Raw genomic sequence first — 72,089 nt, 5'->3', positions numbered from 1 at the left:
AAAGAGACAGAGAGAAATGGTTTGAAATATCATTATGTAAACTCCACCAGCTCTTAAAATTCTAACAGCGACTATGGATAATTAATTTGGTGTTGTAATTAATAAGTAATTGGTCTACAGCCACATTTAAAAAGATTATCATACTTGTAATGCTAAAGAGATGTGGTTGTTCTGGCAGTCGTCTGTATCTCACTAATGAAACTCGAATGCCAAATAGACGACACGTAAGTAGTTTGTATTCCACTGTTTCCTTTGCTTAATCATAAGTGTTTCATTGACAACAAGTCAACGGCAGAAGTGTATTAAAAATGAATATCATGCTGGTTAATGGTCTCCATGTTTCGCAGCAGACAATAAGCCTACGTCCTAATATATTAATGTATGTATGACTGTAAGCACAGACTCTTAATGCGTAGATAACACCAGTACTTGAACTATTGATATCATATTGGTATAATACACCATAAGTGACTTCACTGAGCGCCGAGTGATTGTACAATGAGACAAAATGCAATTTTAGCTGCTTTGCATATACGTTTTAATACATGATGAATGTGTCCTCATGGTATAATGGCCACATGGATTCAATTGGCATTGCTGGTCCCTTAAACCTTATATCGTCAGTAAATAAATAAACAAATAAAGTAATCAATAGAAAAAAATCAGCTATTCAAAACTTAAAAAAAAAAAAAAAAAGGGTCAATTTATCCACCCATCATCCAAACACTCACCATTTTACAATGCCATCTAAAGATTTTGCTTGGTCCTTGACTCATAAAACTTAATTAAACTAAAAATTGGACAAAAAAGACAAAAATTGAGATACAGGGTTTTTACATAAAACTTACAATGAAAAAAAAATAAAAAATACCACCACCCATTCTAAAGCTTACTTCTCTCTTTTCATGAATACTGATGTGAACTACAATCCATTTGCAGCCGCACGTTCGCTCAGTCTGCAATTTATGATTCAAGCTGTAACTACCTCATTTGATCCCATCCTTGTTATGCTAATTTCCTCTCACAATGGCAGCAAATCAGTTTGATTTAACTGTGCAAACTGTGTGAGTAGAGGACTGTGTGTGTGTTTGGCGTTTGGGAGGAGTAGCTGCTAACACAGTTGTGCTTGTGTGTCTGTATGAGTGAGCTTACATGCATGTGTGTGTATTTGTGTGTGTGTGTGTGTATGTGTCATAGAGCATACAGTTGTCAGAGAAGTGAGAGGTGTTTTTGTGCCAAAGCCAAAGCTCCCAATCTGCATTTTGATGTCATTAGCTTGCCACATGAAGCTGCTTCAGTGGCACTTTAAATCCAGATTGTGTTTTCAAGAGCACTACACGGAATATGGAATGAAAGGCTTAAAAAGCATCGAAAAGACCCTCATAATGAAATCATAAATTATTTTAGATATTGGTTGTTTAGTATTCTAAATTTTGGTGAGATCTGTTTTTCTAAAATAAGTATGGTGAGAAATTGAAACACAAATGTTGGCTTATTTGCTATTAGGGAAATCATGCTCTGTGTTTCAAGAAGACAAAACCTTTTCAGCTATCCAGCCTTTATTAGTGTCAAACCAAAACATTTTGTGGTCATGTCCTCTGTAACAAAAAAAGAAAAAGTGACTTTCTTTATCAGTCACACTCTTTCAGACTTTTGCCTCTTCTGAATCTTTTTACATTTTATTAAACAGATTATACAGCTGAGTCCCACAATTTGCCATTTTGAGGAACATCAGGCCTTTTATTAAAAAGTGAGGCAGTGCTCTTTTTGCTCAGGTCAAACCACCTCCTTTGTACCATAATTCAGTCCTGCACAGTTTTCATGAGGTCACATCCAGGGAAATATAAACAGATGAAAACATGACTCCTCTGACATTTTACAGAAATAGCCAATTCATTTGACAGTGATAAGTTGAGGTAATTATCTCCACAACAAAAAACATGCAAAGACACCACGCATTCAAAAGTTCAATGTCACACATCGTAGCAAAGACAAAAACTAAAACTGTAACTAACAACGGACAACTTCTGCAGAGAATGAAGCCTTGGTATGACCTCTGCTAGAAAACAACAGGACACGCCCACACACCCACACACAAACACACACACACACACAGAGAGTTGTGTCTTCATGACTTTTCGAGGACATTACATCGGCTCACAATAATTTCCTGGAGACTTACTCTGACCCAAACCTCGATTACCTCTTGCCTAATCTCTAACCTCAAAAACATAACCTTAAAAATTGAATGACTTTCATTTTGGGGACTTGCTTTTTGTCCTCATGCGGAAGACACGTCCCCGTAATATGACTGTGTAAACAGATGGAGGTCCCACAACACACATACACGCGCACAAAAACTGCCTGTTCTTTGAAGATTCACAATAAAGGATGTTCAGACAGAAAGAAAGAAAGAAAGATAAGAGAGGTGCACTTTTAACAGCAGTCTGTGGAGATCTTCTCAAGGCAAGAATTCAAGACAGATGCTATAGTTACACACACACACACACACACACACACACACACACACACTCATATCAACATCCGAGTAGCTAGAGGCTACTAGCCCATGGTGACCTTTAAACTCCGGTCCTTGTTTTTAAAAGTTAACCCTTAATGCTGTGAAAGACGTATCCCCAATTCTGCTCTGAGAAATGTGTGAGTGAGTCAGATAGCGAGAGAGAAAGTGCAGGTGAATCTATCTCATCTGTCTGATGTCTTCTTTTTTTTTTTTGTTTTTATTCCATCCCTCTGGAATCTCTGGAGCGTGATGCTGAGGGAAAACAACCCAGAAAGACAGACAGTGATTGAGTTAACAGGCAAGTGATGGTTTCTCTGTGTCTGTGTGAGAGCCTGGAGCTGAGTCAGTGTGCAGTATAGCACTGTGGATTGTTTTGGGCCAATATTGTATCATATTTTGAGGCAATATGGATTGACAGCTTTGACAAAGCAGACATTTTTTAATTACTTGATATCACAAAGGCTTGGCCCTTTACTGGAACACAAACACACACACACACACACACACACACACACAACCTTTGCCATTCAACTTTGAATGAGTCTATTCAGCTCTACAGGGTTGACTCTGAACAGGCAGCAGCAACGCGGCTCATCACTATCTTTTCTTCAGCTCCACAAACAGCATGGTCAAATATCCGACTATGCGCTCGTCAGGTACTGCCCATCCTACCCCGGTCGCTACTGTCAACTTGCAATCTATCCTTAATGCACCAACTACTGCTATTGTCATCAGCGGGACAGAAGAAATGATGCAACTTTTTGGACTGTATACTCCCCGGACAGCGTGATGAATGAGAGCCAGGACTCTGGTGCTCAGCCCTGCTGCTGTTCCTCCTGCTCACCACCTCAGATGATAGATACAACATAAAAAGAAAAAAAAAAAAAACACCTCCTCATCTTCTCCATGCAACAAGTGTTACATATTGTACCTCTGCAGGAGCCTCTTAAACTGAAGGATACTCTGGTTTCACAGACTTCACTTACCCGACACACTGCTTATCCACTTTTCACCCTGTTATTCAGTTGTTGAGGGAACAGGAAACCTACCCCTGCACAGGCTAAAGACAAGGGGACAAGTTGGGTTGTATTTTTGTATTGACCAAAGAAATTGCTGAAACTTGGGGAAGTGTCAACAGCCAAAAGTATAGGGAAAGTGGCAAGAAAAAAAAAAATTGAAAAAGAAAGCAAATAGCAAAGTTATTACCAAAACCGTCACGGTGCACAGACCAACAGAGCTGCTTAAGCTGTAACCTTACATATAAAGTAGTAGTCAGTCTGGCTAAACTGTCAGCTTGTTTATAGTCTACATCTTACATCCTGTATGATTGTTTGACTGCTCACGTTTCTTGCCTCGTTGGACCTATTTTTAGAGAAGTTTCTGTCAGCCGAGATCTCAGCGGTTAGTTTGATGAACTGTGAAAGTAAAACCCAACTTTTTAAATTAACATTCATTTTCCTTTAAACCCTGTCTGACAGGCAAAGAGATGTATCTGATGTAAATGAAGCAGCTCACTGGGAGTGTTGCCCTCACCACACTGGATGTCCAAAAAGTCTCAGTATGCAAAATCAATATCTGTGAGAAGATCTGAAAACTTCAGTGTCAGGAAGACACTTTTTTCTCTTTGTACCTTTATAGTCACAAGAAAAATCTTGGATCAAATATTGTCATCCCCTTGAATTAACTTATTTTTTTTCCAGATAATCCACTATCATCTATCAATACTGCAGTGTGCATATTAAAAAACACATATCAAAACCTTTCAAATAACAATAACACATAAGTATATTATAAATCAAAAATAAGCCACGACACGGCCCTGTGTCCCACAGTTTATATTCTTTCTTTCTAAAGTCTGTGCAAAACAGAAAGTGTAAGTTAAGGAAAAAGGTTGAAGCACCTCTGCGCAGCATATATGCAAGCTCTAAATCAGGCCGAGTAAGCCTGGTCACTTCACTCTCAACACTTTACACTGAATAGAGCAAGAAATGTGTTCTCTCATCCTGAAACTCTGGTTAAAGGTTTTTGTCTCGGGGGGGGGGCTGAACCACATGAGCCCATCACTGCTGTTACCTGAAAAGACCATACCCCATACCAGATCCATAGCCGCAGTCCAAAAACACACAGAGAGATAACACATGTCTGCGTGTGACTTTTTAACTATGCATCAAATGATCATTTGGTGCTGTTTTGTTGAGATGACTTACCATGAATCAATAAAGATATGGGCTGATAATGTTGTAATGAGCAAAGCCTGGCTGTGAAATTAAGTTTTGGGATTCAAGGTTGAAATTAACACAAGAGAGGCGTCGAGACGCATACAGCAGCAGCACTTATTAATCCTTAAATCCCTAAAACCCTCAAGAAGGAAAAATATGATTTAACAAGGGCCATATTACTTTAACAAGCTTTCAGTTTAGCTGGGAATACTTGCATGTATCCTAAAATCTATTGCACTCTCTCAGTATCTTTCTGTCTCTCTGTTTCCAAAACCCTAAACCTAACGTGTTTCCTCTATTCCCCTCCCCTACGTCTCTTTCTCTCCCACTATGTAAATCAATTTTGGGCTTGAGGCTGCTGTGCCTTGCAGGCATCTCTCGCTTTGATAGCGTTCCCACCACATCTCTGAGTGTATGTGTGTGCGATAGCACCCACCACAGCTCAACAGAGGAGCCAAGCCAGATTTCAAACTTCTTTGTAGGATTTTGGTTCAAACTCAGCCCTGCTGTAGCCAAAACAGCAACTTAAAGACTCAGATAGACACACACACACACACACACACACACGCACACGCAAAGACACACACACACAACTCTCCATCTCTATGCGCATAAGGCTTTGAACAATGGGAATGCGAAATTAGGAGTTTTGTTTTCCTGCTGCACAAGTGTAGGCTTAGCATTAAAGAGATAGACAGAGACGGACAGGAGGAGAGAAAAAGAGAGGCAGAGCTTTGAAGGCAGATGTACCTAAAGGCAATGTCCTTCAAAGAGTTTGTTGCTCAAAGAATTTTGATGAAAAAGTGTTTACAGACAGACGGGAGGAGAGAAAATTATGCATAAACATGAGCGATGAGCCGATTCCTACATGTTGTACACACACACACACACAGACACACATACACATACACATACACAGACACACACACACACACACACACACCACAACACACACACACACACACACACACACACACAGACACACACGACCTTTCCCATGTGTCAATGAAGACAACCTGGGATGAGTCCAAGCTCAAACCGCATCTGTGAAAATAATAAAATTGTGACTCAAGGAAAAAAAAAAAACACATACACACACTGCAAAATGATCTTTTAAAGGCTAAGGGAAAACTTTTTTAATGTCATCATATCTTATTTTCTTCATTGTAATTTTGTCATTGTAACTTCCGTAACTGTATGTTCCTAATGGTAGGTACACTGTATATTTGAGTGCCTATACTCTTTACAGGTAAAACAAAACAAAACAAAAACAAAAACTGTGACTTGGCCTCACTATTTCTCTTTCTCCCCACTCCACTGTGCCCTGCTCAGCAGTGCCACTGAGTGAGAATGCAAAACATATTCTTTAGTTAGAATACCTTCTGTCTTTCCATCTGACTTGAACATAATTCATACCACAGTTGTCACTCAAATCCTGGGTCCTTGCAAGCAACTGGCTCCACCATGTTGTGTGTTCATTGGAAAACTGCTACGAATGCACCTCTCAAAGCCTGGTACTAAACCCCCGAGTGCTATTCTAAACTGAAAATGTAAACAATTGTATGGAAAACTCCGCAATAACTGAGGGTGGAATGCAACACATAAGCCGCCGTCGTGGCCACCTGTCTTGCAAGTGATCCCAGACTTTGAACTGGCATTAACAGACTGCAGTCAAGACCTCACAGTGGGTCACGCTTGGCTAAATGTCTGTGGTCAATCCTGTGTGGAGTAGCTCCACCTGTTGACTGATTACTGTATAGCTGGTGAGTAGTTTACTGTTGGACACGCTTGATAATACAGACACAGAAGTATAATACAGCTGTGGTGTGAAGGGGAGCCAAACCTGACTACATTTGCATTTTGCTTTTAAATCCCCAGGCAGGTAGAAGACAACCTAGGCACTTTTAAGGCTACATTTAAGCTTAGATCTAATTGTATAAATAAAAACTTGGAATCTGCCAATTAGATTGCTTTGCTTTTGCAAAACAACTACATTTACCAAGAATTAAAAATCAGCTTCTTTTTTAAGTCTGAATATTTTTGGCACACACACAGTTAACTCACCGACTACAGATATTTTTCCTTTTTTAAGAACCATCAGATCATACCAGATGTGGTGTGCTGTGTGAAGTCATCTGAGGATAGAAGGAAGAGTCCAGTTTGCCCACTCCCTCACAAGGAGTAACACCTCCTTACTAACTCCTACACCACTGTGATATAACACACACATTATTGCATCAAACTGCGATAACTCACAATACGTCTCCTACATTTTGAGAGGGTTTAATCGCATTTTAGCACTGCCAACAGATCTTTGTGCACGGTTTCCACGATGCCTTCAATACGGTAGGACACTACATACATACGTACATTGTCAGATTTCGTAGCCTGATTTTTGAACAGATGTTTATACATTTTATAAAACATAATGTATTATTGATGAGGGATTAGCAGATTGTACCTTCACTGTGGATTACATAAATTTTCCACTGCAATACCCCAAATCAAAACCGTGTTCATTTTCTGTCCAATATAACATGATTACAAGGAGAATCAATGCGCAAAATAATCAAAACTCTATTTTTAAAACCCAGTTGTGCAAGTGCTCTGATTGTTTTCTCAACCTTTATTCCTGTTTGCCACTGGTTTCCCTAAAGAGATGTGTCTCGCAGTGAGACAATAAGATGAATTAAAGCTGGCATAAAATGGAAAGAGCCATGTCCCTGTGATGATCTTCTATTGAGATTATGAAATATGAACTTTGGAGCTGTAACAATAAGTCAAAGCATGACATCATGACATGCTCTGGCAGGCGTTGATGTCAGATTTCCTACCACAGTGTTTAAAGTCAGTGAGCCCCGGTGGGTGGAAGTGATTTCATAAGATTGCCTGACTATAATGAGCTGATATATCTTTTGCGTAGATACAATCTTTTCCTTAAAATATCATTCTAATGATAGTTTCTAATGATAGGAAAGAATAACTGGGAAGTTTAAGGACACAGAGAAGATAAGTAGCAAAGCTTGTGATTTATGTCAAACTGCTGCACGACAGTGTGTCATGCACTTTAGCTTGGTAAACTAATGGGATGTTCCTCAAACACCCTATATTGCCATAATGTGGCCTGGAGTGCCTGCACAACATCACCAATACACCTTACGATCTTTGAGAAAACTCTTAACAAGGACCTCCCAGACAAGTGCTGAAATCCACCATGTGTGTGGAGCTCAATCTGTTTTACTGTCTCATTAGACCTGCTGCTTTGTTAATGTTAAACACTCACAGATGAGTCTTATAAAATCCTTTTAGCTACTTGGACTACAGCTATCAGTGAGCAACTTCACAGTTTAACACTTTAATGCTGCACTAATTAGTAAAGGCTTTCTGTTTAAATTCTCATTTACTTGATCAGAATATATTTCAAAGACTCTTTATGAAATAACATACTCATGGTTTTCTTGGATTCATTTTTTTTCCACATGACATACTTAAAATCGAGACACATCTGCAGTATCAAAGAAACAAGAAGGGTTTCCATGCAAAACATTTCTTGTGTATGAAAACAAATCAAAGTTTCCATGGAAAACACTCACTTGATTGAACACTTTTCCAAAGAATTAAAGGGCCCTGTTTCCCATATTTCCCATCTTCCCTTACTAACTCATTAGGTCCCTGCTGCTTTATTGAAGCTAAATACTCACAGCTGAGTGCAAAGAGTTTAAAACTGAACCATATACCTTTATCAAGTGTTTTGTGTTCGGTGCATGGGGAGGAGGGGGAAGGCTGCTATATTAAGAAGCAAGCAATACTTCTTCGATTGCTTTTCTCATAAAGCACATTTAAGGACACAATTTAAAAGCTTAAAAAGGAAATAAATAAAAATAAAATAACATCAAATAACAGCAGAGGCATGATCAGGATCACCTGGGTGGAGGTTGTCTGACTTGAGTGGAGGACTTTGCTCAGAGTGAAATACATTTCTTAAACCTGTGTGTCCTCCTGTGCTAAACCACTCAGTTGCTTTAGTGAAACACTAAGGAAACTCCTGGATACACTGGACTTCAGATGTCTTACAGCAATATCAAAGAGTTCCAACATACAGATCTTGATCAGTCCACTGCGGGGTTTCATAACCTTGTATCCAAAGTCTTAAGGGCTGCAGCAGAACTCTTTATGATTCAGCTCTAAGCCGGCAGCCCTCAGCAAGACATAGCAGGGTCAGAAACTATCAGCAGCCCGCTGTAACTCATTCAGCTGTACAGATCTTTCTGCATGTCTGCGTCTCAGGCTCACTCACCCACTCTTTCCTTTCTTGCCTGCTCAGTTGCTTTTTATCTTTATCTGACATGGCAAAGACGAAAAGGGTCTTTTTTTTTTATTCTATGATATGAAATTTTGTTATATTGTATTTCAAACTCCATCTCTCATCTGAAAATTCTTCTAAAGATAAATAGCTTTTTTTAAGTGTCAGTCATGAATTGAAAAACTACATATCAAGGAGCCTGAGTGGTATCATGCAGATTTGTTGTAAGCACCAGTAAAATGTGTTCTCATGAGCATGTTTTATGAATGATGCTTTTCAAACTGACTTTGAACAGATGAATCTCTTTAAGCTGGGCAAACGTTTAGCGCACACTGAAAGGAAATAACTCAAATGCAAGACATTTAACTGGAGATGTGAACCCTAAATAACACTACACAGAATATGTCAAATCATGTCTGTAAGTTTATGAACCAAAACAACAAGGGTGAATTAGAAAGAGAGAAAACAAGTGACATTAAAAAGAGAGAAGCTAAGCAGGCTTCTGAAATTTCAATGCAACTTCAATATAGAAAAAACAAAAAAAACCTGCAAACCGCATGTTGATATTCATGACTTGAAGTCTCATTCCTCTCACACACTTTCTCCCACATACAGGTATGTTTGGGGGTGTTTCAGTTATCCAGATGTGGTGCTGTGTGCAATGGAAGGTCCAATGGGACAGAAAGGAATGTACAGTTGGCTTTGGACATACAGTGGGGCCTCTGTGCTGCTCAGCTCTCCCCAACTCTGTAGTAGTGAGTAGATGGAAATATCTATGTCTAAGTGTGTGTGTACTGTATGTGTATGTGTATGATTGCTTGCACACACACACACACACACATTCCTTTTCTTTCATGTGCACACACAAATACATGTGTGTGCCCCTGCATGTGACCCTCAGTGACCTGTGAAGGGATTAGACCACAGCAGGGTTCTGTGGCTGTCAACCTGTCCTCAGTCCCTAATATGCAGATATGTGTTTATACACACACACACACACACACACACTGCGGTTGTCATCCATCCTGTCCTCCATCTCTGTAACCTCTTCCACAGACTTGCAGATGTTTCCTGAGACCAAAGTCTACAGGAACTAAAGAACTGAAGCAAGAATTGCACCTTGTTGTCAGAATTTTACTGTCCTGTTCTCTGCTACAATACACCCACCCCACCCCCACCCGCCAAAAAAAATTGTCAATTTTATTCCACTGTCTCTTATAGAGCCTCATTTTCTTTTCTGTGGTTGTGTACTGGTGAGGCTCTTCCTCGGTGAAGTCCTTGTTTTGTAACGGAGACATGCTTTTCTCCAGGTTAAACAGACTCGCTGTCTGCATTTCTTTATACTATGTTCGAATGACTATTGCTGCAAATGCTGAGGCGATTCTGCATCACAGTCACTCAGCTTCACACATGATGATGGTGCCACCTAGAGGTGCATTTGCATGCTCCTGATGAATGAGCCTGCACGGATTACAGCATGTTTTCTACCAGTGTTTCTGTACAATAATCAAGACTCTGGCCACTCGTTATATCACGGCATGTGCAAGGGTGCACAGAATTATTATCCTTTACAATGACCTCATAAAATACTGCCAATTTATTGTATTTTGGGGAAAACTATAAAATAGACATCGATGGATATTGATTTTAATGTTACCATCAAAACCTAGAAACTGAAACTCAAATCTATGTGAAAAGGAAAACCGCAAACAAAATCTGACATGGTGAAAGCTGGTAATTCATGAGATGATTTCTGTCATGTTTATCCCAGCAGAGTATGTACATAACACATACTTCGATAAAAAATTAGATGGCTGTCCTAATTTACCTTTGTAGTTAGCGATTTAAATCTCTTTCTCTCATGGAAATGCGCGCGCACACACACACACACACACACACACACACACACACACACACACACACCTTTCTTCCTTTTTCACTGTCTCTGTGAGCTCCAGAGATAGGATGACCCTCCTAGTGTGGAACAATGTGTGTTACCACTAACAGCACCTCCGGGGTAATAGAGAGGTTGCTATTGTGTGCGTGTGTGCCTGTGTGTGTGTGTGTGTGTGTGTGTGTGTGTGTGTGTGTGTGTGTGTGCGCACGCTGCATGACGGAATATATTCATATGTGTACGTGTGCGTGTGTGTGTTTTCATGCATCTCTTGGGGTACCCCAGCTGAAGCCAGCTGTATATCACTGCAGTCTCCCATGTGTAACTTCAAAGTCGCAGCATGCTCGGTTCAGGCTATTTATGACACAGTCACAGGAAGGACACATGTGTTTATGCTGGGCTTTGTGTAACAAAAACCTGGACATATATAAAATTGAAAAAAAACCCGGCTTACCTTCCTACTGTCTCTATGTTCTTCCTTCAAGGATATCATGTCAGTAAGTTTTCTCAGTGACTTTTGGATCTGAGAGGACTGCAGAGAAATCTCTCTGGCCCTGGACAGCAGAGGCATACATGCATGCCATGTGTCCTTCACACAGCTTAAAACTAAAATAACCATGCTTTGAAAACTGCCTTGCCACAGAGAATTTGAGTCTCCTCACTGTGCTCAGACTTTGTTTTTCAGTTCTGCCTCAAAACTTCTGGACTGCCGTGACTTGGGAGAGGGTGAGATGAACAAAAGAGAAGAGAAAGAGAACGGAATAAAAAACATATAGGGCGAAAAAGAAAAGAAGGACTCTGTAAGTAAACATAAAGCAAAGTGCTTTGCGTCTCTGCAGGCTAAATTTCCACAAGAACACAGGAACAGTTTGGCTCCCAATAGGCATCAACAGGAGTTATGGACCTCTGCTGCTTGTTTCTTTGTCTTGCGCGTTGTTTACATTGGTCGCACTGGGTTTCCTGCAGACTCTCATGTAATGTTTCTTTCTGTTTTTCTTTTCTTTCTTTTTTTTTTTTTTCGACAAGTCCAGCAGTCCATCACAAGTACCAAGGTGCTGCACTCCACATACGCAACAAAACAGAATCCACTCAGCTCAAGCCTTGTCTTGACATTCTTTTGTATATACAGTAATTAATGTCAGATCCAAGCTCTGTGAAACGAGCGTGGAGAGGGGCTACACACTCAGCGGCCACAGGGTAATGTGAGATACTTCAAGCAGAGTTTCTGTTTCTTATAAGGTACAAGGAAAGCAGAGATTGCTCAGGTTAGTGGCTGCTGGGTTTTGAATTTGCAACCCTGCATCCTCGAAGTTATAATATATAATTTACGCAGTATTATACATGTACTGAGTTGCAATAGCAATACAATTAAAGAAAGACATGATGCCCCCAAGTTATGATTTTTATCAACATGAGGAACCATTTTTAATGAATGCATTGTATTTGCAAAACTGACGATTTTATATGATTATTAATTTAGTCATACAATATCTGCTTGAGCAATCAAAGCATACAAAAAGTTTTCAGGGTTGTTTTGAGACAGTCCTTTCATTAAAAAATGTACGCATTAAATTGCTTGTGCAAGCAGCTTATGACCCATAATTACATTTTACTGTTAAGTAACCTCTTGCACTTGTGTGAGAGTGTCAGTCTTTTAAGCAAAAGCCCCAGAATAAAATGTTAATGTTAAGTCACAAAACGCTCTAGTGCCATAGTAGTGATGACAGTCACAAAGGAGGAGGGCAGGTGATGTTGTTATATAGTGACAAAGTCTGCATTGCAGAAGTGTTTAGGGTGGAGGGATGGGCTGACCAAACATTGGACTTCAACTCGGGAGACCAATGTTCATTTTCCCGTTTCCAACCGATGGTTAACGTTGCTTGACCACCACAATTGTTCTACAACCTTCAGCGTGTGTTTATCATTGTTACCATGACGCCAGAGATCATCTAACCTTAACGCAGTATGTATTTTAAACAGTGGCGTTTCCCTAAACTTAACCAAAATGCTTTCGTGGCTACACTTAACCAAACCTTTATCACAGCATGACCGGGCCAGCTATTTATTTTTCAACAGTGATTACTAACAGGTTATCCATGGCATATCTCCTGCTGCCATGGGGCGCTAATTCGGGAAACACTCCACTATTGACCTGTATGGTTGTTTAGGTTCGAGGACATGTTGTTACTTTAGGAATTCAGATGGTCAAATATCGAAAAATTTAACATACAAAACATAATCTGTTCACTCTCAGGACTCAGGATGCCCCTAAAGTCTGGTCTCAGGTGTCAAGAGTTTCGACCGTCCACCCCAAACCACTGCCCTGCAACTTATGTGTGGTATAGAAAAACCTAGCATCTCCTTGACTAAATTCAGAACTCAGGCAGCAATTATGTTTACATCAAAATCATATTTGGCAATATAAATAAGTAATAAATAAAACATATATTGTAGAGGACATGGTGGAGGATTAGATGGTTCCCACAGGCTGCTTGTCTAAGAGGCGGCATATGAGTGGAATGATACTGGAGGAATTTGGGATGCTGAAAACAATCTGGTTGCAGTGTTTTAGATGAGTTGCAAGGTCTTAAGGGATGCTTAAAGTTGGACCACTCTCTTATTCAAAGCAAATTACAGCAGCATGTGCAGCAATGCAGAAAGGCAGGTATCGTTGGTTGGTTTTTTTTCCCCCCCTAAAAAAGACATTTTTCTTAAAAGCTGCAGCACACTGATTATTATAACATGTGCAAACTCTAAAATCTTATACACTACTCTCAAGCTCTCACATTCTCTCCCCCTCCCACCCTCTGTCTCTCCTTCTGTCTGTTCCTGTGTGACAGAGTCAGTAACACCACAGCAGGAGGTGAAAGAAGGAGAGCTGGAGGCAGGAAGAGAGGGGTGGAGGGAGGGAGAAGGTGCAAAAGTGCAGCACAGAATCACACTTGACAGTAGAAGAGAGCAACGCACAAACGTGTGACACCGCAAAAAGGAGACGAAGGGAAAAAATCTTTTCGTCTGCATGTTTGTATGTGCGACAGGGTGCGAATCAATCCCAATAACTGCAAGCTTGTGTGTGAGTCATTGTGCGAATATGTGGGTCTGTGCTTATTTGTGTGTGTGTGTGTGTGTGTGTGTGTGTGTGTGTGTGTGTGTGTGCACGAGCACACTGAGTGGGGTGCCAGGCAGCAGCAGCTGGGAAGGCCTTCCTCTGTTCTCCTGTCATCAATAAATGATCAGAGTGGGCCATCTGGAGAGAGGGAACCACCAAGCACCACGACCTGGCACCAAACGAAAGACAGAGAGAGAGAGAGACAGAGAGAGAGAGAGAGAGAGAGAGAGAGAGAATGAGAGGATAGACGGAGGGAGAAGAAAGAGAAGGAAGGAGATGGGACAGAACGAAAGAGAAGGGGGAGCAAAGAGTACAATTTAAAGGAGACATGGAGGTAGCTAAAGAGAAAGGTGGGTAGAGAAGAAGTGACAGAGTATAGAAGGGCTTTTCTCAGTTTCCTTTTGTAATCCATCAAAAGAGTTTGTCTTAGTCCCACAAACTAATTGACAAACAATATGAATATATATAGACAAGACAAGATATAGACAAGTGGGGGGATACAACAGCAAAAAGAGGAGAGGAAGACAGGAAATGCAGAGAAGAAGACAGGCAAGAGAGGATGTCGTGAGATGTCAGGAAGCGCTTAGGGCAGTCGCCTGATGTTGAACCTAAAGGCGCACGCGCACACACACACACACGCACATCCGCACACCCACACCCACACATCCACACATCCACACATCCACACACAAAGACAATAGAGCTATTTTGATTTGATTTCCTGAGCTAAAAAAAGCACAAAACCAATTTACCAGTATATTTCTAAACCAAAAGATGAAAAACCAATTTACTTAGCTAGTACCTTAACACCCAACAACTGACTTTTGTTGGAAGCTCAGCACACTGCTACAAGCTAAGTGGAAGACAGTTTCTGGTTTCATCTGGTATTCCTCTGGTCTCAGACAGACAAAATATGTAAAAATTCAATTCTCACCAAAACCAAAGGGAGTTTTATGGAGCTGTAGAATATCTATTTGATTTTTAATACCCATATATGTTTTATCCAGTCATATTATTCATCCATTCATAAATGTTCCATATTCACTTATTCCTATTCAGGGTCACAGGGAGGCTGTTGGCTATTCCACAAAACACTGAGAAGAAGGTACGGAAACAAATTCATGCACATTCACACCTGAAGGTAATTTAAAGCATTCAGTTCATCAGACCTGCATTTCTGCGGACGGTCGGAGGACACTGGATTTTCTTTTTTTTGTGACCTCTCTATGTGAAAATAATGAAGCTACACAGCCAAACTGAACTTTAGCATTCTCCCTTCACTTCACTGTGTTGTGACATCCTACGATCATATTAACTGGTTCCTAATTTTTTTTTTTTTTTTTCTGAGAGTAGTTCACGTATCTTAAAGTCCTAAGAAATCACAAATACTGTACATGCACATTATTAACTAGTCCGCGCTGCAGTGAAGACATCTGGTTGTGACATGTAGAGAGAGACATCTCTGTTTGAACATGAGGCCTCTGGATATGTTAATAAACTAAAATATGTGTCTTTTTATGTCCAGCTTAATACAGTAAGCCATCCACACTCTTAAGCAAGATCTAGCACAATGACAGCTCCTAAGCTACGGACTTGTCATGCTATGGTGTGTGTGAATATGTGTAGCACACACTAATTTGTGATTGCTTTCTGTACACTTTTTTTTGTGTGTGTGTGTGTGTGTGTGCCATGGAATTCATCTTGTGTGTCTGAGAAGTAGACATTTCCTTTGGAGGGTCTTTCAATTCATTAAAAGTAGTAGTAGCAGCAGTCGTTTCCTAAGTGGACTTCACAATGCATCTCACAATGATATATTCAGAGCACAACGCACACTGCAGGCAGTGTTTAATAGATATATAATGTAATATTAAAGTGCTACCATGGCACTAATTTGCAATGCATGTTTATGTTACCATCCTAAAAATTCCTGCAAGTGGCTCATGATAGTTTAGATTACTTAACTAACATTTATTTTATTTTAATGTATAGGATCTTACTGCAGTTGGTATGAACCGCTCACATCCATTATCCTCCAATATGTAGCGATGGTGAGCAAGCCTCCATGATTATTGTTGTGTTTCATCTTACAATCATTATGTTTCACACAATTCAAATAAACATTTTGTGTCATATGTGAGCAAATTTCTGTTTTTCCACTTTACATATTTTGACCACAGATGTTACCATTCTCTCAGCGCCATTCATTTCTTGGGAAATATACTATTTAACACTGATTATAATGATGACAGGAACATATGGAAACTGCACCATCAAATTGTAAGATTTCTAGGTGTTAGAGAGAGAATTATTAATCAGGGAATAGGGGGAGTACTTCACCGTGTTTCACCTCCACCAGTAACACTAAATACTGCAACATGTGTCTAATGCAGGAACACCAGATGGACTGCCATTCAATGAAATGTTTTGACAGGTACCAGAGCATTCATTCTCTCTTAGCAGAAAGGCTTCATCTAGTATTCATAGCAACTGAGCCAGATTTATCAGTGGCCTTACATTTTTTGGGGGGTTCTTTAGTTTGGTATGAGCTACAAGAACGTACAAATTGTTGCATCACATTATTCATGTATCAAAATGTTTTATCAGTATTCAATATAGAGTGAAGCAGAGTATATTTTTGCAAACATGGTTTCAGAATTATTAGATGGTATTTCTTATTAAGATACCACCAGTTACAAATAATATGATTTAGTAAGTCAAAATTACATGATTTTGGCTCGCTAAGTCATGAAGTGAAGTAATTACGTCTCCATTCTCACAAGACCCTATATGAAAAAAATACCTTTTAAAGAAACTATCTAGTTTTCACATGTGTATTTATCTATGTGTTTTGTGAGAAACCATTACCAAGCTTGCAGATTTTCTATGGCAACACTTTAAATGTATTGATCATGACACATTTCATGATATGTACATAGGTGGCTATTTCATTATGTAAGGATTATTCTAAGCCTACACTGGAAGATATATTCAGCTTTATTTAACAAATCATTAAAGCTATAAATCAATATTTCTTTTACATTAATACCATATACTTCTCATTTTTTGACTGTATACTTGATTGCCCATTACTGGGTTATTTTATCTCCTTCATATGCACATTATATTTTTTTTAATATCATCTAAACACACTTGGCCAAGCAAATTATTATGCTTTAATATTGAAATGTGGATATTTGTTCCCTATATTGTCATTTTAACATAACAATTTTACAGAGGGCTGCCTCTTACCCTGGAGTTAGAAGACTAAATTAGGAATTCATATTAAACATCCCTCAGCTATACTTACCAACGCACCACTCTCTCTGAATGCGTGTCCGTGTGCTTGTATGTGTACATTTAATGCCTAAATGCAGCCCTAATTTGAATATGCATGGTCATTTCAGATTTAATTTGCCTCACCGTGTGACTAATTTGTGCTCCAATAAGTAGCATACGCCCCAGGACATATAACCTAGCCATCCTTAGGTTCTAAATAAGCCTCTCTCATTCGTAGATGCTAAAAATGTATGCAATGATTAGCTTTATTAGTTTTAGTTCAATTAACCTATTAAAGGTCAGTATGGAAAAACAAAGTACAGGTGAGCCACACAGTACGCACCAAGCTGTTACTGCAAGGTTATGTGATGTAAGCGCAAAAACAGAAGCAGTATGTGCTGCCATTTTTCTAAAGCCTGGCAATCCCATTGTTTTGATTATTTACAATACAGTAAGTGAAGGGTGGACAGAGATGAAGGCAGCCACTTTATTTTATAGGTAGAAAGAGCTTCGCAATTTAGCAACGCAAAGGTCTCATGATTGTACTGACCAAATTTGGAATCAATATGATTAAATCTCAAAGGAGTTCGTTAAAGAAGAACGCCTGTAAATGGCAAAAACATGCACCAAAATTGCACACTAAATTAAAAATGGCAGACTTCCGGTTGGGTTTAAGGTATGGGTCCAAGAGGCTTTTTTGTGCATCTAAATACATTTAGATCTCTGTGATACATATGGCTATTAAATTTCATAGATCTAGATAAAACGTACTGCGCGGGCTAGTTCACTGAAATTTACTTGTCTTTCCTTTAAGAACAGTCAGTAGTGTTGTAACAGAAGCTGCTGAAAAGCTGGAAATAGTTTGCTAAAATTTTGGTTCATTAAGAGCGAACCCTTCCTACTACATAAAGTCAATGGGAGAAGATGTGGAATGTTTGCAAGCCAGTGGAACAAATTGAATTTCACAGAAGATACAGTCCAACACAGAATACAAAAGCTTGGTCAGGACCCCTTGGCGGCACTTTTTAACGCACTGGGTACCTCTTTAGCGCAATGTTTTAACATTCAGAGGCAACATATTTTTTGAATGCATGAAGTGCTAATTTATTAATGGCAATGGAGCCGCTAGGAGGTGATTGGAATGGCTGGCGGGCGTACAAACCACATGACTGTCACACAAGAGACCGGGGTTCGTATCCTGTGGCAACAAAAGCGGTTTGGTTAAGGCGGTGCTTTAGGAAAGATTGTGGTGTAGTTTAAAACCATAATGCTCTCTCACCCCATAGTACATCTGCAGACAACCATCTGCAGTCTACTTGACTTACGTGTGAACTTTCAATGCAACAGAGAACATTAGGAATCCCTCACACTTGCCTGCAGGCTGAAAAATTAAGCTAAAAGAGTAACCAGAACATGGGAGTGAGACTCCCCTGGATAACCCATATCTGTGAAAAGGGGTTGGCTATGGCTGTGGAGGGATGAGCCTGACTTCCAAAAGTACTTAATTTAGATGATATTACTTGGTGTTCAGGGAGTTCGGCATTGGGAGTGTTACGGCCACTGATAAGCGTAACTATGGCCTTAGAAACTGTTCCATACAGAATCGTTGATAACATTAACCCTGGGTGCTTCAGAAATAACCTGCAAAACAATTTCATGTGTGTAACTGAAGGTGCTTTACCAGATTCAATCTCAGGTCTTGTCCTTATGTGCATTTCTTAACCAAAGTTACAAATGAATCACTTTTGCATGTATGCAGAAGATGAAGACATTTAACACACTGCACTGCTCAGCCTTTTCTCAAAATCTTCACTCTCTCTAAGGTTTTTCAACCAGCTATGTATCTGCCATTTAATGTTAGTGTGCTAGAAATAACACAAGCTGTTTTCAATACTATAAGTGACAGATTATCTCAAAATGATCAGCTTCTTTTTCTGTAAAAACATAGTGTTTCACTGAACAAGACGTTTCTCCAAACTGTTGACTATAGTGATGTAATTAATATGTATATGCTGCATTCCTAAAAGGCACTCCACTCTTCATTTCACAATGCCATTTCTGACATATACTACACATCCCTGTAAGCCATAAATGAATACAAACTTGACACATCCCAGTACTGTTATATTTGTTGTATTTATCAAGTTTCTTTAACAAATAGCAATTAAATTCTAACAATATAATGCACCCTTTGTTCAAAACTGCCTGGGTGATCACTGCTAAGTATGAAATGTTTCTCATTTAAATCTCCTCACCATTTTATATTTCATATTTAGTTAAGCTCTTTCAACAGTGCAATGAAGATACAACCCTCTCTCTCGCTCTCGCTCTCTCTCTCTCACACACACACACACACACACACACACACACACACACACACACACACACACACACACACACTACGTTTGTCACTTATCCCATGTAACAGCAGTGACATGATGAATTGTCTTCATCCTTTAGTCTCCAGATTGGGGAATACAAAGACAGACGTCGATCCACTGGGGATGAGCTTCATATAATTTAATCCTCTGTGGCTACTTAACCTGTCATTGCTGCTCAGCACCATGTGGGTGGAACATTGTGAAGCCCTCTAACCTTGCACTCAGGTCTGAGAGCCCATCACAAAGAGGCTGTATGGCATGGTGTCCTGTAGAATATATTGAGATAATAATGGTGGGCCCCGAGGATAAAGCACATACTAGACTGAAAGCACAAAACATTAAGGAAAACACGCTCAATATCAAGAAATGCAACAAATACAAACAGGGAAAGAAAATAATAGGGAAAACATGTGCAACAAGAATAGCTACACCAGAAGTGGTCCAGGATGCTTGGGGCAATTATGGGCTTGAGTTGGAGAAGCAGCAATATTACAGATATGTTTGTTTGTCCCTCAGACTTTTTCACATCCACTAACCATTTATTAAGTTTTGATATGTTTCTGGCAAGACAGTCACCATTTTTGAATAGATGGTTAGGTTATCCAAATAATGTTTCTTTGGAAATTTGTGAATAAAGAAAAATCTAACTTACCCCATTGCCTCCGTTCATTTTCGCTGATAAACTATAAACTCAACAAGCACTTTATTAAGAAGACCTGAACACCTGCTTATTCATGCAATCATCAAATCAGCCACTCATGTGGCAGCAGTGCAATGCAAAAAAAATCCCACAGATACAGCTCAGGAGCTTCAGTTTATATTCACATCAAACATCAGATTGGAGAAAAAATATCATCTCAGAGACTTTGAATGTGACATGATCGTCGGTGCCAGACGGGGCTGGTTTGAGTATTTCTGAAAATGCTGATCTCCTGGGATTTTTACACACAACAGTCTCTAGAGTTTAGTCAGAATGGTGTCAAAAAACACAAAACAAAAAAACAACCAGTGAGCATCAGGGCTAGGGCGCTTTCTTGGCGCACTAGGACATAGTTCGAATACCACAGCCAATCTGAGTACTGTTGCTGACAATGTGCTTTATGGCCACAATTTACCTTCTTCTAATGGCTACTTCCAGCATGAAAATGCACTATGTCACGAAGCAAAAGTCGTCTCAAACTGGTTTCTTGAACATGACAGTGAGCTCAGTGTCTACCCCAGTCACCAGATCTGAATCTAGTAGAACACGTTTGGCATGTGGTAGGATGGGAGATTGGCAGCATGAATGTGAAGCTGAAATCTGCAGAAACGATGATGCAATCATGTCAACATGGAGCAGAATCTCAAAGGAATGTTTCCAAAATTCTGTGTAGTCCATGCCACAAAGAACTGAGGCTGTTTCAAGATCAAAGGTAGGCCCTTAGTATGGTGTTTCTAGTAAAGTGCTGTGAGTGTATATTTCTTTTTATTGAAATGTGGTGATATATCTGTACACTTAATAACCCCAAAGTCCACAGAGGCAGTGCTGTCGTTAAACTTTCCAATAAAACATGTATCTGTTATTTATTCAGCTTTACCTTCAGACAAACTGGAAGCAACAAATATTATATTTACCAGCCACAACAGCAGGGCTGCTACTGTTTTCACCTTGCAAGTGTGTGTGCGTGCTTGTTTGTGTATGTGTGTGTATGTGATCATGGCAAAATGTGGTCCTGGAGGGTTAACCCTACTTTAAGAGGAAGTACCACAGAGGTGGTCTTTGGGTGCTTTGGCAGGTGTTTATATGTCTGTCTGTCCATGGACAGATTTTGACACCACAGTCACATCACAACTGTGCAAGATACAGTCATGATACGTTACAGGTGTGTGGCTGAGATCAAAATGAAGATGAGGAAGAATATACACAATCTTCAGTGTATTCAGTGTAGACTTGCTGACACCTACGAACAACTCTATAACCCTACTGAGTTGGCCCCTGGATCCTTTCATCAAGGAGAACACCCCTTCTTCCCTCTTACATCACCAACGCTTTATCGTCTTAACAGCAAATTACCTATAGATATGTTGATTCTGTCTAAGGGCCCTTCCTGCCCTACCTGTGGATATGCCGATCCAGCCTAAGAGGCCCTCCTACCCCCTTGATAACTTGAACCTCGGTGTTATACTGCAAGACCTATAGAGAGCATTAACTCTTGATTCAGTCAGTCTACTGCCCCAGACCCGCTCTGTGACAGTTGGCTCACCGTATCCTGGGATACCAATAAACTTGCATCACTACAGCAAACTTGAAACTAAGGACTTGGGTGAATTCTCTTCAACAAAGGCCAAGTTAGAAGATGGGTATGGTCTCATGTAATAATGTTGTAATGACCACAAACGACGGGCGTCATGGCAGGTGTGATCCCATCACAAGATGGTCTCTACTTCAATCCTGAGACCAAACTTTATCTTGTAAAAGTAATTATAACATGTATTTGGATAAACTGACCACATATTTGAAATCAAAATGATTAGTTTTTGCCTGAAAAATATCAAAACTTATTAAAAGGTTAGGCTGTTTCCATAAAGTTTGGTGTACAGGTATGGGTATTTGTTGCATTTAAGGATTTGGAGCACATATACCATAATATTTTTGCTTTTACTCTTGTATGTACTCTTCTATTTGTCTCGTTTTCCAAACAATTGCTCCAACTTAAATGGCCATATAAGTTCTGTGTTCCTAACCTCGGATACAACCCATAGGCATGTACCGGTGTACTGGACTTTTGTCGTCATGGTGACAATAATAGACATGTGGTTAAGGTTGTGGAATCATTGTCGCGGTTTGGTTAGGTTTAGGCACACACACTACTTGGTTAGGTTTATGTAAAGATCGTGGTTTGGGTTCAAATAAGTACTCCCTTACCTCTATTGTTATGGTTACAATAATAAACACATGGTAACAATAATATCACGTGGTTAAAGTTTGTGGAACGGTCATGGAGAAAAGGAACGATGTTGACTATTGGTTTCACATGGGAAACAAACAGCAGGCTCCTGTGCGAGTCCTGTGTTTGTCAACCCATCCATCGTCCTGATGTGAACTTCGTTGTCCTATAGCAGTGGCTCCCAAGTCCCGGTGTGCAGTGGGATTCTGAGACAAACATACATTATTATTGTTGAAATACAATAAATACAAAACTATACAAAAACTTATGAATTATATTTTAATATAAAAATTCTAACTTATTTCCCAATACAGAGGTAAATTTTATACCCTTAAAAAAAAAAAAAATCATTCAAAAACCTTTGGGGAACCCCAATTAGTGTGTGACACATCAAAGGGCCCTGATTGACAGCCAGTGCGAAGCAGGAGAACAACTATAAAACTTTTTTTTTTTTAAATTTAAAAAAAAGAGGGAAATGTGGGTGAAAATGGATCGCTTACTTGTACAAAGCAGTCAACAACTAGACATCAGAGCACAAAACGACCCAACGCCAAAAGAAAAGTGAAAAATATAGTCAATAGGCAGTATCACCAAAGCTACCCGTCTTATGGCTTCGGGAGAAGTCGGCTAATGCTAACATGGTGCCAAGCAAGCTGAAAAGGCACTTGGAAACCAAACATCCCTTCCACGTAGGGATAAATTAGTTTCCACTCTCAGTGCATCTCTCTTGGTCTGTAAAGGGTACGTCAGGCCAGATCTACCCCTCCTCTCTCTCTCTCTCTCTTTCTCATACACACACTTTTCTGTCCCTCCCTCCCTCCCTCTTTTCAGTTCAATAACCTGTCTGGTTTAAAATGATTTGTTGCCACTTTTATGTAACTGTACGTAATTTTCAAAAGTTTAAAATGAATTATTTTGTAAAAAAAAAAAAAAATGTCGTGATTAGTTGTTTCTCAAATTTTATTTAGCATTTTTAAATAAGAATAAAGGTTTAAAGGTTGATCTGAGCGATAACAAGGGTTATAGAGACTATTTTGCACGAAGAGGAATACAGGTGTGCCTTTGGATATTGGCTCGCCCTTTGGTGTGTCTTCGGCAGAAAAAGTTTGAAAACCCATACTTAGGGGTTACCTAACAATAAAATATAACTATAGCTCGTAATAAGCTGTATGGGCTTCTTTTTTTTTTTTTTTTTACAGGAGGATAGTCTCTGTTTCCCTTAATGTTTAGTTTGTCACAAATAAACAATGACATGTAAACATCAACATCAAAAACGAAGGGTATCTAATTTAAGATGAACGTGGCGTAAAACCTAAATTGCTGTGTTGTGGCTTTTCATGGTTACGTTTTATGTGATGTTTACGCTATAATTTCTACCCTGCGCCATTGTGTGATGTGTGAAGAAAAGCACTGTTATTCTTAGTGATCTCACTATACATCTCCCCTCGTCACCCACCTCTCTTTGCATTCATCTCCCCATCCTCCTCTTCTGACTTTCGCTCATAAACACACTTCAGAAACACACCATATGCACCAGCAGAAGCTCCTGCCACAGTGTATGCAATCATAAATCTCCTCACAGCAGGAGGGCCAACTGTACTGCATGTTTATTAGTGAGTGCACATCACCTCAATAATAAATTCATTATTTGCTTAAACCCAGTGCCTCCCAAACTATTTTTCAGCAGCTGCAGCAGTGTCACTTGCAAGGTTTTGAGAAACTCTTTGAACAATGTTGTGGTAAAGGTATCATGTGTTTTTTTTTCCAAGGTGTTTTTTTTTTTTTTTCCTTCTCTCACCTTGCTGGTTGTGATCACTGACAGAAAGCGTCAGCTTTTTGGTTATTCACATGTGCTAGAGACCACCTGCAGAGACAGAGCTGCTGCCAACAGCTTCATACACACATGCTTACACTCACACACGCACACACATCTGACTATCTGTGATGTAACCTCTATCCCTCCTTGTCAAGGAAAAGTATTTTATATGAATGTTTATGCAGGACAGAGAGGGTTACCGCTACCTCCTGTTTCCACTTCTCTTTCAACAGAAAACAAAATCCAGGACATTTAGAATAAATCAAACTGCTTCAGATGTTTATTTCAGTCCTCTGTGCTCTCAGGGGTATTTGGTAGACTTTCAAAATACAGTCTTTGATTAAATATATTTAAAACATCCTGTGAATATGACAATGTGTACAGTGCTTCCATGGAAAAAAAGACTAATTTTATCACAATCAGCTGTTTAACTTATTTAAAAAAAAAAAAAGAAAAATGTAACCTACTTATTAAAGCTTCATTCAGTGAAGTATTTACTTGAAATCCAACCATGGAAGACACCGTGCACTGAACTGAGGCCCAGATAGCAATAAGTCCATTTGTGATGCTAAAACTGATTCTGACAAGCCAATCAGCATAGGAAGGCGGATTCTGTAGTACTTTATTCCTAATTGGGATATCTAATGGTTTGCTGCACAAGCCTGTGCCATAGTTATCCACCAAGGCTTCTTTAAACTGACACACTGTTGCAAGCTTACAGCTGCCTACGTTGCATTTCACTCAGCCCAACAACCAGAGAGGTACCTTGCAGGCTGCATGAGGAGCTTGTCCTGACAACTTTTCATGCCTATAAGGTGCCTAAAAGACAAACAGCTGCCCCTGTTTTTCTCCCTGCTGGAGAAACTCCATGGGCACTTCCAACTTCCCAAGTTTGATCATGCCAAGCGACAGGAAGCCAGCGATGGAGCCTTCAGTCTCCAGCATAGGGTGTAAAAGGTGATGAGGATTTTTTTTTTTCTTTTTTCTTCTGTTTCTCTAGGATCATCACATAATGTTGAGAATATTGGCAGCGCGGTCGTTTTACATATATCAACCCTCAGGGAGGCAGACACAGCTACACAAGTTGCAAAGACTGGTGCACAGCATGTAACTGTGAAGCAGTTATCATCTCCTTTTGTTGTGCACAGTCCACGTATTGGAAACACTGAACACGGGAGGTGGCCGTCTCTCTAGAGGGAATCCTCGAGACAGAGAATAAAAAAAAAAAAAGAAAAAACAGAAAGTGTGGGTTATCAGCCAGATGGATTGGATTCACAATGCCCAATGTTCTATCTCTGGCAAACACCGATGCTTCTCTGAGAGTGGATATGCTGACACCGTGGGCAGGTTGATAAAAATGCAAACTAAGTGATTTTGATTTTGATATCATAGGCATAGACTCACAGAGATAATTCACTTGCTAGCATCTCTCGTGACCGCTCACTCTTGCAGTAGTATGCCATATTGAATGCAAAGTACACAGTATCTATTATCCACATTTGGAAAGGGTGACTTTGTGCACGGTCTGTAAGAAGACAGACACAGACACTGCAGGCCTGCCACAGAGAGTGATACCGGTCATCGGCTGCAACAGGAGTTCCTCAGGAGAGTCACTCCTCTGCGCTAAGTGATGACGTTACTTGAGAAAAAGGACTGTGAGAGCCCCTCTGGTGAAGGTCAGAGCTTATTATGTGAGAATAGAAGTGTAATTGAGTAACTTCAGGTGTGGCGGGAGCGCGTTGTGTGGTCTAGATTATTTTCTGTGACTTTTTCTATTACCATTTACTGTGAACATTGTGGATACTGAGTTGACGTCCATAGTAACGTCAATTAGTTCTTAATTTAAAAAAAATTAAACTGTCTTACTTTACAAATTTCAACCTCATCGAGCGGACTCTTTACTTGGAATAAAACCATGAATCCGACCATGTATCTCTATGGTATTCAACCTCTTGCCAACGAGAGCGCAACGATACAGTCTGTTTGTTGTTGTGATTTTACTTGATAGACAAGCTTCTTATTTGTATTGCAAACAAAACACGGCAGGATTCAGTACAGAGATAAGCATGCATTTTCTCACATGGTACTGCTGTATTATTTTCAGCTCACAATAATGGTTAAAGAAATGTGGCCTTGTGATGTAAATGAGGCAAAAAATAAAAATAAATAAATAAATAAGTAAAAATAAAACATCCGTCTTTGCTACGGGCATGTTTTTAATAACTAATCCTTAATTGTGTACAGTACGTCTTTCATTTTCTTGACATTTAGCCGACCATCTCAAGCTTGATGGGGCATGAAGACAGAGTAACAAGCACAATGATTTCCCTATTTTTCCTCCCCATCCTCCCTCTCTCCCTCCTTCCTCTTTCTTCCTCATTCTTTATTTGCCACGTACATTTTCACTGTTAAATGGAATTATGATCAAAGTGTTTGTGGCTGCGTATTGTGTGTCCTAACGTTAGTCACACATCAGTGAGTTGAATTTTGATCTGCCTGGAGCGCCACGGACTAAAAAGCAAGGCAGACGGAGGGAGCAGTGAGGAAGTGGAGGAGGAGGAGGGGGTAAGGAAGGCGAAAATAGGAAACATGGCAAAGAGCGAAAACAATGTACTCTGGTGCCAGGATCTTTTCTTTCTTTTTTCTTTTTTTTTTTGTATAACACTGCCTCTCTCTACCTCTTTCTCTCTCTCTTGCCATCTCTCTCTCTCTCTCTCTCTCTCTCTCTCTTGAAGCTTTTCAGTTAGAGGCCTGGCTGCCACCAAGGGAATTGGAGGATAGAGGATGTGTGTGCAGGAGTGGAGGGAGGGTAACAGACAGAGAGAGAGTGAGATGAAGAGAAAGAGGGAGAGAGAGAGAGAGAGAGAGAGGGAGGAAGAGTCACGGGTGGGATGAATAATGAGGTAATGTAATAATGCTTGTATTCTCTTTGTGATGACACCACAGAAACACAACACATAAATGCTAAAATGTGTAAATTCCCCAATGTCACATGTTAGAATATCACTAGAAAATGCCATTTTGCCAACTTTAAACACATCCATATATAAATACAGTATTTTATGTAATGTATATACAGCCTTACACTCATGTATTTTAATATAGATTGTTAATTTTTTTTCATTTAAAGGTGCTGTCCTAGTAAAAAAAGTTTGTCTTAGTCTTCCCTCTCTGGACCAACATTATACTAATGGCAAACCACACATCTTCTAAATGCAAAGATGGGAAACTAAAGATGTTTTTTTTTTTGTTTGTTTGTTTTTTTTCCCTGAATTTCTGTCAAGTGCCCTCTTTTGAAGATATGAGATTTCTGCAGGGCACTGACAATATTCAAATCAACAGTTTCTATGTGTGCTCCATGAAAATAACAGCCCGCGGCACGCTTGTCTGTAGGCCCAAGTTACACTTTTAGTTGAGTCACAAATGATCCTGTCACTGGCCCTTTGGCCCTCTAGTCTAATTATTATTAGCCTTGCCTCTGGTTTTGAAGCCTCAGTGCCGTTGCTCAGTGCTCAGCTTGCAAAGTGAGCGTGCGGTTGATATATTGTCTCCACTGAACTGTCCTGTGTTAGTGTGTTGCTACTGTACTGAGTATGAATTTCTTTTTTCTGCACAGGAAGACTTTTTGATACATTGCCTGTTTATTTGCTTCTCTTTGTCTTATTCTTGACAACTTGCCTTCCTCACTGACACAGCAGACGCTCTAAATGCTAAGTTCAACTGAAGCACTTGTCTTTTGAAGGATTCAAGGGCTGATATGTCACATCAGCAAAGTCAAGCTGTCAGAGAGCTACAGCTTATGCGATGAAGTCTCGCTAGGAGGACTTCTTTGCAGTACCTGTGATGAATAACAGTAACTACTGGTTTCCATATCAGACTAATGTTACCAATACATATAATAACACGCACACACGCAAAAAATACTACTACAACTTTACCTCTGCTTAACTCCTCTGGCCCACAAAGATTTGAATTTGAAGCCCTTGTGAACTCATTAGTATGCCTGTGTGTGTGTGCATGTGTGTGCGTGCGTGTGGACTTGCAACTGTCTACGGGCATTCCACAAGTAGGCATAGCTTTTCTGCATGATGAAATAATATGTGAGAGATGGGAATGACAATGGACTGCCTGTGCTTGTTGGTGTCTGTGTCTTTTCTCTGAGTACATTTATTTTGCTATTGCTAGTGCATCTTGCCAAGACCATGACCCTCCGCAGGACCACTCCTCCATGTCTCATCTAGAGAAGGTCTGGAGGTCTCTGCCTGAGGAAGATAATTGGGAGCCATAACACAGGCAGGCGAAGGCAGAAATGCCATGGCAGTCATAGTTTGCCATGGCTCACAAGGGCCATATCACACACTCAAAGCCAAACCAGCACCAAACAAATACAAAGCCATGGATGAATTTCAATTCTCTGTCAACTCAAATCATCACAAATGTCCAAAGAAAATAGAAAATATCATGAACGCCACAGATATTATTATTTTTTCTCTTCCAAATGTTGCAAAATAGCTGCGTGGAGACCTCCCTCAATATCCAGAGGCATGGCAGATTCGGTTATCTGCAGCTGTTCATACAAATCCTTTCAACAGCCTACCCCATCCACAAGCAGGTAGATATCCCCTGCCTCATGGAAGCAGTGCTGACCGGGCCAACCTTCAATGACACAACTACAGTACACATGGGATCAACAAGTCTGTCCTAGAGGAAAAGTTCTAGAGTTCAGGGGTCCTGGCTCAGGGAAAATAATTGGGCAGCAGACAGACAGGCCCTAGTCAAGCCAGGCCACATTTATCCAAGTAGCAGACAGACAGACATAAACTAGGCCGTTAGTGAGTCCAGAGAGGCCAGAGCAGCACTGACCGGGCCAACCAGTGTGTTGACATGTTTTCACATCCACAACACACCAGTGGATATACGGGGTCTGCTGTGAGATAGAGATGTGAACCTGCTCTGAAAGAGGGGGTGGCCTTTCTATCAGTGGCCCTTCACTCATTACTCTTGCCATAGAATCCTGTATGTCCAAAAAGTACACTTTTAATGAAACAAATGAATGAAACAAGTGTACTTTTGTATATTCAAAGGTTTAAATTAACAATTTGTTTTGTTTAAAAGGCCATAAAATATTTTATCTATGTAGAATATTATGTCAGCTCCCAGTTCTGTCGAATAAACCATCAACATACATGACAAAAAATAAAAGAAAGCATGCTCTTCTTTCCTGAGAAAACTGGGGAGTATGATTTGGAAGAAAATACATTTTCACTAAAATTGTGAGGCCAATTTTCAATACAGACATTCAAACAGTGGCCAGGAGACGGACCGACAGCGTTGTCATGGTAATAAGTGCAGTTTCATTTATGAAAAGCTTAAAGGAACCCCATAAAATGGGAATTTTTAACACAGTCTGAAATTTAAATTTCAGGCAGGTAATGTTTCTCCAAGGCAGCAAGTCTTTATTTCATGTCCTATGCACCAAACATATTTTTACTGCTCTGTTAGCACAGAGAAATATATATAAAAGCGCGACTTTACTTAATGCCACTGTATTCATATACACTCAAGAGGATTAATGAAAGTCATTAAGAGTCTCCTTTAGATTCTGTGGCCCAGAGCCAATGTGCAAACATCCCGGCCAAAGCAGCATTAACTGACCAAGCCAGGCTGCCGGATGACATGCCCTCACCATGCCTTCATATCCACAACACACTGGGGCTCCATGGGGACAGCTGGGGCAGACAAGGTGAGAACCTCAGTTCTCGGTGCAGAGAGAGATACAGTAATTGGCCAGCAGGCAGAGAGAGACTGCATAACCTGCCCAGCACAGTTTTGACTCGGGTACTGCTACTGTCAAAGAAGTCCCTCATCATACATCTATAGCACTGCATCTATCCTGCATTAGACTTTGGAGACACACTGGGAACCATTTAAAATGAGAGTGAGCAGTGTAGTCATTCATTAAGATGTAGATGTATTGAATTTTCACTTATAAATAGTTTCTCTTTTTCTACCACGATGCTCGAGCTGAAAACAATTTGAATGGGTAATTTATGGTACATTTTTGCTCTAGGAGAGGCGATCCTAGTCTACTTCTTTGGTCCACACTCAAATATCTCAACAACTATTGGATGGATTGCCATCAAACTTTTTGCCATTCATGGTCTCCACAGGATGAATCCTACAAACTTTGGGGATCCCTTGATCTTCTTTTTTTGTTTTTTCATGAGATATGAATCTCTTGCTCTGTTGTAACAACACTTGACACTATTGCGTGTGTTTTGTCTTAATGTCCTTTTGAAGAGCACACCCAAATATAGAGTAGCTGAGGGGATTTGGGCCAGGTTTGAGACAGTGCATGTGAAAGTGAGTGCGTATAAGATTGTGATAGTGTGTGTGTGAGTGTGTCAGGCTAGTGTATGTGTGTTGTTGGCTCCAGGGAGCCCGGCTCAGACCAAATTACCTGTCAGGGGTTGACATCACCTACCCCCCAGCCAACCATACACAGAGGACAACTGGGCCCTGCTCCAAGGCTCCTGTGATCTGTCAGCTCAACTAGCCTCTCCTTCTTTCTCTCTCCATCTATCTGAATGTGTTCTTTCTTTCTTTCGTTCTTTCTTCCCTTCCTTCCTTCTATCACTATAGGTCAGGACAGTCTTGACAAAAAAGGTGCCCAATGTCTCCCTCTGGTGCTAGTTACTATTGCAGTCTGCTGACACCACACCATACGCACATGCCCACACACACATGCACGCACACCGCAAAGGGATACTAGACACATATAAATGCTGGTGTCTCTCTCTGACACACACACACACACACCTGAAGGCAGATGTGTCAGGGGTCTTTGTATCCTCGGGTCCTGAGGCCCCTGGCTGTCTCTCATCATGCCACTATCACCAGTTGTGAATGGATGCCCTCAACCCACAGATACTCATTCAGACACGGAGATGCACCACAAAGTGCCCCCAAACAAGCCCACACACACACACACACCACACACACACACACACACACACACATAACTGAAGATGAATGTCACCTATAAGCATAATACCCACACAGGATGATGCACAGTTTTCCTCCCCGACACATTATTCTCTCTCTCTCTTGCAGTCTTTGTATCTCTCTCTCTCTCTCTCTCTCTCACTCACACACACACACACACACACACACACACACACACACACACACACACACACACCCTATGACCCCCTCACAGTCACCAGAGAGTGAGAAAATGGAGCCTGAACCAACATGTCTGATTGGGCTGCACTTGTCAAAACAGAAGTAGGAGGCATGGAATGAAGCCGAATGTTCTCAAGACTATTCTCTCAAGGTCACTGATTTTTCAACTAGACTTCCTACAGGGAAGACACTTAACTGACTGCACATACAATATGTAATATGTATAATGTATTTTTAACACCACTGGCCAAAGCTAGACACAGCTTGTTGCCTGGAGTGAGCGCAGCAATGTACTGTAGATGCAACCCTGTGCCACAGATGAGATGCATGTTTTCATCCACAAACTACAGCAACTAATTTCACCCACTTCTACTAGAGTCAATTAGCGCATTAATGATTGCAATTAAGGTAAGCATAATTGTGTCCTCCAAAGTGAAACACTGACATAATCACTCTACCCTGATGGGACGTTTGTTTTGGGTTATTACAGATCTTGAATGGTGCAGTCTTCCCAGGAAGATAATGTTTGGGTAATTTGACACATTTCCATTTAAAGTAATAATCAGAAAGGGAAAATAATGCAGGTACTGGCTGCATTCAACTGTACAGGACCATTTCCAATTCTTTATTACACCGGTGAATGAATTAATTCAAGCCACGTGGACTACTGTTTCTTAAGGGATGAAAGCTTGCTTTTTTTTGGCTGTGAAAACTACCTGCAGCTTGTGTTACTCTAAAACCTGGGACGTTGGCCATCCTTACGGCCCAGCGGTCCAAGATAAAAATCACAAAACCCCTGTTCAAATATGGCTGGGTCACATTACTCCTTAACTCCATATTTTCTATCACTCTCCAATGTAAAAAAGGAAGCGAAATGCCTAAAAATATCTTTAAAATGACTCTTAATGAAGAAGTTGTGACATTGCGTTTGCCTTTGTGTTAGCCTTGTTACAGACTGGCACCTTGTCCGGAGTGTTCCCCACCTCTCATCCACTGCATGTTGGAAGAGACTGGAGATGGAGCCCTTGTGACATCAGAACAGGATAAGAAAATTGTATGTAAAGGCATCAAGGTTAATGTAAACAAACAAACTATAATCAGCCCACAGGGAAGAGCATAATGAGATTTTGCAAAATATATATATATATTTTTAATCAAACTCTTTGTTATAAAATTTAAAAAAAAAAACAGTCTGGAAAAAGTTGCCACATGTGAAACTAAAACAGAGGGAGATACTTTTTTTTAAGGCAGTAGACCAAAGGATAACAAACACCTAAGCTTAATAGGGGATTTTTTGCAACACCACTGATATTGCCTGATAAATCAACTCCTGCATGCACACAGAAATGCATCATCTGATTTATCCAAGCACCGTGAAAGACTGAAATTGCTTTTTTTTTTCTTTTTTTTTTCTCCTATGTGACAACACTCCCGCTCCATGCTGAAGGGCTTCTTTTAAGACCTAGGAGCTTCAGCCAGTTTTTCCATGTGTCAGGATTTCTATTCATTTGGAGTCCAGGCATGTAAAACCACCACAGGCTCACCCACATGTAAATGCTCTCAGTACAAGTCGACGTAAACCCATTTCCAGTCGGGGACAGCTGGACTTAAAGTTATTTAGTGATGCTGTCAGGCGATTTATTCCTACTTGGTCCAATTTACATGGAGCTTTCTCCGTCTTGAGCTATGCGGCTTCCTTGTTGAGATTGAATGTGTATGGGGAAGATCTGTCCTTTTAAGCAGACTGGAGTTTCAGCATTGAGTCTAGGATTGACTAGCTGTCACCAGATATTGATTTCCTCTCGCCTACTTAGTTCATAGCAATAAGCCAAGGGTAAATCCCAGGGTACCACACAGTTCCTGCATGGACAGGAGCCTGCGATTTACTAATGTAGTGTTTTGGTCTTATTTTTATCCTGTGATGTAAAATCCATGTTACACTAAGTAACTATGAAACATTGTCGCAGCAGTCATAACAGTAATGACAGCATCATTCAGCTTTATATCCACATGTATTCTGTTAAACTTTTCAGGGAGTTATCACAATAAAACTAAGTTAGGAAACAATGTGTGTGTGTGTGTGTGTGTGTGTGTGTGTGTGTGTGTGTGTGTGTGTGTGTGTGTGTATGTATGAGCCTCAGCCTGAGACATAAACAAGTTTTATGGCCCAAAGCGGGAAATACATGTTCAATTAAAGTTTTACTATTAAAATGCCATCGAGACAAACCAGGCTTACAAGTTCCTGAATTATGATGTTGCGGAATTCATCAGCTGATTAGTGATCATGATTGTTACGATCTTCGTGGTTAATCGGCTCTCTAAAAGAATAATGAGAGGATGCTTGTTAGCGAGCCAAACACCTGCAAGGGCAGACACTCCGTCTGTGAGAGTGTGTGTGTGTGTGTGTGTGTGTGTAGGTGTGATGTGTGTATGGTTGGACGTGGTCCAAGTGGAGTACTAATACCTGCACTTGTTGCCACTCTAATAAGAGAATCTGGCACAGACACCACTCCACTCAAAACCCACAGCATACAGCAGAGTAACATATTCTCTAACTTATTCTTTTTCTTTGTCATTCATTCTCCCATTTCACTCTATGCACTCTGGTTTTTTTTAAAGGTTCTTCAGCAGGCTAACTTCATGAAGCGAACTGTCTTGGGTTTTTATTGAGAATTTGTCAGAGAGTTGTTGACTCAGTTGGTATAAATTTAAAGTGATAAACTATTTTAGTTTGTGATGCTGTATATTGAAAGGTGATTCTAGTATTTTATTCATCCACATTAACATAAATGAGGCTGGGAAAAAAAAAATATATTTTGAAGTATCTTTCAGCATACAGCATCACAAACTAACACAGAGCAGAGTCACATGCTGTAGGAAGAGCGAGGTAGATAGATACAGTAGATAGAGAGAAATATTGCAAACAGTGTTTTCACTGTTGTGGCAGCTCAGCAGGAGGGCAATATTTTTTCCTGCTAGTGTGAGCCCAGATAACTAATAAATGTAACATACACTTCTGTGTGTGTGTGTGTGTGTTTGTGTGTGTGTGTAATACATGTGTATGCAGTGGGGGGGGGTGATGATTTGTGTCTTTGTGTGTGGTGGGGAGATAGTAATGTATGCAGGACCACTAAGTCAGATCAAATAGATAGCATCCACCAGATCTTCTCGGCATTAGCTGAGGAGACCAGCAGTGGCCTACATGCATTGCCCAGGGAGAGACACAAAAGTCCCTCTTCACTTACAATTACATCTCGCCACCTGCGTTTCCCTGAGATTTGCCGCTGCACACAGTCCAGAGCAGTTAACCTTTTTTTTTTTTTTTTTTTTTCCCCCATCCTTCACACAGGCAGCACATACAATATCACTCCAAAAATAGCAGTGTTAGTAGTTAGCAAAAAATTATATCTTTTTGTACGATTTATTTGGCCTGTAGGAGTGGAATCAAAATAATCCAGTATCAATGTCAGAGAAATTGTCCAGTTTTAGATGTTTCTGTTTAAAGTTCCATGATAAGTGTCCCTGAACAAAAAAATCCCCCAAAAAATTAAAAAAAAAAAAAAAGGACAAAAAATAAATTCAGTCACAATAAAAAGTCCTACAACCTCAAACTTTCCAACTTGCCATGTTTTTCAGTGTTGGTCATTGGATTGGAGCATTGTTGGCACATAGTTTCCTAAGGAAAGCCCCTATCCTGCACTGTTTCCCAGTGAATGTCAAATGAGATTAGGGGCAATGCAGAGGGACAGTGGAGGGTGAAGGGGTGCGCTTGACGTGCATCGTGGGTCGAGGCAGGCGGACCCCCTGCCGGGTGGCCTCGGCTGTCGTAACCTTTAATTACAGCTACATTGACAGGGTTGCAGATGGTCCAGCTGAAGAGGGATTAAAGACACAGGATAGTACACAACCTCTGTGTCTCTACCTCTATCCCTCTATCCCTCTCTCTCTCTCTCTGCTTTAGCCTTTATTTATTTTGCACTGACTCTTCTCCCCCAAGCTCTAGGAGCGCTTGATCATCTGACATTCACAATTTCACATTTTAAAGCGATTGTAACACACCTTATATCTTACACCTGATATCCATCTATTAGCAAATTTCAATGTAAATTATATACAGTTAAGGGCCTTATGAAGCCTACACTCTACATTAGCAGATATAAGACAGTGTGACGTTCATATGGTGATTTGAAAGGTAAGGTGTTGCTTTGTGGTTTTGCATTCTATCCCTTACTTGTTGTTAATGTTAAAACATATTATATCTAACCATGTCCATGATCTTTCCCTAATCTTAACAGAATAGATTTTTGCCCCTCTATTCCTTACATCCACGGTTCTCAAACTGCTACTACTTAACCTGAAGAAATAAGGGTTTGAACATCATATCCTAGATAAAGGAACTTAAAGCTGAAACTAACCACAAGCATTAAACGGATGGATGTTTCTTTCTTAATCTCCGGTGAAATTTTTTCTTTTCCCCCCTCTTCCTGTATTAACACAAAACCTTGCATTCATGCTCCTGAAAGCCCCCTCTTCCCTCATTCATACAAACATTAGTTGTGCTTTTTACTTCTTTGGGATGTTCTACGGAAAAGCTCTCAGTAATTGATGTCATTACCATGCATCACCTGTCACCGCCTCGCTAAATGCGCAGGGACAGAGATTCACCTAAATGGCAGTGAGGAACAGTCGGGCTCAGAGAAGGCGGAACTAGACAATGGAGTGCACTCGGATAATGGTATGCATTTGTGCCTTTGAGTCACATACAGATGTGAATAAGGACAGAGAGAGAATGAAGTAAAGAAGGAAAAAAAAAAAAAGAGAGGAGAAAGACAGGAGAGAAATAGAGAGGAAGCACTAATGAGAGAGAAGAGAGCAATCATTTCTTCAAGTGATTGCATAGATGAGGGATAATTTATTATGAATGTGGGCCTAGCTTCCTTTGACTTAGATGCATTAGCTTTGCCCCACAACTGTTTCTCTATAGATCGCTGGAATCGCAATTTAGTCCCCCAGTATTATGCAAATGGGACTGCTGGCCAGCTCCTAATTCATAGATTGCACTCAGTGGCCCCTCGCAAAACCATTGTCCCATAATTAATGACTCTTTCCCAGGTCTTTCCTCTGGTAAGGTTATTGGTATTTACAGCTTAAACCTCAAAGAGGGAAAAGTGAAGACAAACTCAAAGTGGGTTTAAAAGATCAATGGAACATTCTGAAACGAATTAAAACTTTTAAAACGACACGCAATACCAATAAAATGTAAATGATCATACAATTTACAGATTGTTATAGCAATTAGTATTATGATAATGTCACCTAGCAACTGCACATGACAACCCAGCGTAATAAACACGGCTTTAATTCAACACAAATGAATTAACAGTTTGTGGAATGATGCATCTAAGCAAGTAGAATTATACCATCTGTGGTTTATGTGGTTTTCGAGGCCCTGGGGACAACTTAGATTGCTATTGACATGTAGCCATTATGTAGTATATCTGTACTGCTTTGTAGTCATTCATCCAAACACATTAACACATGCACAAAAACATATGACTCTATGGTTTTAAATGATAATAACATGACGCATATAGAAATTTGTTTCCATCAGTTTGATCCAACTTTACCAACATACAGGCACACATGTAGCCTTAGCTATACTTTCAGTACACACCCACAGATTGGTTGGCATATTGGTGAAACCATTTGCGTATGCCACTACAAGTGTGACATGCTGATACAAATTCTCCCTTTCTCTGTCTTGAACACAAGCTTTTACATTTTATTTTTATTTACTTTTTTTTTTTTCCCCAAAAATATGCTTACCATGCTTTAGGTACTGAATGTGCATCAGATCTGGGCCAAAAGCCAGTGCTGGCTCACATGTTTGCAGAATGCCACGGAACCACATGGAGCCTACAGTAGGAAATGGTCCAAGCAGAAATCAGATCTGCCCCTCTGAATAAATATCATCTTGCCGTCTGAGGCACATCCCTCCAAGATAACCTGTCTGCTGAACACAGCTGCTTGACACACATACACACGAGCACACACATAAAAACAAAAGTTGTTGCCTATATATGCATGCACACATGCACGCACAGACACACACACACAGACACAGACACACAGACACAGACACACACACAGACACACAGACACACACACACACACACACACACACACACACACACGAGCTGGGTGAAAAATCAGCCTTGGACATGACGGGAATGCAGACAGACAGCCATGTGTAAAAATGCCTATCCATCCATCCATTCACCCATCCACTTATCCAACCATCCATTTGTTCATCCGTCCATCTGTCTGCCAATTCGTTTATCGGTCCATCGATCCCCCAATCCATCTGTCTGCTCATCCATCCATCAAACTTGGTTTTGAATTAGGGTTTGAGATAGCAGCTCCAATGTAGAGGCCAGGATGATATAGAGGGTTCTTGAAAGGATTTAAGAGATGTGAAAAAGGTAAGCGTATTGGCAATTTCCCTTCACCCCGGACTGAGCTTAATTACATTTAGTGAAGTTAAGGAGGGAGGATGGAAAGGAGAATACAAACAAATATTTCTGACAATAGGCCAGAGCCAAGTTCACACGTGCAAGATTAAGAGCAATATGGAGCCACGGATAACCCATTTGGAGACCTTAAGAAAACTGGTCTGATGCCCCTCTAGTAAGAGTTCAGGGATAGTATATCATTGCATTATGTTTCACTATACAAAACTGTAACTATATGAGTAATGATGTTGAAAAATAGGTTCCAGTATCCATTCAAATGTCCTGAACAAATGAGCAGCATGGAGAGGGAGTAAACTGTTTTATAAGTAGTTTTGTTCCACTTAGCAAACTGTGTTCAGATGCAAATGTGAAGTAAATTTCTGGCTTTCTCTGACTTTCTTTTGCAATCTGTAGTTTTTGGCCACAAACGCACAATTGGATGAGTTCTCCAACCGAGGGTATGGATGTAGTAACAAGCAACAAGAGCATGCAACAGCTCAGACAGACTAATTTCAAAACGTACCAGGAACTCATGTTTCTCAGATTATCCTTTGAATCCAGATTTCTGTCTCATTCATGTAGAAATACAACATCAGATCACCACAGATTCTTGCACAACCTGACACATTTTCAACTTGAGTGGGCACTTTTTTTGCCTCAGTCTTTGCCTAGATTAGATCTGCGTTTGTTCTCCTCTGTTTCCATCTGGAAGACCTCATTTGACTCCAGCCGGTGAAATCACTTGAGAGCTCAAGACAAGTCAAAAGGAGAGCGACACACTCAACCTTCCCTTGAAACAAACATTTGAATATCAGATTATATGTTAGATGATTAATATATGAGTGTTTTATTCATTTGGGATTAGGACTGAAAAACTGATTTCTTTCCTGACCTGTGCAACAGCCCAAAACCGAACACCGCAAACTGCAAACTAACACAAAAGTTAAAGAAGATGTGCCGGCATCAGACATTATCTTCTTGTTTGATTTATTAAGTCTTCTGTTCAAGCACCTATAAGTGGATGGAGTCTCACCATCCACATGGAGGTAAGCGCTCAAGTATCATTAAGCAGACGGTTAAGATCTAATGTATTTCCTCTCTACTCTAAATGTATTTATTCAAATAATATGAATTAACAGTTGCATTGAAAATAAGTCAATGTGTCAAGTGTCAAGCTTAACTAAACAGCAACAATTCCAAACCTTACAGATCAGTGACTATAAAGAACTGTCACACAAATCAGCTTCATTTAAAACCATACAAAAAAATAAAAATAAATGAATGCAGAATACAAGAGAAAGATATGAATTCTTGGATTTACAGCCTAATATGCTGATACACATTTTGAAACAAGGGCTAATATTGACATGGGTCAAATTAAAATCTTGATTTGGGAAAGCAGGGACTGTTACAGTCAGTCCCCATGGTAACCTAGGTTGCTTTGGTGTGTTTCATGTTATTGATTACAGTTTTTGAAGGTAATAGCCTGTTTGTAACCAATTATATTTTGAATGTGACCTCCCCAATTCAGTTTGCAGTATGTTGACAGACTACATTTATACTGAGATTAACTACCTCGTGCCTAGGCCATTCATAGCAGACCAGCATCAGCAGTGATGACAGGAGCTATTAAGATCAAACAGGTTCAACTATGGCCCACCTACACACATGCAAACCTACACACACGCATGCATGCATGCACGCACACGCACACACACACACACACACACAAATACAAATGTATTCTGGACACATGGAATATGTACACAACTAGAGCATATACTGTATGCCTGCAATGAAATATTTGTACACTTGAACATCTTGTATACTTGTGCATACACATCACACACACACACATCCACAAGAACTAACCTGCCGACAGCCAAGGTCAGAGGGCTGCAATATAGATGAGCATATTTGATCAAACTAGGAGAGGTTATGCAAATAGGATCCGTGCAATTAAACCAAATTCATGCATAATACATCAAGCCTATGCCCTGGTATGTGCGTGTGTGTGTGTGTGTGTGTGTGTGTGTGTGTGTGTGTGTAAATATCTGCCTGTCTGCAGCTCTATATCCCTGGGACAAAAAGGGGCGTGGCCAATTTTAATTCCTCCAAGAGTGGTATTGACAAGTTAGATAAATCATTTGGAAACAAAATTCCAGCAAAGTCGGTGTTTTCCCCCGAAACACACCTCTCACACGTACCAACAAAGTGTGAGAATATATCATGCGAAAAAAGATACGCAGACTAAGTTATCCTCTGCAAATACTCCTGAGGTGACCATTTAAAGTTAGTTCATCCATTTCTCTTTTTTAATTAGTCTTATTATGAGTATTAGTATTAGGAGCTTGGTGGGCATGAGAAGGTCAGGTGAAGAGCAGAGATGGAAAACATAACAGCGATGGTGGGTGGACAGGTGCAGAAGAGCAGATGAGTAAAGTAGAAGTTGTCGTCATCACTTCATAAGATGAGCTAGAAGCAGAGGAGGGAGGGTGGAACAGCTGTTAAGATGACAGAAATCAATACTAAAAATATGCATTTTCCTGGTATTCTGGATTAACGTAAGCACACTTCCATTTCCTGTCTGTGTGCAGATACAGACAGACACGTACGTGGTTCGGGTTAGGTGGATTAAAAACACAGAACAATATTCTCACATTAATATTCTATTATTTTCTTCACTTTTTGTTTATCTAGTCAATGTATATAGAAATGTCTTGGATCACTCCTGTGTACTTGGTCTGTGTAAATGAGGTGGCAGAGTGTCTGTAGTGTGTCCTTCTACTCTCTACTGCAGATTCCAAAATCAAACAGATGGCCCTGACACACAATGTTTATTTGCTCAGCAGAAACGTGTCTACAAACCAATTATCGTTGTTTAATATGCATGTATTTTTTAAAAATTCTTGAACATATATTCTACGTTGGGTGAGTGCTCACAGCAGGCCATATGCTGTGCTTAATCAGCTGAAAATCCATTTCACTACACTGAATACATGCCAAGTCAAGATGAAAAGGCTTGCTAGTTCTTTTAGCTCTTTTTGTGTGCTTCTCCTCTGAGCAGACCACGCCGGTAAAAGGACAGATCATATGCATTCGTGTAGTTAAGTGACACTGCGGCATGCCGTTGCTGAAAAACAAACAGCATGATAAGTAAGCCTGCATGCACACATACTGCACATTTACTGATATTCACGTGAAGTCACCGGAAAGAGGACTGAGAGCCATGTCTTCCGTCAGATATGTTAAAACCCTTTCAAATTATATATACCCATTTAATTTAAAAAAGTATAGTAATTCTTTTTTCAAATGTATCTTAAAATATTGTGTATGGTATCATAACATACTGCACAACAGTTTTTCAAAGAGGAAAAGAAGATGTTTCAACCACTGAATTCTAAGCAGACTGTGTACAGTATCTTCCTGCCTGGGACACTTGCTTACAGACCACACCATTCCCTGACTGTCTTTCTATCTCACTGTAATTATGCTTATCCTCTTTTGGGGTGACCCCCACCCTCCAAGCCCCATTTGCCCCTGAAATCTTTATGGCTCCTGAGCCGGTTGTCATGGAAACAAGGAGTACGCCAGGCACATGGTCCCCCCTTTGAATACAATTAATATGCAGCCTGATTTATCCCTCTTTCTTAGGACGGGGTGCAGGGAGGGGTAGAGAGGCTTGGCTGGGGGGGGGAGGGGGGGTGGGGGGTTCTGGTAATTGGGGTAAGAAAAAAAAAGGAGGGGTAGGGGAAATGAAATTAGCAGTTGTTTTTTTAAAATGCATCTGAATTTTTGGGGTGTGATAGTGTGAGGAGGATGGGTGGATGGATGGATTGATGGGTTGGGATAAAATAGGATAAGGAAGTGGAAAGAGGTGGCTTTAAATCAATCTGTGGCTCCCTGCAAAACAGTTTCTCCCCTTTCATTTTGGAATTGTGACAGTTGTGACAATGTAAGGACGGGCGGGTCGATGGAAGGGGGGGGGGGGGGGGGTGTTAGGAATGTGAAATGACAAACTGAGAGAGGACTGATGTGTTGTCATCCATCTGTACAGCTTCTACAAAACTATGACTTTTTACCCGTAGCTTAAAATTTGAAATGTGAAGCCACAGAAATGATTGGACTCATGCAAATAAAAGAAGCTTAGGTCAAAGTCGTATTTTTTCCAAGAAGACAAAGAGAGAAAATCAGAAGGAAGCTACATCTGCGCTGTGGTGAGGGTGAATCTGAGCTCGTGCATACTTGGTGTTTTACGGGAAATTGAACCTTGAAATTATTTCTTCCATGTACTGTACGGTATATGAGTATGTATGTATGTACATATTTCTATTTTTGTCATTCTCTTCTTTCAATTTTCTGTCCATCTGTTCTGTCTCCGATCCATCAACTACAACAGCACACATTATCCTCCCTCATTAGACACAACGTGAGAGTCCTTCAGCTGCAGCACAGGGCTTGATCTTACAAGGGGGCCACGACACAGAGAGAGCAGAGAGGGGGAAAGAGAAAGAACCGTAGAAAAGAAAAAGAGAAGGGGGAAACACAAGGAGGAGTGAAAATGAGCAAAAAAGAGAGAGATGAGGAGAGAGAAGAGGGAGGGGTAAGAGAGAGAGAGAGAGAGGGGAGGAGGAGAGAGAGAGAGAGAGAGAGAGAGAGAAAGAGAGAAGCGGGAGCGAGAGCCAGGTGACAGCCACACAGAAGCAGTCGGGTGGAAAGAGCCAAATGCTGGAGCCAATTAATTCCCTCCACATGTTTTGAGACAAAAGCCCGTGCACTTGACCCTCCTGTGAGCTGAGGGAAGAGAGGGATGGGTGGAGGCATTGAGGGGGGTGGTGGGGGTGACAAACGGTAGACTGTAGAAGGAGTAAAAGGATCAAGGGGCTTGAAGAGAGGGATGGAAGAGGGAGACAAACAAATGGAGGTGAGAGGAGAGAGCAAAAAAGAGGCGTGCATGCGTGTGTGTGTGTGTGTGTATGTGTGTGTGATGGTGAGAGAGGGTGAGGAATAAAAGGGGGAAGAAATGAGCATGGGGGAAGATAAGAGATAGACAGAAAGAAACCAGGAAAAAGAGGAAAGTGAGGAAATCAGGTGGATTTAGGGAAGGTCTCTGTACGAGGGTTTTTTTTATTTTTATTTTTTGTAAAATGTGCATGTTGACGTCCTTCAACAGGATGTCCTGTTAGAACAGTGTGCAGCATGTAACAGCTGCACGTGGCAATGTGGCGCCGATAATTTGACTGTCTGTACTGCAAGTCAATTAAAACCACTGAGGGCGTTTTAAAAGAGAGTAAATATAGTAATCCCAGTGAGTGGTTTTGAATGTGCTGGACCATGACAATTGTCATCACCTATGCACAATAGTTAATACAGCACTGTTTGTACAAGGGGATGGAGGCCGTATTCACACTGACGAGCATTACCCTCAGAAAACTAATAGGCCCCCGTTGGTGTGGCCATGTTGCTACAGGTATCAGTGAAGACATGACAAGGAAGGCTAACTCCCTTTTAAGCAGTGGTGCAGTGGTGTCCTGGTAGGTAGCGTATATCGACTTCAACCCAACCTAATGGTCCCCCAACAGCTGCCTTATCTAGGCTACATGACTTTTGTGTTTAATCTGGTACTGTGTGGAATGTAACTAACAAAATTTACTCTAATTAACTAAATTGACCTTAATGTGTGTGCTGTACTGTAATACAAAAGGCACTTCTACCTGTAGTTACCAATCTAGACAACTTCATACTTCAGCTTCAGAATTCAGAGAGGAATATTGTTCTTCTATACTTATTTAACAGTTTTAGTTACCATCTTCTTTATAGATTAAGATTTTACACACAAATGATTTGCTGACTCCGGGTCCCCCATCCCAACTTCCTGGTTGGAGGTTGTTTTTTATCAAACCAGAGAAAATTAAATTCACACTCAGAAGCACCCCAGAAAAGTTCACTAACAGATGGCAGCCGTTCCTTTACCATGTGAGCGACCTCAGGACACTTCCTGACTAGTCTTTTGAGGTATTTCTTCTCCTCCTTACCCCCCCATCCTTTTTTCTTTTCTTTACTTTAATTAATATGTCTTTGCCCCCTCTTTATTATTATTTATTTACATATATTTTTATTTATGTACTATTCACCTCCCCTTCATTGTGAGAAGGGAGATGGCTGGAAGAGGGGGGGTGTTGGGGGTGGTACTATGTTGTTGTTACTTTTCTACTGTTCTGTTGTTGCACTTTCTCACTAGCTGTCCTTTTTTTTATGTGGAAACTCTGAAAACAATAAAAATTGTTCTGGGGAAAAAAACACACAAAAGGATTTGCAGATGAAATATGATACACTCTTATAGATTACACTGCCCAGTAGTAAACAGTGTATAAAATAATAAAAACTAGCTCTACCTCGACCAACTACATCAGCACAACGCTGCCTCCACTCCAATGCATTAGTTCACATATTTCAATGCACAACTTTTACTTGTAATGGAGTATTTTTATATTTCAGAGCTGTTACTCTCTGAATTCTTTCTCCACCACTCAACACACAACACCATGTCTGCCGGCGCAATGTTGTAATCTAATGTTATGTCAGCTGCATCGTCTCTTTCTGGAGATCCATCTTCCTCCAGGTTGTAGCAATAATCGGTGTAATGCTTGGCAGACTTTCTTTTTTTTTCTTGGCAAGTTTAAAAGTGCATTAAGGTGCTCCTTTCATAGTTGTAATTGTTTGAACTATGAAGCTCGTGGGTAATGGAAAAACAGGGGAAGGGGCATACAGTATATTGCATTGGAAGATGCACTGCCTTAAAGGCTAAAGTCAGGGAACAAAAGTCACACCACAGATTAAATTAGAAACTGAAGCGTGACTGACTGCAGCCTTGCTCTGCAAGATATGCACTGATAGCTATATGCCGCATACATCGCTACACCTCAACTTTTAAAACAGAAACGTACAACTTTGAAATTCTATTGCATCAGCAATGATTTCTCTATTTTCAAATACAGTACATTTTTTCAAATGAATAGCCTCACTGGAGGGGGAAGCTGCTTCACAATCAAGCTGGACGTGAAAGACTGACCTTAGTTGTTGATTCAAGAAAATGTACTATGCTTAAAATATGCTTACACTATGTCACATTGCCATCATTACTATAGCTACCGATACCACGTTTTACCATTTACCATTTAGTTCTTAGTGCAGATTTCTCAAAATGAAGACAGTAAAATACCTTCTTTGTAGGTGCCCTCCAGAACAACATACATAGGAGTTTTTTGATCTGGCGCGACTACTGACTGGACAACATCATTTCTCTGTCCTTTCCAAAACCATTACAAATCATTGTTGAAACAATAAGTCCATTTTATATAGTGAATGCTGCTATTGTTAGGTTTTGGTTAAGTGTAGGCACAAACAGCATTGGTTTATGGTTAGGGAAAATTCATGGTTTGGGTTAAAATAAGTACTAAGTTTAGGTAAAAAAAAAAAAAAAACATCTTGGTTTGGGTTAAAATTACTATGATGTTAAAGACTTTGTCATTATGGTTAGAATAATAACCTGACCTAGAGAACGTGTCGTGGTTATGATTAAAACAAACCAATGGTTACTGTCGGTTGGAAACAGGACATGTGTTAAAGTCTGGTTTTTGTCGAATCAACCATCCACCCCAACCTCCTTCCTGACTTGACTAACTCAAGCTCCTGACAGACAAGAGTTATAATTACTACAGCCACTAGAGGGCTTGGTCACTTGAACGTAAACAAGTGTTGTTTTTGGGCATTTTCTGAGACGACTGATGCTGAGGACAGCTCCCTCTGGAGTAATAGGGTCTCCAAAGGGTCCTGCACTGCAGCAATATAATGACTTGGTTTAGTTACAAGTTGAACTTGTGTCAGCTGGTGTAAAAGCTGTGCTAACTGTAACCTGGCAACAGCTCAGGCATCATGTGCAGAGAGGTGTTACAGTGAGGATAAGTTCTGTCGGTGCAAAATGGCATTAAATCAACCTTTCCAAAAATAACTTGCCAGTAAAACAAAACAAACATGACATTACTAGATCAAGGCAACTGCTAAGGTTATAAAAACACAGGATTTTTTTTAAGCATAGATCTCATATTGTCCTGCATGCTTGTAAAGACACATGAATAGAGATGAATTAAGGGTGCTCTGGATGACTTATTGCTGCCACCAGGCTTGTATGTGTGGAACAGCAGCCCGAGTGACAAGGAGAGCGAGGGACAGAGAGACACCGAGAGAGAAGGTGAAGAGGAAAAAGTCTCGTCTTGGTCACAGATAATGTTGCTTTGCTCTGTCAATTAATTACCTCAACATAACAGTACAATATCAGCACACATCTGTGATACTGTGTAGAGGAGCAAAAGTAGAGGTTTGTGGGTTTTAATTTTAAAAAATGCCAATGTAAATTAAAAAAAAAAAAAAAAAAAAAAAAAAAAAAAAAGTTCATAAAAATAAAATCCTGGCATCCTGACTTGAGCTTATGCTGTGGAACCTAAAGCACAAAAATACTCAGAAAGTTCAGTTTACCTCATTTCCCTTCTCCCCTCCTCTCACATTCATTTATTTTGTGGAGGCTTGTGTCTTCGATGCCACCAGTGGGAACAGAGAACGCCTGCCACATAGATTGTGTGGAAGGCATCGTTGACAGGAAATCTGACTTTGTTCTGAGTTTCTTGAGTCCGATAGCATCAGCTGGAACAGCAGGTGAAAGTGCTAGTAAACGACATATTAACAGGCACTGCTACAGTCTGCCACACTTTTGCGGCAGCATCACTTTCACTGCACTCTTAAAGAAGGAGGGAGAACCAACTATGCTCAGGAGTGGAATCTCCTTCTCACCATTATGTGCTCAGTATTTTTCAGCTGGTGCTAAACATCTGGAACGCACTTGAGAATGAAAAAGATTCTGCTCACCTGGAGGTAGATACAGATTTTTTTTTTTTTTTTTTTACATTTCCTCAAGTACTTTTTAAGGAATTATAGGAAAGCTACGAGAGCCATGTTGTACATATATTAATGCGATACTACTTTAGTCACCTGAACCACCAGACTCTTCCGGTTGTGGCTAAGAGGAAGCAAGTGGAAAGGAGAAATTAAAGACAAACAACTTGAAGAAAAAAACAAAAAGGACAATTGATCGTCATGGACCTGGATGGAAAAGGACAGAAGAGGAAATTCAGTGTTTCTTTTCTTTCTTTCTTTCTCTCTCTTTTTTTTTTGTTTAATGCCTATCCATTCTCATTGTCCCACCAAAAGCCAGAGGAGAGGAAAGAGACATGCTATCAAAAATGATTGGAAGAGAAAATCCTATCATTTGATTGTCTGATAGACTGCCTCCCCCCACATGCTCAACACCCCATGTTAGGAACATCTCTCCGGGACGATAGACTGAAACAAGTACTCTGGCGGGGGAGGCAATCTGGTGCTGGAGATGTCATTAGAGGGGACCTAAGAGCAAGCGATTGAGCAGAGAGTGCTTCCCTGGAGAGCCGGTAGAGTCTGTTCTTTCACTGAGATTCCCTCTTAACACCCCTCTTTATCCTTCTCTCTTGCTTGCTTGCTTGCGTCTGTCAAATATGTGATGTCTTCACAGACTGAACAAATACATTTTGGCAGCATTAATGCAAACTGTACGACTGCATCTTTTTGAAAATTGAGGCTCTTTTGCTAGAGAGAAAATAATTATTCCTACACTTCTGTAACATTGAAAGTTCTGTTAAGCAAACTTGCAGAGTAAAGAGACTTCCCTTATATAATGACTGATTAGTGTTGTTTATATTTAAAAAACACAATTTCATGCACAACAAAAAGAGAACTGTTCAGTCACAGAGAGAAATTGCAGTTCGAGTAATTGAACATGATGTTGGCTATATGCAATGAGATGAGTACAAAAAATTTTCTTTTTCTTTTTTTTTTTTGTAGGTGATTTAATATGACATTTAAAACTACCTTGGCTGTCCATTTGTTCTGAATACAGTCTTTAAAATTAAACAATCCTTTAATCTTTTAGTTATAATAGATAACACAACCTTTCAGACTGAATAAGTTAATAAATCCAAATAATTCCTGAGGGTTCTGCAAGAGAGCGACTGCATGTAGCTTCTCCATTTACCATAAATACTGAGAACTGAGGCGAGCACATATGCTAGTTTCTCCACTAAGGCCACATTATATAAATCTGTTTTTGTTATGCAATGCATAAAATCAGGGATTAACCTGCCCACAAGAGAATTTTATTATGCATGGGTCTTTACATTTCATGCCAGTGTAAAGCCAGCAAAGGAACATAGGTTTCACTTGTGCAGGAACAGCACTGTGCTCTGCTCCAGTTCTAGCGTAGTGGCCACAGTCGGAATTGCAGGTCACATAATGCTTGGGCTCATTTTCCATTACACAACCATTACCAAAGAAATAGATGTAAAACAGAAAAAAAAAGAAGACAATCACACATCATTGTGTTTTTACATTTTGAGTCAATAGGTTCAATAAAAATGTTTAATTCGTATCAGTGTATTGTTTTTATGCCTTCCATGGTAAGTTGGCCAGCTCAGCCAGAATGACTCAAGCTAAAAACTTGGAGAAACAGTGAGCAGCACTGATAAAAAAAAAAATAGGTGGCATCTTTGAATATGGAATCTAACTGCTCTAATACATCCATGGTTCATCCTGATCTGGAACAGTACAATATTTGCATTCATTTTGGCATTGAGTTGCACTTGGATTTCAGTGAACTCATTCGCTGACTTATTGCAAACAATGACCAATTAAAACTTTTATCCCGATATTAACTGCACTGTTAACATTTGAATCATGTTAATTACACAGTTAAGATTCAAGATCTTTTGTACAATCCTCCAAAGCTTTTTGTATTACTCATGAATTTTTTCGCCAGTTACATCAAATACAATTGTTACATTGTCCCTTAAAAACCATTCTTACCCTAAAAATTTAAAATAAATGTCCAAAAGTAATCATCAGCATCAATTTCCAATGCCATATGAGAATTCCTATGTAAGAATACTTCCAAATGATAAGCTGAGCTTTTTGACCAGGGACCAGATGGCGTGTACATTAACTATATCACACACTATTTTATTACTGATTACTGTCCCCTCTTCTAACAAGAGGTTAACTACTTAGAAAGAGCAGTGCTCTGGAGTGTATCCCTTACGGCAGACTGTCAGGCAGTCTGTGGCCAGAAATATGTCTAGCTGATCTGACTGCTCTCTAGCAAGGTTTGATGTCAATATGTCACTTGGAAATTGAGGTTATCATTATTATAAGGCAGGCGAACACAATTAGAGACAGAACAAAAACGAGACCAATTTACAGAAACTGATGCAAGCATGAACACATACACATCAGACAGCCAGGCAAGTTAGGTCAGCAGACCGTGGCATTATTAGAAATGCAGGCATGACCTAGTTTGAATTCCCCTTATAGTGAGGATGTGGCCTGTCACATGCAAACACACCAATAGACACACACACATGAGCAGACAGATCATAGATAATGTAATGCCACGAAGAGGGGTATAATGGAAGGGAATGGAAAAGTGAGTGCAGTGAACAGAGAGAAAGAGAGAGAGAGAGAGAGAGAGAGAGACACACACAAAATAGAAAAAAAGTTAAAAAGAGGTTAAAACTGGAAAAATGTAAGAGAGAGAATTGAAGAGATGGAACGAGAGGTGAGAGAGAGTAGTGTGTAGAGACACAGATGGGACGGAGGGGAAGGTCACACAGGATGTTGATGTCACAGGATAGGCAGCAGTTGCCAAGAGAAGGGAGTTGGAAATGGGAAAGCAGAAGATTAGCTAAGGCGAGGGGAAAAATGAATAGAAGAGAGTGAAGAGCGAAAGCAAGGAAAGTAGTGCAGTGAGGGTAGACAGACAGATAGAATGTTCAAAAAGAAAGGAGAGAGAGAACAGGAGGGCAGAATGTTAGGAGTGTAAGAAAGGGTAAGGAGAGGAGGCAGAAAGGGTGTGGAATCTGGCCAAAAAAGACCGGAGCCTATGATAGGCTCATGCAGTTGCTATGGTAATATTGGGGGATGCTTTTTTAACCCCTTTTCATTTTTGCATAACAAATATGAAAACACACAGCCATTTGCAACACACTTAGGGCTCTATTTTCCTGAAAAAGTCTGCAGACATAAACCCAAGTGAAATGTCCAGGCGCAAACCTGAATCCGTGTGACCAACAATTTCTTTTTTTTTTTTTTTTTTGCAATTTGGGTGACCACAGGCGCTGTCTCAGACCAGGCGCAATCAGGCACAGCTGGGTGCAATGTGGAGGAGAGGCTGAATACATTATTAGTAGGAGGAATACAGAATCAGCAGGTGGAGTCGGGGCGAGCTTCTGTATTGACCAATCACATAAGCTCCTCTCATGCACTTAAAAAGCAGCAACGGAGGAAGACTGAGGTCAAAGTCAAAGTTCCAAAACAAGAAATAAAAACATACACAACACCCCAAATATTAATATACATCGGCCCAAATACACAGTTAAAGGTAGAATTAATAGGCAGCTGTTGGAATATCTGTGTGCTTGGCTACAGAGCAAACAATTAGGTTATATGCTAATTAATTTAAAGTCAGCAGTTATTCACTAATTTATATTTGTTCGCAACTATTTCGCTCTCAAGGTATGAGATGGATTCATCAGTTTGCACAAGAGCAACAACTTACTCAACAATATCATTTAAATCCATAAACTCTAGACATGCTGGCTCATATTCTGGCACCAAAGGTCCAATAAAGAAATTGGAGAAACCACAGTAAACAATGTTCATGGACTCTGCCTCCAATATTTTTTCAACTCGAGAAACTGTGGTACATGTGGCTTATTTATTTTGTCTGATCATTTATAGGGGAAAGCCAATATAGCTTTATTCAGGCCATCTAATGTTAATTAGATGCTCGACCAGCACAATACCCTCAAATGCTGAATGGGCAACATAAGGAGGAAAACCAGAGACAATGTGAAAATGAGACAGGTTTTCAGCTAAATTACACCTTCATTTAACTCCCAAGCAATGGGTATTATTCTCAATGGCTGCTTTTACGTGATTAAACATTTTACAGTTCTTAAACCAGCAGAAGAAATCACCTGATAAACTTTTTCAGTGACGCCTGCAAAACTGTGCGCTCCCAAGTTATCAGCCACAACACTCTGCACTGTACCTTTAAGAGAGTTGCCTAATAAAAGAACATAATACACCATGGTCCTTCAACACCTTGTCAGAACCATATATCTTTCCATCACTTTTGCAAAGTACTGCAAGAAAAATAGAAGATAAAGATGAGTGTGAGCCAGGTGGCAGGTTACCTAGTACCCAATAAACACCACAAAGCTTGTGTTTCTTCCGAGAGGTTCCATAAGGGATTGCAAGTCTCAAAATCGTCCATATACAAACGCAGAGATATTCACAGCATTCAAAAAGCTGTTTTCTTTACAATGCCAACCATCTTCGAGGGTGGGGGTGGGGGCAAGGGGCGAGGGGACCTGAATTCAAAAGAAGGGTCAAGTTCAACGTTTTGTCCTCATTAATTTTCAATAATCTTATCAAGAATGTCTTTGCAATTTAATATTTGCTGCAAGGATTTTAACAGTTTGACACACTGAATGGTGCGTTTCTTTTTATGATAAAGTACATAGGTAATTGGTTCAATGGCACTGAATTTTTCCTTGTGATATTGTATACACTGATACGAAGAGCTAAGATGGTCACCTTTTTTCAATTGCTCTATGAACTGATTTACAAGGGCAAAGTGCTGTGGTGATTTCACTACAGAGTCATCACCTTGGAGGTTGTGACACTCAAGGATTTCACTTATAAAACCTTTAGATAGTGGGACTGATGCAAAGCTTTCCAAGTAGTAAAGTTGTTGTAAAAATTCATCAATAGCTGTACCTGGCACATGCACTAAATATTCCATCTTCAACAAGGCTGCTGCAAACGGCTGCTCAATTACACTTGGGAGTGCCTAGTGTTGACCTGTCCAATCTAAGGATGCACCAGAAAATTTTACTTCCACACACTCCTCCTGGCAATCAGCCAATCAATCAAGTAATGATGCCGATGCTAATGTAACTGTTATCACAGGTATAACATCAGCGAGGGTGTGAAGTGTGTGTCTTAGGAGACTTAAAGGTTCCATAAATTATGTTTTGACAACTACAACCAACCGACATGCAAGAGATGTTATCATTTCTCCTCAGATGTGTGGTGATATGAACAAAGTACTCACTTTCATTAGATAAATGACTGAAAACAATGCAACTAAAGTGACATTTGATAAGGTCTAATCGCTGTTACCTCATACAGAGCTCTCCAGATCCACATGAATTCTTCCTACACGAGTAAAAAGATGGCGGACTGTAATTCCACTGCTGAAGTATTCCCAGGAGACAGATTTTCCAGACAAAACATAACTACTTCCTTTGTTCTTAAAATGACTCAGACTCAAAGATTTTACATCCATCAAGATTAAAAGAATGCTACAAGACTCATATGTTCAGAAGAGGAACATAAATCATATTTTATATACGAACTGCATATTTGTAATTGAACAATCCCCCTTCTCCCATTTTTTCAGTGTGTCTGTCCGTCTTATATTAGGGTTGAACAATGATTTGTTAAGGTACAATTAACTACTTTCTTATATTAATTGTGTAATTTAAAGGAATAGTTTGACATTTTGGGAAATGCATATTCACTTTCTTGTTCAGAGTTAGATGAGAAGAATGATACCCTCTCATATCTGTGTGATAAGTATGAAGCGACGTTCAGCAGCTGGCTAACTTATCTGACTGTAAGAGGACAGTCTTGGACAGAGCTGGCCTAGCTCTGTGAAAATGTAACCTATGTATAGTCTACCCGCTAGAGTTGAATAACCTGAACGATGTGTCTTGACAAATGGTCATGTGCATTTTTTTTCTTCTTCGTAAACTTGGGTTTGGGTTTATATTATTGTCAGAAGTAACTTAATGAGACAATTCTCCTCCTCATTCTCTCCATTTTCCCCTTTGACTCCAGTCATCTGCAGCAATGTGATTCATGTGTTGCAATTCTTACTGGGCAGTGGGAAGAGAGAGTGTAGCCAATGTGCCGCATTGCCTGGCGAGCTCACAGTCACTAGTGGATGAAATAAAGCTTAATCTTGCGAAACAGTTTCTAAAAATCCACTATTATTCGGGGAAAGTCAATGCATTGTGGTAACATTATGGCCTTGCTGTGACAAGAGGTAAAAAAAAAAAAAAAAAAAAAAGCCCTTCATTTACAAAACCAACTCGTAAAGAGGATCACAGTTATGTCTGTACAAAGTTCTTGATTGTAACATTTTGGACTTTTATCCAGTTCTGTGAAAGACAAATTGAGTTTATCAGCCAAGATTATCTGGCCAATACTGGGAAAAGGCAAAGTAGATCTACAAACTGGTAAGGCAGATCATTTATAAATTTGAAATGTTGGTAGATAACAGCACTGGGTTTATTTGCACCAACACTAAAGCAGCTGCCTTATCACCTAAAAGAAGTTATGTTTTGTGCTGGTGTGTTGGTCGTGGATATTCTGTGTTGGTCAACTGCTTTTGTCAAATTAGTTTGTTTTGTTTTTTTTTTTGTTCTTTTTTTTTTTTTTTTTTTTTTTTTTTTTTTTAGAAAGTCTTTCCAATGCAAACATATGAATTTGAAGAAGAAATGAAAATACTGCAATCTCAAATGGCCTCCTGAGTATATGAAATATCTAGGTATAAATATCCCATGTAAGATGGAGAATTCTTATGATTTTAATAATTCCCAGGCATTAGATGAAACTTAAAATTATTTGAAGAAGATGAGACTGCTTTGAATTTCCCTTTACAGTCAAATTATACAATTAAAATGTCTATTTTACCTAAATTTCTACATACATTTCAAAATATGTCTTATATGTCGCAGGTCTTAACCTACCAAATTTTAAATTCTAAAAAATTAAATTTTAAAATCAGCTAACTCAGCTTGAACAATGGTTTCCCAAAGTCATTCCCTTAAGTGCATGACTCAAAACTAAATCACATGATGTTTGTCCATTTAATCTGAAATATTCACCTCATGTTGGATTACTTGTTTGGCTGCCCAGCCCAACATCCCCACAATGACAATGTTAAGCAGGTATAAAGTTTGCCATGTTCAACTGTTTAGCATGTTAGTATGCTATCATCTGCTAATTACCACAAAACATAAAGTACAGTATAAAGTAAGGTTAATGTGAACATTATTGGAAGTTTTTACGTGATGGTGACATAGATGAAAAGTCTCCAGGACACCATACAAACAATTACCCAACATTACGACATAAATATACACCTTAAAAGCTGACAGCTCATCACTGAACTGCGATTGTATTCTGCTTTAAACAAAATCATCAGACTAACTTGCTGCCTTTGTATCTTTCTTTTGGCCCATGTACAATATCACTCTCCCCCTTTTTTTCCAATATAGTCATGCAAATTTCATGTCTTGCATTTTGTGATTTTTTTCCCCCACTTTCTTTTTAAGTTCTCTTTTTCTTCTCTGCACAAAATGTAAACGGGCAGCACCTAGTCCATGCTATTCGCAGCTATTTGAAGATCTCTTAACTGAGAGAGAAGCAGTCTACGATGAGTCCAACCAGCCAAGACAGGTTACAAGACACCACTTTGCAATGCCCCTCATTTCCCCGTCTCCTGACCTCAGCGGACCTGAACCGCAACAGCGTTCTCTGAGGTTGAAATTTCTTGTTACACACTTACTTTTAAAGTACTTGTGTCCCCATTTTTGTTCTCATAATATCAATCAAACACCATTGTTCTTTTTTTTTTTTTTTTTTTTTTTTTTTTTTAACTGTCTCTCTTTACTTCACCCATAACTTCCCATCTCTTTTGTCAGTCATTCCCTCTCAGTGCCTAATTTAACCAGTGTACTGCTGTAGCACATCCATATTTCAGCCCTATTCTCTGGGCTTTTCTACCATCAGATATGACACGTCATCCATCAGTCGCACAGGCAGCAATATTTCCAAGATGGACGCTCTATTACTAGGCCACTGTCAGAGGAGGGTCGGTTGTAGTCCAACCCCCACACCTACACACACACACACACACACACACTTTTTGCCTACAGAGGTGTCTCGAGCTTCTGCTTCTTAAAAAGTTAGAGAAACGGCCTGGTCTACAACAACAAAAAGGAAGTTCAACTGTATCATACTGTATCTTCCTATTCACTTTCTGGTGCCAACAAGGAAAAATATTCAGTGCAAACAATTTCAATTTCCATCTTGCAATGCTTATTATGTCTGTATCAATGACTAATTGAAAAGTCAATAGACTTTGATTGATACATTGATTTCCACTTTGATTTATTTATTTTCCTACATATTATGCATTTACAGGACACACTAACACCAGTGCCTCAGTTTGTTAGGTCATTCAAATCAGTCAAGCCATTTAGATTGACAGCTGAATAGTAATCGCACATTAAGATAAAACAGGTTGATTAAACAGTTTCCCCTAATATTTTTGCGTGGTTCTGTGTTACTTTGTTTGATATCCATGGAGACGGGACTGTTATTTCGTAACCGTGTGAACACCCGCTCTTCATTCCTGGCATGAACAAAATACAAGTACAGTTTTAAACCAGCTGCAGGACTTTCTTACAGCTGCAGACTGTTGTTGAAACAGAAGCACAGCAGCTGCATTTTTAACCAAAAAATCTGTACTGGTGTTAAATGTATTAGCTGTTTGAATGTTTAAGTGAAGGGCAGTGGATCATTTTTGATAGTTGGTGTGCCCGGAAGCACAATGGATTACAATAACATAAGGATTAACTGATCAATTAAAAAATGCATTGATCAGCACGAGACATGCCTTCCGAATGTCCTATAATCAACCCGTCTTTGAAATTGTAGTCCGTCATCAATGTGCAGACAGGTTAACACTGTACTATGTATTATGTATGGCATTCCCGTTTTCTTCTCCTCTTTCTTGCATTTTCCATATTGTCCTGAGGACTTTGATCTTTTCATAATCAAACAAATTCAATACACTGTTCAATATGTGAGTTTAAAGCAACTGGCTGTCAAATCCTCATTAAGAAAAGGTCAGTGTTGAACTTGATTTGAACTTTGCACAGGCACAGCCTTCACAATGTTTTTTTTTCCATATCCACACTGAAGCTCTATCAGGCCAGCTGTTATCATTCTTAAACTGTCAGTGGGCCACTATTGCTGCTCAAGACAGTCAGCATTAAACTGTCTGAAGTGTAGAGACTAATGGAAGATTTAGTGAAATGAATGTATTGGACACCTCTTTTGATTGGCATAGCATTTCTGATGAATTACTCAAGAGTGCAACCTGGCTTGTGGTGATCTGGGTGACCTCCTGTACTTGAAAAAAAGTTATGCTATATTTAACCAACTCACTATAACTTCATGGAGTAAATAGTACACCATATAACTGCTACATGCACGGTCTTCTTTGGGTCAACTGCAAGTTTACTACTTCTTACTCACCACTGCAGCTTGGATGCGCAATGTCCACTGAGGACGTAAAGTCATTTCAAGTCCATTAAGTAATTACAGCCATCCTTGGTTACCAGTTAGACCAGCTCCTGTGCCCTCTACTGCCAGTGCTTGTTTTCTTGACGCTGCTTCTCCTTTCCAGACTCAGCCCTGTCCTACATTACCTTTGTAGTTGACCAAGAGGGACCAGAGATGCTTAGCTCACCAAGTCTCACCAAACGTAACAGAACACAATAGAGTAGGTAAAATTAACTATATAAATTTAGAGTAGGGATGGGTATTTCAAGCAAAAATACTATTCGAAATCCGTTTCAAACTATTACTATTACATATTTTTGTTCAGAAAAAATGAGCATGTGCACATGGTCTGGATGAAGACGGGAGAGCAGTCTGTTTTCAATGAGTCCAGCCATGGAAAACACTCTTTCTGGCGACACAGACGTTGCGGGCGCACACAAGTATGCCGTTGCTAAATTTTGCAAGTCGGGGATATTTGTTTTTATTGGTTTTCCACCAGTCCAGGGGATCGATGTGGAGAGGTGGGCACTTGTCCTGGCAGTACTGATTTAGTTCAGTAGTTGCGTTCTGCATTTCCATGTTGCGATACTATATAGCCCCTTTCATTACCGGGCGCCGTTTTTTTTTTTTTTTTTTAAACAATCAATCAATCATCATGATCGTCGCTTTTTTTTTTTTTTTCCATTTGGATACAGGGATAGATGCAGAAGGACGTCAGTTTGTTAAGACTCTTGCTTGCTCTTTCTTGTTGCAAAAATCCCTTTACAGCTGATTGAGTTATGTTTCATGTGCTTCGTCATAGAACAAGTACACATACGAGTTGCGTCTCCTCACAGCCGTCCTATGTAAAAGGTGGTGCGTATGTGGTGGGCTGACTTCACTGTATTCACTGGCTGATGTAACCTTCAATCACTTGTCACTTTTCTGATCCATTGAGTGAGGGGATGAGGCACCAGGGGAAATCTCCCATCTACCCATTAGTGCGCTGTGCTCCGCCTAGTATTTAATCACACTTGGGAAGACTGGACAACAACAAAGTACATGTTCCTCCTGTGTATGTCTCTGTGGCTGCGCATGCTGGTGCACGGTTTTCTTGGGTGTTTGAATTTATACTATTGTTGTTTCTTTTTAATGTGGATGACATGTATGTTTGTTCGTGTTTGCATACATTGTTCCACATTCAACAACACATATACCCTGCTCACTCTCGTTCATGTTTGTGGATGCCAACTGATTTGTGCTTACCTGTACAATAGATCTGCATGACCGCCGATCGCTTTAGTGTAGCTTACACAGGACAGCGAGATTGGAATCCGTCATGTCGTGCGGCACCTTTGTGGTCCATTAAGTCCAGTATCTGAAAAAAACAAAAACAACCTAGTGTCAAAACACATGTTGTGCTGGAGAAAGCGAAACAGAGAATCACAGAAAGGAAGAGAGAGAAAGGGGAGATAGCAAGATGCCCTCTAAAGCTTTATTCCAAATACGCACGATTATAAGCAATCACACTATCTGTGCTCACATAAATCTGTAAACATACAAAGAGTCTTGCATTCAAGTTGACACACGCAAGCATCCAAACACACAAAATGCACTAAGGAAACTCTCTCTCTCTCTCTCTCTCTCTCTCTATCTCTCTATCTCTATCTCTCACACACACACACACACACACACACACCCACACACACACACACACACACACACAGCCATCAGAGCAAGGTCAACCCTGACAGCAGGCAGATGAAGAGCCACTTAGGAGACCTGCCTCTTGTCTTTATCCTGTGTCTCCCCTTTGAGAGCTTTATGCTCAAAGAGGCTATTGATAGGGAATAAACGATGAAGTCATAGTTACTCCCAATGTCAGATGGAAGAGAAATGAATGGAATAAGTGTTAAGGTAGCATAGGAAAGTAGAACATAATTGTGTAAAATTACAATTAATCAAAGATTCAGTGGAGGATTAATCATGTTGTGTGTCTTTAGGGGAAGCTGTCTAATCAAAGTGCCATATAAACCAGCCTGAAGACTAACACAAATATGAGGACATATAATGGCATCTAATGTCATGCAGAAAGAAAAGAAAATGGAAAGCAGAAGAGGAAATAAGTTGAGATGACCCAATAAATTGTATGGTAGAGCATACAATGCATAAAATAGAGCAGAACAGAGTAGAGAGGCCCCTATTAAGTTTGATTTAGAGAATCAAACTGAGATGAGAAAATAGAATAAATAATGTTTGACTGCAACGTAAGACCCTAAACCAACCTTCCACCACACCCAAGGTACACAATGCCAGAACAAACTAGAGTTGGAAATGAATGCTTTATATCATCAGAGCTTAGACGAGGGATTGGAGATTCTGTGTGTGTTCGATATTGTTGATTCTGCTCCACGGAGCAGGCCTATCACCTCTGAAAACACTGGAGACTCACTGGTTCAGCACAGATTATAAATATGCATGGAAATCAATACATATTTGGCAGTGGAGGGAAGAAAAATTGAGAAAAACACAGGAAGAGAGCAGAGGCCCTGGAATGTTCATCTTCATTTATTACAGTCATTTATTCTCTTTCTCTCTCTTCCCTCTGCTGCACATGTGCACATGCTCACTTCCCTACCTACACACGCACGCACGCATGCACGCACGCACGCACACACACACACACACACACACACACACACAGACACAGACACACATATGCATGCACAGCAAGAGAGAGGGAGCGAAAGAATATGTCCAGATCAGCAAATTATCCATTCTTTTCTCTCCGACCGTCCCTGTGGGGCTGTGCAGTGTGTAATAGCAAGTGCACTCCTCTGACGATTAGCCCGACTGTATATTTGTCATCTCAGGTCCATAAGGGAAGCCAGGGAGTAGTCTGAGACACAGGCTCATTCATCCATTGACTTCCATCATAGAGGTTAGAGGCAAAATCCACAATTCAACACGATTCAGATTATTTATTTAGTTAAACTGCAAAATTATACAAGAACCTTAAATATGAATGTGCACTTGCGATGTGTCATCTTCAGCCACAGTCTGGTTCCATTTTCAATATGGAAAGTGCTACTCCAATATTGTACTGTAAATATTTTATGTATGTGTTTTTTTTTTTTTTATATTTCCTCACAAATATGAGCACTACTTGAGATGTGTATGTCTGCATGAGTACACTGCAGAGTGTACACAGATACTGTGAGCTGTACTATATTTTGCAACTACAAGTAGGCTTTGACTTGACAAATTGCAGTAGTAGTCTTGGCCCAAAAAGGACACATCTTAGCTTCTTACTCCTGTTTTATGACTAATAATAATGGTCCTACTTGTCTTGCTTCAGCACCTCTCCACCATTCATTCAGTGTGCAATTTGCTGTGTTTCCGTCCATCAAATGCCACAATACAGACTCAAAGTGTGCCCAAATGACCTCTATGCAACATTAACATTTGACAACAGACAGTATAAATGCACGTTTGCTATATTACAACTTATCTTTGTTTAGTAATTGGTGACACTGGGTGGTTGTAATATAGCCCAGGGGGTCATTTGATACTGTAATGATAGCAGGTTGTCATAGAGGCTGGATCATTGTCACTCCTCCCTATCAGTCATTTCTTAATAGTGTGGAACAAAGTCTGTTCTTTCATTGTGAGGTAAATGGAACTTCAGTCCATCCACACTGGGTTAGATTGGATATTGAATATATGTTTTTCATATCCGAATAAATTATGATCTGGTTAATAATGAAGTGTGGCTAAAAGCATGAATTGATATCAATGGGAATATTCTGTTATTTATGATCTAAGCTCACTTCGCGTACACTTTTTTGAAATGTAGCATTTCAAAGTTGTGTTAGCTAAAATGAGATTTAAGATGCATGCGGTGCACATTCCTCTGATAGCCCGCTCTTTATTTCAAAGACTGTAAAGAAGAGCGGTGATTAAGGCATCTCTCACTTCTTATCCTGTTACATTTATATAAGCACTGCAACTAGTTAACAGGGAGATTTTTACTTTATGTCTCTATGGCTGTAATGTCTTGTTGTCATTATGGGAGATGAATGTGCCCCCTGGTTATTGTCTAGATTGTGAACCCTGCTCTGTAATGGACTTTAATTTATAGTAAACCCAACACAATGGTCTCTGTGATAATAATATACACATTGTGGCATCTCTGTACTGTACACGTGTCTGATTAATTTCCTGTGCTTTCTGGGAGCACTTGGGTGTATTCTACTGTCCCTCCTTTCCTTTTTATGTCTTTCATCCATTTCTACATCTCGCTGCCTTCTTCCCTTGCTTTGTTCTTCACTTTTTACACTTGTTTTTTTCCCCCTTTACTCCATTCCTCTCCCGTATCCTCATTTCTCTTCTCTTTTAATTTCTATCTTCCACTAACCACCTCTTCTTCTCTCCATCTCTGGCCTCTTAATAAGCTCTAATGCATGCAAGCCATTGGCTTTTAACGTGTATTCCGCATAGACCAAACAGGTGCATCATTAATCTAAGCCCTTTGCAGTGCTAGCTGTGTGTAATGGTAACTGGATAACACATTGTTTCCTGTGTGAGCCGGGGCATCCATATTATCTACCATCACTCCCTAATAAATTAAACCTGGAGATGTGGCATTTTGTCTCCATGTGCCTCAGCATTGTGTTGCTGGACTACCCCAGTGGATGAATGAATATAATACAAGCGTGTTCTCTAATTACCCCTTCATCTCTCTTGCTAACACCCACACAAGCTCTCAGTCTCTCTCTCCTAGGTTTTCATCTGGTTACACATGTATAACGGACTTGATATGTATTATAGGAAATATTGTTATTATAGCACTGCTTTGAGACAGTTATAAGATAGCGGTATTGTAACATATTGTTGAGTAAACTGGCGGACTTCGTATACAGTGTTCTGTGTGTTAATAGGGCAGCATGCATTCAATATGTATTGCTGTATTAATGTTGATCATGAAAAGCATTATAGTGCGCCACTGGACAAAACTTATACTGACTCTTCGGTAAAGAGATACTCGTTATCTCTAAAGAAACAATCACCTGACTGTTTCAGATCAATTTCTGGAGCATCTTGCAGTTAAACTGTTACCCATCATGCCAATATGTTAAGATGATCAACTTAATAGTTAATAAATGTACAAGTAATTCATAAAAATACAGGGTAATGCCTTGTGTTGTTGTTTGTCTCATTTCCAGGTAGCTTCAGACTTCAGTGTCTCTGCCCTCCATGCCGACAAGCTGTTTCTTACAGATCTTTGAGTTTGAGCTCTAGCGTTCGTAACTTCAGTTGCTTGCAAATGTTGAAAGTTGAACCCAACAAAGTTCAAGATGGGATTACAAAGGATTTGGGTTCGATTGGTGGATCTGATGCTGGAATTCAATTCAATAAAATGCTATCAAACCCTCACCCCAGACTTCAGTCCAGACAAACATGTCTTTCAACAAGTTAAAATTTTAACTTATTTGTAGACAGTGTTTTGGAAGATAACAAGGTAGGGGTCAGGTATGCATCCACTGGCTCCAGTCAATGAATACTTTACCTGTGATTCATGAGTTAATTGCACCTAAAACTATAATGTCTGATTTTCTGTTTTCATGAAACATCATCTAACCCTCAGTAAGACAGCAAATCCTTTTCCCAAAAGGAGAATTCCTTTAAAAGACATTGAGAAGGGCATTGTGTTAAAACCTGCAGCACTAAGTGTGATCTAGCAGATTGTGTAATGAGCTCTTTAACCTTGCAATCTTTACAGCATTTCATTTGTCCCTGGGCACATCACAGAAATATTCTCATCAGCCATGTCATCAAACCCCATCACTCCCCAGAAATAAATAAAAATTTATAAAACACCATCTGGAAGTATTTGCTTCTCAAAGTGACCCCAGTGAAATGGGGGAGACAACTTTTTTACTTCCGTCTGCCTGTATCTTTCTTTCCTTCTTTCGTTTATTCTTTCTTTCTTTCTTTCTTTCTCTGACAAAAAAGAATCTGATTTATTTTTTCTCTGTTGCTGTCACCAAATGGCACCCTGTGGCTTTATTTATGTGGGGTTTAACAAAATATAGGGTCTGCATCCCCATGGTAGTCCCAAGATGGGGTTACTGCCTATTAATCTCTGTCAAATGCACAGTTAGACGTCTGAAGTACACACACTCACACACACACACACAAACTCATACCTTCATAGATGTAGACACACATACAAACACACACACACACACACACCTGAACAGCCCAAATCAGTGTATCATTGGTCTTTGATTCTTGACATAAAACAGAGAAAGAACATAGATTAAGGGTTTAAATGAGAGACATTTTTATAGTCTTGATGCTTGGGTCATTGTGACCTTATTTTAAATTTTGTCTGTACTTTGCAGGACCATACATCCATGTGTGACGCAAACCTGTCAAGCTATCAGAGCAGTTATAACTGCCATTCTACTAAATGTAAAAATCTTTTTCATAAACCAAATATCTTGGTGTATTGCTCTTGTATCCAATACCACAGAAGAGAACGATAGATAGATAGATAGATAGATAGATAGATAGATAGATAGATAGATAGATAGATAGATAGATAGATAGATAGATAGATAGATAGATAGATAGATAGATAGATATTAAAAATACATTTAAAAATAAATAATTCAATAATAGTAAAAGATCATTACTTTAAAAGCTGCAACCAACATTCATGTATGAAACGGTAGAAAATTATGAAAAATCCATTTCAGCCATAGATCATTTTTGATTTTTTTCTTTTTTAATTACATGTTTTGTCCAACCAAAAGTGGAAACACTAAAGTTACAAAAGGTATAGAAAATGTCCTTCCTCGTTTTTTAATTGATTATTTACTAAACAGTTCAATTACCAAATAATTTATCAAAATTACACTGAGTCTCAACACATTAAGCGAGTAGAAGCCATATCATCTCTTAATACAAATATGCACAACCTTGGACACTTGAATATCCCCTTTGGGATGAATAAAGTATCCATCTATCTATCTACCTATCTATCCTCAAGTCAACTGCATTCCCCAATACTATTCTATACAGTTATTTTATCTCACACTGTGTTCTGCTGTCTGCCTGTTTCTGCAGCCCTTCCACAATATACACACTGAGAAACACACACTCACGCACACATCACATTGACACAATTTGTTGTACTCGGGCCAAGTCCAGGGATAGCCTGAGGATGGGGAACAGTTGGCTGCCACATTTGGCTGGTTCCACACTGTTAGTCAGATAGGGGCTCAAGTGTACAGGGGAATAGTCTTTTAAATGATACCTACCCCACTGCCTCTGTCTGAGTGCTCACATGTTTGTACAATGTATGCAAATGTGTAAGAAATACACACATTGTACAGTCATATGTTTATACATATGCATATGCGTATGTAAAGGATTGTGTGTGTTTATGCGTTTGTGTGCGTGTGTGTGCACTTGCATTTCCTTGTGTCATTATTTGACAAGTTTTTCCCAAACATAAGCAAGCTGTCCTGTCCAACTGGTCCATTACGTCTGCTAGTGAGAATGCGTGTGTGTACTCATGCAGACTTAATTTCCTGAATCTCACATCCTCTTTCACGTCTTTTTTTTTTTTTTTTTGTAATAGATCTGTTAGGCATTTCAAAGAAAATGAAAATGTGTGTTAATGTTCACTGCTTTGCAACTACCACTATCATTAGTGAAATCTCTAATGTGTTGTTAAAACATTCTTAGTCCCAAAGCATGCTCACATCGCCACATTATTACCTTGCCTCATTTGAATATTTTGTCACTATGTGCAGCCATCTTTTGTGTTAGCGCAGGCCACGGTATATTTCTTTGTTTTGATTATCTGTTCTTTGAACTTCTCACCCCTATCCCTCCCTGGTTGCTGTCACATCACTGTCACGACAATAGTGGATTTTTACTGTTATAACATGACAAACATACTTTTTAAAAAATATATATATTTTACAATTCACCTTAAAAACATAAGATCTCACTTTGGCTTGATTACAGACTTTGTAGCTCCCTCTAGATTTGAGTACATGCTATAATGCAAATGCAGCAACTTGCCCATATACATGAATAAATTCCTCACGATAATATCACAGGTATGATATTTTACTTAGTAAATTACATTAAAAAAACATTTAAGTATTTTCTACTCATAAAAATACAAGTGTAGACATCTATCCTGTCTCTTTGTTAGGCTTTGTTAGGCTCTTTATTGTGCAATACTATATGAGGAAGGCACTTAATTGTCCCATTTAGAAAGCTTGACCTTGCTGGAATCTAATTAATTAGTGTAGTATGAAGGTTAATTAGTAACGAAGGATGTCCATGCATCATAAAGCCCCTTGTCTTAACCCACTGTGGCAGTCGGGCAGAAAAACAGTCATCAGTCATCCCCTTGCTGAGAAAAATCTGAAGTGATACTCACACATTTACATCAGAGTTCATTTCTGTCCAGCTCTTGTTCATTGACCCCCTCTGCTATGAAAGGCAAAGGATCTACCAGGTGGGATTCTATATTTGAATAATCAATGAGTTAATGGGATGTCCCATTGTATTTGATGGATGAGGTTTGTGATGCAGGAGGTGAAAGTTTGCAGCCATCTTCACTGCATAGAGCAACTCATAGAATGTACAATTTAGCAGTAGTGGATTTTGACATTTTGGCATCATTAGCCTGTCACTCTCGGCAGGAAAGTGGATTTCCCGAAATGTCAAACTATGCTTTGAAGTATTAAACCTCAGAAGTAAAAAAAAAAAAAGTTAGAGTATGTAGCAATCAGGACATTGCTTTTGTTGAGTTTTGGTGTCATTCCTTGTCGCACATGCTCAAACTGGGTTTAACCTGTGAGCAAGGTGGCTTACTGGTAGGCATCATACCAATGTGAGCTCTGATTGCTTTATTAGGTGGGGTTAAGCTAGTGGGGTAATGGAAATCAGTTGGGGTTCTTTTAATATTTATAACCCCAACCAACCAGCGTGGTACATCACAAACATTTCTTGTTATTTCTATCTGTCATGATGTGTAAATAAGACTCTAAACTGAAAAGGTTATTATGACAAAAGGGGAGATTTCATGGCTTGCTACCCGTGGATTTTAAATCATAAGTGAACTTCATGGGTGGTGGTGGCGGTGGTGGTTATGGAGGCCCGTGCTGATAGATGCTAACCACACAGGTCTATTCATAAAGCTGAAATTGATTGTCAAGTAGTGAGGAAACGACTGTGTTATGGGTAGGGCTCCAACCGCTTTCTTTGAAATCAATGTCAATTAGGTTTAAATACACAGACCCACTACTAAAATGTAAACAAAAACAAAACAATAGAAAAATAATTGACATGGTAATGAATCCTCGGTTTTACGTTAGCCCATCGGACAGTCATTGAGCCAATGCTGGAATACAAATATATTTTATGTGGGCAATAAAGTCATGGTTATTTACAATACCATACAGAACTGTGCTGTGAACACTGTTTATAGGAGTGGGAAATGCTCTTACATGCAGTATTGTTGTGAGACACACATGACAGCAGTGATATTTAATGTTCCTAGTGCTCAATTTAGTATTTTAACATTATGAACTAATCAATACTGAAATTAGTTTTGAGTATAATAAAGTAAAAATAATTTCACTTGTATTGCAAATAACAATATTTATACTATAATCAAAGATTCCCTGTTTGCAAAAAAGAAGTCAACCAAGAAATCATATTTACAATAAAAATGTATGTATTATTTCTTTCTTTTATTTTGAACTATAGTGCAGTTGATTCATTCTGTGGGTTTGGTAACCGAGAAGAACAGAGTCGTGCAATAAAACCCACCAGTGCATGTAATTTTATCGGAAGCTCGGGAGTTTTAATGTTGACACCAATTTTATGAGAATGTTTTATTCTTGTTTTATTTAGTTTGTTTTAACCCTCTCTTGTATTTGCTGGTTTGGGTGACTCGCCATGAAAAACAGGATGAGGTTGGAGGGAATTGTTAGAATGTGCATTAACATTGCAGGCGCAAACCTTAATGACCTCTCCCAAATGTACAGAATCAGAGCCACAAAGAAGGCCCGCTCGATCCTTGCTGACCCCAGTCACCCCTTGTTCAGTGACGCTTCCACCTGGTCGCAGACATATTCTGCCTAGTCTATGCCGAAGCAAGAGATTTGAAAAACCCATTTGGCCCTGCTGTTATTGGCCTTTTGAACAATATTATGTAATTCTATGTTTTCTGTGTAAATTGTTTGCACGTGAATTGCTGTGTGTTGATTGTTGTTGAAGATTGTTTTTACTGCTGCCGGTGCAACAAATCGCCCCTCCGGAATAATAAAGATTATCTTGACTTTGACCTTGAAAACTAAGCCTTTAAAATCATTGTCTGTATTCTTTCTCCCAAGTAAAGCTTTTTCCCCAAGGAAAACACTTACTCATTCGAATGACATATATAGTTTTTTTTTGTTTTTTGTTTTTTTTTTTTAAAGTGACATCAGTTCTTTTGTAGCGAACAATAAAGTGAAATAAATGGTTCTTTTCATTTGAAAAATATTGTTCTGGTAAAATTCAATTTTTAGACCTAGTTTTTCTAATATAAATGTTTTTCCTTCTTTTCCTCATCTCCAGTCAAGCTCTCCCAGGGCTTACCTAACTCCAGGGCCTTGTTATGTTCAGTTAGGACTTAAAGGGAGTCGTTTGTATGCCCTGACATCCCACAGGGAAACATCCTCAAAAGCCACTACCTCAAGCTTTTCATGCGATTTTGCAACTAAAACCTTGGGAAATGCTTGAGTCGTGGTGGCTCTGAAACTGCTGAGATGTGCAGTTTTCCATCCATCTGTGGAGCATTAATTGACAGGAAAAGTAGGTGAGAGGAAAGGGAAAGGTAGGGAGCCTTTTATTAGTGTCACAGGTGTAGGATTGCAAGCCTGTCGCTGAGTCTGCATCGTGGGTCTATGATTGGGGCAATTCAGCTCAGGGAATTGGAGATTCCAGGGCTTGTGGATGGATTGCCTGTCTCTCATGGCATCTCTACTGTAGATAGTGGATCTCTGATTGGGGCATTTCAGATAACACAAAGGATTTAGAGTGGTGTGACAAGGACAATATATCAAGTAGCACAACTGGCTTTACATTTGGTGCCTTTTGTCTAGATTGTACATTTTTCTATCATGTGTTTGTTTTAGCCTATAGAAAGAGACAAAAATAGGCAACACTATCTTTATGCTGTAGATATACATCATACAGCGTTGCAAATGATTAAAGAGGCTTCTAGGGAGTGCTTCAAAAACAAAACTTTAGTTTAACCTAGTCTTGATTTACCTGATCTGTTCTTGACTTTTTTTTGATGCCACTCAGAATCAATGCCACTTAGCAGTCTTAACAACTTTACATACCTCTCAGCTGTTGCCATATCACTGAGCATAATATAGAGCATTGTAAGCAAATAGTTATTTTCTACGCATAGAAAGACAGAACTTCCACTACGTTCTTGTTGAATTATGTAGGGGACATATTAGAAGATATTTTGATTTCTAATGATGCCACATCCCTACACTATCATACTTCCCCTTGATCATAACATAATCATACATGTTGACACTGGATATTTAGTTTCCAAAAAGACTCTTCTCCTTCCTCTAAAAATATTATCCTTCTCTACTCTCAGTGAAATAGCAGCCAAGGGAAAATGAGCGTAATAAAAAACTTCCAAAGGCTACCAAATTAACTATTCATAACTATTCAAAACTAACAATAAAAAATTGTATCCTTTAAATTAGACAGATCCCACTGCATGCCAACAAAATGAGCAGTTGGTCTCTTCATTAGGACTCCAGTAACAGAAAATAAAGACGTATTTACCATTTAAGAGGGTTTGTGCAGTTTTTTGTCTTCAGTTTTTTCTCTTTCAATCCAAGTTCAGACAAAATAAACTGTAAATTAACAACTTCAGCACCAGATAAACAGATGGATTTAAACACTGTGAAATTTGGCCATCATGAGAGCTTTCAAAACCCACATTACACATGGAAAGCAAATCAACAGAGAGGAACAACAGCCACCACTAACAGGATACCAGGCCATGATAAGGACTTTTCGAGACTGGTTTTGTTTTTTTGTAATAAATTATATACGAGTGGATGCACAACTATACTGTAGATGTGAACATATGATGTAGACAGTGAACTTATTGCACAACTTTGAATTAATTTATTATTTTTAGCATGTAGTAATTCAGAATATAGGAGTGGGTCACCAGTTATGTGCTCATATGGGTTTGTGGTGGACTGTGGCTTCGCTAGTAAATCACTGTGTACTAATAATATTAACAATAATAATAATAATAACAACACTATCACTCGTCTACCTTGCACTAATTTACCGAACAACAGCTATAAGCAACTAGAGGTACAAAATCAAGAAGGACAAACTGAACCACCTGTTGCCAAGGACGGCAACTAGAAGGTTGTATTCTCACTATTGTCACGACCTTCAATGATGACATCAAGATGGAGTTTGGAATCAACTCAAATGTGCCAAAGCCACCTTGAAGAAAGGAAGACTGACCAGGACTGCAGACTGATACCAAGACGACACATTCAAGTAACTAGGAGTGAACGAAGGAGACGGCATACAACATTCAACCATGAAGGAGATGATCCAAAAAGAGTACTTCAGGAGAGTGTATATGTTACTGAAGAGCCAACTCGATGCGGCTAACAGATCTGAAGCTATTAACGCCCTAGCAATACCTGCAGTGACGTACAGCTTCAACATCATCAAGGAAACTATGACAACAGTGAGTTACTGGACACCAAGAGAAGAAAGACGCACCACATGAAAGCAGATGTCAAGAGGCTTTATCGACCAAGAGCTTGAGGAGGACAACGCCTAGTGCAAATCAAACTCACCTTCAAGACCACCACTATTCAGCTGGATGCATACCTGAGAAAAACACAGATGACCCACTCCTCCAAATAGTAAAACATCAGATACCCTCATGAAGAAAAAAGCTGCATAATTTTAAGAAACCCGACCAACAGAAAATGAGGCGACTGCCTACTATCTACGTAAACAAGTGAAGCAGAGGGCAAAACACCATGACTAGCACCACCTGCAGAAAACCTGGGAAGGCCTGATAATAGCTACATAAGACTAGAAGCTCTTTTTACAGACCCACAATGTGGGATCTGTGAAAAGTACTGTTACCAACCAAGTACATCCACATACACAACAAGGCAGTGGCATAACTGCACGAGAAGATCTGGAGGGATTAATGGAGGACTAAGAAGTGGTAACTTGCCAACGAGCCTTACATCATTACGAAGAACAGGAAGGAAGAGAGGTACATGCCGATCAACATAGTAATATCAGCCAAAAGACACAGCTCCATTAAAGTCACAGAGAAGCTCTAAAAGTATGAAGACCTGGAGCTTGAAACCAACAGGTTGAGGGTTATGAAGACCAAAATAACACCTGTTGTCAACAGAACTCTAGGACTCATGAAAAAGGGCATGGAGAAGTTCACTAATCGTATCCCAGGCAACATCAACATCGCAGTCCAGAGGATCACCCCCGCCATTCAAAGCAACGTTACAGAGGGCTTGAAAGTAAAAACAAGGAATAAAATAATCCAAAACATCGAATATAAAACAACATCAAATAATTAAAACAATTACAACACATACCACCAGTTAAGAAAGGCCATGAGATAAAGGAGATTTTGAAGAAGAAATTTAAAAGAGAATTCTGAGTTAATGAGGTGGAAGTGTTTTACTTGGTCTTCTGAGCCATGGAGTTGTTAAAAGTAATCACTTTTTCAGTTATTGTGTTAATCTTCAAATTGTCTTGTCAGAAAAATAATGCAGGAACGATATACATCAGAGTAAACCTACATTCAGAGGATTCCAACAATCCAACAGTGCCATTAATCCTTGAAAACTGTCTATTTTAAGGTCAAGGGTCAAAATAGTAATCGTAAAATTTGTTTTAATTCAAGAAGACAACCAATAATGCCACCATAAAGTTAGGTCGAGCGCAAGCTGTAGGCTGGCTTTGAGGTGAACTCCCCATCGCGTTAACATTAGTAATTCTTATGTGACATAATGAGACTAATGGAGCCCAAGAAAAGTTAGTTGAATGAATACACAGTCTCCACATCAGTCAGCAGGTTTTCCAATACAGTGTGTGTGCAAGCATGTCTGTGCACTTATCTACATTTTTGCACAGAGGTGTTTGTCTGCAGCCTTGTGAAATTGCTTGTGTACCTGTTCATGTGCTTGTGTGTGTGAAGAGAGAGAGAGAGAGAGAGAGAGACAGAAAAAGAGAGAGAGAGAGAAAAAGAGAGAGAGTGTTGCATGTGTAGGTGTAAAGCAGAGGTAAGTCGAGAAATTGCAGAGGACTTGCAAGTCTTGCATGGCAATGAGAAAAGGGACACTAATTCTTTCATTTGATGTTCTGTAATTATGGTGTCCATGGCCCAGTCTGGCACACTATCCAGATTTATGTTCTCCTTTGCTGTCTGTGTGTGTGTGTGTGTGTGTGTGTGTGTGTGTGTGTGTGTGTGTGTGTGTGTGTGTGTGTGTATATGAGAGAGAGAGAGAGAGAGAGAGAGAGAGAGAAAGGAAGAGGAGATAAAGCAAGACAGAGAGCAGAGAACGGAGAGCTAACAGGCAATGGGAGGAGGGGTGGGAGGGAGAGTGAGCAAGTCTAGAAATTTAAAGAGTGTTATAAAACAGAGTCTCCTGTCTTAAATCACAGGCCTTGCCCCAGTGGAGATAGGCTGTGATTACTATGATATAAGGTGTTGGCTGAATACATTTACATGTACTCAATGACAAATTCACCTTGTTGGAGCTAAAACCAGTGCAATTTTAGTGTTAAGAGGAATTGCACACGCTCTACATCTGCTTTCAGTGTTGTCATTTTGTTCTTGTCTGGGACAAAGCTTGTGGTTACACTGTGGAGCATACCGGATACACCAACAGGCTCATATTTAAAGACTTACAAAACTTAACCACTTATATCAAACCTTTCATCTTAGCCCTTTATGTATATCCCCAAGGATGAAAAAATTACCACTTAGATGTTTTAATCATCAGTGTGTTTTTTTTCTCCCTTTTTTTTTTTTTTTTTTTTTTTTTTTACTTTCGAGACCATAAGCAAATCATTCAGAAACCACATGGGATCTTGAGCCAGTAATGCCACTTTGCTAATGGCATTTAGCCGTATTGATTTTCTATAAGAATCATGATATATCAGTTTGACAATGGTATTGACCATCTTTTCCATATTGACAAAATCAGTAGGTTTCTATGTGAACTTTACAGATGGCTTATTTCAACTTTTAGATGGAAAAAAAGTTCTTGGAACCTTG

This window comes from Seriola dumerili, unplaced genomic scaffold (assembly GCF_002260705.1).
Source record: "Seriola dumerili isolate Sdu_G_001 unplaced genomic scaffold, Sdu_1.0 BDQW01000191.1, whole genome shotgun sequence".
Taxonomy (NCBI): Eukaryota; Metazoa; Chordata; class Actinopteri; order Carangiformes; family Carangidae; genus Seriola; species Seriola dumerili.
This window is presented reverse-complemented; position numbering follows the sequence as displayed.